This window comes from Acomys russatus, chromosome 10 (assembly GCF_903995435.1).
Source record: "Acomys russatus chromosome 10, mAcoRus1.1, whole genome shotgun sequence".
Taxonomy (NCBI): Eukaryota; Metazoa; Chordata; class Mammalia; order Rodentia; family Muridae; genus Acomys; species Acomys russatus.
Window position 1 is genome coordinate 53088657 of NC_067146.1, and position 70184 is coordinate 53158840.

At 45.7% G+C, this 70184-nt stretch overlaps 1 protein-coding gene across 1 annotated transcript; it reads right to left on the reverse strand.

Moving 5' to 3' along the window:
* Positions 1–14127: 14127 nt before the first annotated feature.
* Positions 14128–48710, reverse strand: Rheb (Ras homolog, mTORC1 binding). Its single transcript, XM_051152182.1, has 8 exons — positions 48332–48710; positions 27632–27703; positions 24261–24328; positions 21969–22051; positions 18618–18674; positions 18470–18517; positions 17809–17890; positions 14128–14627 (listed from the first exon to the last, which is right to left on the reverse strand). The coding sequence occupies exons 1-8, from the start codon at positions 48381–48383 to the stop codon at positions 14535–14537; spliced, it is 555 nt and encodes a 184-aa protein (XP_051008139.1). The 5' UTR covers positions 48384–48710; the 3' UTR covers positions 14128–14534.
* Positions 48711–70184: the final 21474 nt, after the last annotated feature.

The following is a 70184-nucleotide window of genomic DNA, read 5'->3' on the forward strand; positions in this document are numbered from 1 at the left end:
GGTTCACTGCTGTCCTAACATTCTTATCGGAGACATCTCTGACAGGAATGGTGCCTCAGTCAGCAGCCTTCAGTAAATGTTAATGGTTTCGGGATTCCTGCCCCTGGCCAGTGGAAGGCTTCCTTGCACCAGACTCACTCTTTCTTCCCCGTCCACACAATTTTCCCTTTCTCTCCAGCACTGTGCTGTTATAAATTAAAGACACATTAGATCAAACCCAGCAGGGACCTGAGAATCATGGGATTCTGTTTCTTAAAAGCAGAATGCAGTTTCCACATAGGTGATGCAGTGTTTGTGTTGAGAACACTGGCTCTGGCTGTGTGTCCCAGGCGGGCCTCAGACTCTCACCTTCCCGCCTCAGGCCTCCTGGAGGCAGGAGAACCCTGAGTGGAACAGCCAGCATGGTCACCTAAAGGCCAAGGAGACCTAGCACTTGAGGGCTGAGGCAGGAAGGTGAGAGTTTGACACCAGCCTGGTCTGTAAACAGTAAGCAGAGGGCTACATAGCAAAACTGTCTCAACCAAGAACACAGCCAGGACAGAGGGCTCTGTACAGCCCTTGTTAAGATACCCCACCTCCTATCCTCCACACCGCTTAGAAGCCTTGACTCTGTCTCTATGGGTCTCCCTAACAGGACCTCCTATGCCAGTGAAGCATGTTTTGTCGTTGTTTTGAGTTTTCTTTCTTTCTTTCTTTTCTTTTTTGGTTTTTCGAGACAGGGTTTGTGTAGCCTTGACTGTGCTGGACTCACTTTGTAGACCAGGCTGGCCTCGAACTCACAGCAATCCACCTGCCTCTGCCTCCCGAGTGCTGGGATTAAAGGCGTGTGCCACCACTGCCGGGCAGGTTTTGTTTTTTCCTTTTTTTTTTTTTTTTTTTTTTTTTTTTTTGGTTGTTCGAGACGGGGGGTCTCTCTGTGTAGCCTTGGCTGTCCTAGACTCACTTTGTAGACCAGGCTGGCCTCGAACTCACAGCGATCCACTTGCCTCTGCCTCCCAAGTGCTGGGATTAAAGGTGTGCGCCACCACTGCCGAGACAGGGTTTCTCTGTGTAGCCCTGGCTATCCTGGAACTCTCTTTGTAGACTAGGCTGGCCTAGCACTCAGAGATCCGCCCGCCTCTGCCTCAGCACCACCATGCTGTTGTTTTGTTTTGTTTTCTGAGACAGGGTCTCATGTAGGCCTCACACTTGCTATGAAGCAGAGGATGACTTTGAACTCCTCATCTTTCTGCCTCTACCACCAGAGCACTGTGATTACAGGTCTGCGCCACCACACCAGACCAGGTTTCACTAAGTAACATGCAACTAAGATTATCATGTGTGGAGCTGGAGAGATGGCTCAGTGGTTAGGGGCACACACTGTTCTCAGCATTCACATCAGGCAGCCCACAACTGCCTGTAACTTCAGCTCCACGTGACTTGATGCCCCCCTGGCCTCCCCCATAAGTAATAATTTAAAAAAAATTTTTTTTCGAGACAGGGTTTCTCTGTGCAGCCTTGGCTGTCCTGGACTCAATTTGTAGACCAGGCTGGCCTCAAACTCACATCGATCCTCCTGCCTCTGCCTCCCGAGTGCTGGGATTAAAGGCATATGCTACCATGCCTGGCCAATAATTAATTAAAAAAAAAAAAAAAGGTTAAAAAAAGATTGCAGAGGCCTGGCGTGGTGGCTCACGCCTGTAATCCCGGCACTTGGGAGGCAGAGGCAGGAGGATCTCTATGACTTTGATCCTGGTCTACAAAAGTGAGTCCAGGACAGCCAAGGCTACACAGAGAAACCCTATCTCAAAAAACAAAAACAAAACGAAATATAAAAAGCAGAGAGTTGTGTCCTGGAGTTCCGGAGGCTCCCAGCTGGCACAGGGCAGGAAGGCAGCAGCAACCAGGTGGCACCTTCTTTAGTTAACTGAGAATCGGGCAGGAATGAATTAAGAGTGAAAATCACAAGGTTGCTTGGCATGGCCTCGGGAGCCTCCGGTCTGGAGATCTGCCCCAAGATCCCGAGGGCCGGCCGGCCTGGTCATTTCTACCCAGAGTCAGCAGGGCATGGATGCTCCAATCAATGAAGAAACAGATGTGGGCAGGCATTTGCAAGTTCTGGCAGCCAGTCAGCCACGTGTCCTGCCCCTCCCCCCCCACCCACCCCAGTTCCTGCTCCTCCCCATTCTAGGGCAAGGAGAGGAGCTCCAGTCTTTCTCCCAAGTTAGGAGGAGTCAGGCGCAGAAATGGTGAGGCAAGTCTGGACTGCGATCTTGATGGCCAGGGTTTGGGAATGACACGTGATGAGGCCTGCCCCCTAGTGGTGATCTCAGTAACTACACCCCAGGGAAATGACTGAGCACAGCGGTGGGGTCTCTCATAGTCTGTCTGCTTGTCCCGTCTTTCCTCCACCCTGCCCCGCTTCTCTCCCTCATTCTGAGACAGGGTTTCACTATATAGCACTGGGGGCCTGGTCTGCCCCACAATGGTTCTCACCCTTCCTAATGCTGCGAGCCTTTAATACACCACAACATGAGAAATGTTGTGGCGAGCCCCCAACCATAAGATTATTTTCGTTGCTACTTCGTAACTGTAATTGTGCTACTGTTATGAATTGTAATGTAAATGTCTGTGCTTTCTGATGGTCTTAGGCGACCCCTGTGAAAGGGTCATTCGACTCCAAAGTGGTCGCACCTCACACGTTCAGAACCCCTGACTATGTGGGGAGTCCTTGCTGATCACTTCTCATTCAGACAGTCTGGGCTTTAATTCACACTTCAGGCACAGATTTTGAAGCTAGCCTGTGAGTCATTATCAGATGACGAAGTGTAAACATAGATGAGGCGGAGAGAACTAAAGAGGCAGATCTAAAACAAGGGCATCAATGGGTAAAAGCTACGTCCTCTCAACACAGCAACAAGCTGGAGTGATGAGAAGCTATAATTAGCTACAGAGGCAGAGGCATGAATTTTGCATTCAAATTCTCTCTCTCTCTCTCTCTCTCTCTCTCTCTCTCTCTCTCTCTCACACACACACACACACACACACACACACACACACACACACACACGCCCCCGTGCTTGTTTGCTGTGTGATCTTGGCCACAGTGCTCTGTGCCTCATTCTCCACACCTGAATGTGGAGCTAACAATCCACACCTCACAGGACCGGTGAGCAAATCAGTGAGTAAGTGTGCCTTAAGTCCTAGCTGATGCCTGGCTGCAGGGGACACTGTAGGGGGTCTGAGGTGGTGGCACATACCTTAAACGCAGCCCTCAGGAGGCAGAGGCTCTCCACAAGCTCCAGGTTCACAGAAAGACTGGGTCTCAAAAAATAATGAAGACACTTGATTGTAACGGAACTTTTGTTTTCTTTGTAAACTTAGTTATGTTATGTAAATATGTAAAATCCCAAGTGTGGGGTTTTAGTTTGGGCTTTAGTTTGTCCACAGTTTATAATTGTCTCATGCAAGGCTTGGTCTTTGCCAGCTGGTAGTGGCCTGTCTCTTGTAGCATGGAGAGGGGCATGGCCTAAGACTCTGAGGAGATAAATAGGAGAGCCCGGAGAGAGAAGGTGTGGTGTGAGGTGGTGGCATGTAGTGTGTAGCAGTTTAGAGAAACCAGAGACAGATGGGTGTGGTAGCCAGAGAGAAATGTTTCATCACAGTGGCTCAGAGGAGACTGCCCTCTGTGTTTGTTGTTCATGGAGATTGGTATTGCCCCCAAAGAACCCAATGACCCAGCCGGGCGTGGTGGCGCACGCCTTTAATCCCAGCACTCGGGAGGCAGAGGCAGGCGGATCGTTGTGAGTTCGAGGCCAGACTGGTCTACAAAGTGAGTCCAGGATGGCCAAGGCTACACAGAGGAAACCCTGTCTCGAAAAACCAAAAAAAAAAAAAAAAAAAAAAAAAAAAAAGAACCCAACAACCCTAAACAGCTGGGAGAAATAAAGTGGTTTTCTACCCCGTCTCCCTACTAACATTCTTTCTTGTAGCCAGGGTAAGAACTTGGTGGAAGGTAGGTAGAGGCTTCAATGCCCCAAATAAAATAGTTAAAAAAAATTGTCAATGGGTGTGGTGGTACACGCCTTTAATCCCAGCACTCGGGAGGCAGAGGCTGTGGGTTTGAGGCCAGCCTGGTCTACAAAGTGAGTCCAGGACAGCCAAGACTACACAGAGAAACTCTGTCTCAGAAAAAAAAAAAAAAAACCCCAACAACAATAATTGTCAACACTTGATTCCAACTGCTGTCTCTATACAAGCATGCACAAGTAAACACAGAGTGCACGCGCGCACACACACACACACACACACACACACACACACACACACACACACACACACCATGCTGTGCAATTTTCACTGGCACCCATGCCAAAACAAACTGTACCATCCAACGTGAACTTTCCATTAACCCTTCCTGCAGCCCCCTCCCCCTTCTTTTTTTCTTCCCCCCTGAAACAGGGGTTTCTCTGGGTAACAACAGTTCTGGCTGTCCTGCAACTTGTTCTGCAGACCAGGCTGACCTACACAACGATCTGTCTGCCTCTGCCTCCTAAGTGCTGAGATTAAAGGCACATGCCACCACACCTGGTTTCTTTCTTTCATTTTCATTTCTTTTGGTTTTTCAAAACAGGGATTCTCTATGTATCCCTGGCTATCCTGGACCTCCCTCCGTAGACTAGGCTGGTCCCAAACTCAGAGATCTGCCTTACTCTGCCTCCCAAGAGCTGGGATTAAGGCATAAACCACAACCACCTAGCTTGTGACTGGTTTATTTCACAGAGCACAATGTCTTCCAGATTCAGAGATGTCAACTTTCTTCTTTTTGAAGACTGACCAATATTCCACATATGTAGATAACTGGTCTTCTTATGCATCATTGAGAAAAGCCAAGGCAGGAGGCAGAGGCAGAAAACCACAAAGGAATGCTATGTACTCCCTTGCTCATGTGCTGCTTACCTTCAGCTATTTTTCTTATAGCCCAGGCCCACCTGTCTAGGAATAGTGCCACCCATAGTAGGCTTGGCCTTACCACATCTATTAGCAACCAAGAGAATGTTCCTGTGAGCTGGGCACAATCCTTCCCAGGAGGAGCCATCCCAGGTCTGCTCTCCTGCTGTATGAACATGCGTGTGTGGATCAGCTGAGGGACCCCTGCCAAATTGCTGGGCATTAAACAAGAGTAACAGCAAAATCAAACTATTCCAGATTGCAATGCCACTCACATTTAACACCCCCAGACTGTCACTAACTGCATCAGAGAAAGAAGAACACCAGAGCGAGCCCAGACAGACGAAGTGGGATTTGAAAGACAATAGCTCAGACAGTGATAAAATATGCTGATTACCACTGGCTGCTAGCAGTCTTTCTAAAAAAAGAAAAGAAAGGAAAAGTGTGTCCTTATAGAGGAGTCTAATAAGCAGTGGGGGAAGCTACTCTTTAGTGTGTGGTGCTTGGGGGGTGTGTGTCAAACTCTGGGCTTTGTGTGTACTAGGGAAATGCACCCCACAGAGCTACATCTCCAGCCTCTGCAATAACTATGGTTTTGTTTGTTTATTTTTGTTGTTGTTTTTCCAAGACAGGGTTTCTCTGTGTAGCCTTGGCTGTCTTGGACTTGCTTTGTAGACCAGGCTGGCCTTGAACTCACATGAATCTGCCTGCCTCTGCCTCCTGAGTGCTAGGATTACAGGTGTGTACCACCACATCCAGCTGATAACTATGTTTTTTAAATGCATAGCTAACTGTGAATGATAGAAATTTGAGGGTTCGCACAGCAAGAACTGGGTTCCAAATGATCAGAGGGAAAGACTTTATGGATGCCTTCACCAGCCAAATAGAATGTTGGGAAGAAGAAACTGAGCTGGTGCCGTGGTAGCACATGCCTTTAATCCCAGCACTCAGAGAGGCAGAGGCAGGTGGATCTTTGTGAGTTCCAGGCCAGCCTGGTCTACAAAGTGAGTCTAGGACAGCCAAGGCTACATGGAGAAACCCTGTCCCGAAATAAACAAACAAAAAACCCATCTACCCCCCAAAAGAAAGAGGAAACAGTAAAAACAAGCAAAAACAAAACAAATAACAACAAGAACAACAAAAACAACCCAGGCCCAGTGGGGAGAGCGACCTGCCACCAGGCCTGACCCCCTGTGGTGGACTGAGTGACCATGGTCCTCATAGGTTCCTATGCTTGAATGCTCGGTTCCCAGGTGTTAGAACTGTTTGGGAAGGATTAGGAGGTGTGGCCTTGTGGGAGGAGGTGTGGCCTTGTGGGAGGAGGTGTGGCCGTGTGGGAGGAGCTGTGGCCTTGTGGGAGGAGCTGTGGCCTTGTGGGAGGAGCTGTGTCACTGGAGGTGGACTTTGAGGTTTTAAAACCCTATACCATCCCCAGTTAGCTCTCTCCACCTTGTGCTTGTGGAACAAAAGGTAAGCTCTCAGCTACTACTCCAGTGCCATGCCTGCCTACTCCATGCCTACCTGCTGCCATGCTCCCCACCATGATGGAAGGAGAGACCTGAATCCTTGTCTTCTGACCTCCACAGGAGCACTGTGGCATGCATAACCCCAAAAAGATACAAAATAAATCAGTGAAGATGTAATAAAAAAAAAAAAAAAGATCAAATAAAGCATGTTATTTAAGACATAGTCTCACTGTGTAGCCCTGGCTCACCTGGAACTCACTCTGTAGACCAGCCTGGGGCCTCGAACTTATTAGAGATCCATCTGCCTCTGCCTGCCAGGTGCTGAGACTAAAGGTGTGCATCATTGTGGCTGGCAGAAAAAGATGACAAAGTCTGGAAGGCTTTGCCACTGGATAGGGATGTGGGGTGGGGGTGGGGTGAAGTGGGGGATACACAGCCAGGGACTGAGGTTTGCAAGCTGCTCCTCAGGGCCCCAGGACCAGCTCCCTATGCCTGCTTTCTTCTCCCACTCTCCCTGTCTCAGCACCAGCCAATGAGGGTGGGGCACGATGAGGACCCATTGTACGGCTCCTTCATGCCATTCTTCCCCAAGGGGGAAGCTTCGGCCTTCCTCTTGCTAGCTGGAAGATTTATGCCACCGAAAGAGCCCCGTGGTCACTCAGGGGCAGGATTGGTATCAGACAGCTCTGTGCCATGCCCTGTATTTATTCTCTCCGTGTCTCCAATGCCACTGACCCCTGGAAAGGGATCTGGGGTCATCCTGGCATGCCATGGTCTCTGTCCTACTGTGAGCCACCCAATCCCTGCCCCTCGTGGTCAGCAGTGAGGCTACAGAGAAGGCAGAAGGAGCAGAACCCAGCAGTAATTATGTGCGCTCGAAACGTGGGTGCAGGAATGGGGCCCCGCAGGCACAAATGTCCTTCAATTCACCCACTGAAATCTCAGGAACGGAACGACAGAAGTGTTTCAGGAATGTTACGCAGTGTGGCCCTGTGCTTCTGCAAACCTCAACTCTGCCTCCAGCTCAGGGCTTAGCAGCAGTTCTAAGATGGAGAAGCAGGAAACAGCAAGGGCTGGGGAAGGTGCCGAGGAAGGGAAGGAGGGGCCAGGAGGAGTGATGAGTGATGCATCATCTGCCTTGCTCACCATGGGGAGCAGGCCCAGAAAGCTGTGGTGGCCCCTGCTCTGAGGGTGGGGATTTGACCCCTGCTGTCACAGAGGAGCTGTGAACTTGATAGTCTTCATCAAAGCTGCCACGAAGTTCCTGAAAAATAACCCAGGTGGCCATTGTCACCATGGCTCTCAAGCTGCAGCTGGAGGGCTTGTTTACAGTTCTCCATAGTTCCTCAAGCAAGTGGGGGAGGGGCGGGGAAGACTCAGATGCCTAGGATGCAAGAGGATTTCTACCTAGCAAGGCGGTAGTCCCTTTGGTGTCTGCGTGTTGAAGCTGGAGCTTCTCAGAGGACCCCGTGAATTAATCATAAGGATGCTTAAGGCCTGCAAGGGACTGGGGTGCAGGGTCACCCCCAGGGTATGTACAGCCAAGCAAATGGTTTTCTTGCAGGGTCACAATCTATATGAATGATTTGAGTCAGCACAACCGAATCACCTTGGTGGCCCCAATCTTGGATGACCTAGACCCTGCGCCATCATGCCCTTAGTTCCAGCACTCAGGAGGCAGAGGCAGGCAGAGCTCTGTAAATTCAAGGCTAGCTTAGTCTACACCAAAAGAGTTCCAGGACAGCCTTTTTCAGACAAACAAACAAACAAGCCAAATTGAGGACTTACTTTTTTTTTTTGGTTTTCGAGACAGGGTTTCTCTGTGTAGCCTTGGCTGTCCTAGACTCACTTTGTGGACCAGGCTGGCCTCGAACTCACAGAGATCCACCTGCCTCTGCCTCTCAAGTGCTGGGATTAAAGGTGTGCGCCACCACGCCCCAGCGAGGATTTACTTTTAGTTTTTGCAGGGAGACAATGTAATCCAGCTCAAGAGACGGCTGGAACCACCTGGGCTCAGACAAGGTTGCACTTCACAGATGGGGAAGCAAAGGGTTGCAGGTGGCGCAGCTGGCAATAGGCGGCCACAGCCAGTCCAGCTGCTCCTTCACTTCTGACTTCCCACCAGGGAGGCAGGAGCCTGGGGCCCTTCTGAGGATCACTTCAGCACTTTTTGCACCAGTTACAGACGCAGGAAGGTTGTGCCAAGCAGGCTCCTTCACAGCCTAGGAGATGCAGACATCAGCACGGAAAGGCAGCCTTTCAGCTGCTCCGGCCTCTGTAGTAGGCTGCTGCAGCATTTTAGAGTGAAGCTCAGGATGCTTGCCTCACCATCAAGGTTACATGAAAAAGCTGCTGACCTACCTGACTCTGCCAGTCCATATGCAGTAGGAGTGAAAGACAAAGCCACCAGGTAGCCTGACGCCTGCCTCAGTGCAGAGCTTTTCTCTGCTGCGTACAGGCTGGCCCTGCCTAGGCCTTTGGGTAGCAGAAAGAACCGTGTGAAAGGTCTTGATTAACTGAGGCCACAGTATTTGGAATCTATGCTGTCACTGGTGAAAGTATATATCATAAAAATCATAGAGCCAGGTGTGGTGGCGCATGTCTTTAATTCCAGCACTTGGGAGGCAGAGGTAGGCAGATCTCTAAGGTCGAGGCTAACCTGGTCTACAAAAAGAGTCCAGACCAACCAAGCCTACATAGAGAAACCCTGTCTCGAAAAACAAAAACAACAGACAAACACAACACAACACAACAGGACCAGTGGTATGCGCTGACATCCTCCCAGCTAGTCAGGAGGCTGAATCAGAGCTGAGTTTCAGGGCCAGCCCTTTTGATAAGCAAACCAGTCCTGTGGGAGCTAATGTGGGACCTTCAACATCCACCTGGTTCCTGATGATGAGCCAAGGTCTGGTTACTACAGCTTGCCTAAACTGTTGAGCGCTGGCTGGGCCACATGCTCCTGCATTGCAATAACCGTTGGGGACAGCTAGTGACATGGGACACCGAGCAGCAGGTCACGGGATGAGTGAATAACGGCAAGCTTGCATTTCTATTACCATGGCAGCAGAATCCAGTGTTCTTGATGCTACGGGTCAGACTGGCACGAAGGATTTTTCTCAGCCTTTGAAAGCTGGTGTGGAGAGGCCACTCGGGAGCCCACTCTGCCTGGGCGGATGTGGAACTTGGGGGCAAGCTCACATTGCTATAAGAAGTCTGGAGCCGCCCACCATGTTGGTGACTGCTAGGGAAACAGGAAGCTTTGCAAAGTAGTGAGGATTGAATTCTGATGACATCTCAGGGAGGCCATCAACGGCCACCTATGAGCTGTGACTGTGTTTGTCAAAGGCTCTGGAAACATGCAAGCCTGCAGATCTTTTTGGTTTTTTTTTTTTTTTTTTTTTTTTTCTTCAAGACAAGGTTTCTCTGTGTAGCCTTGGCTACCCTGGACTTGCTCTGTAGACCAGGCTGGCCTTGAACTCACAGAGGGTCCAAAGGAGTTACCCAATGGTACGCAGGTGCAGAATTGGGGACCTGGGTCCTATTTAGTCCAGCGACTAAACTGAGGGGCCTGGCTGTAAGGCTCAGCTGTGTTCAAACTTGGTTCAGTGGAAACAATAGGCTAAGATGGAAGATCACTGCCAGCTGCCCCTTGACCTCTCTGAATTACAGGCCTCTCCCCCCTGTAAATAGGGAGGGTTCGTGAGGTTAATTCAGTCACACTGTTGCTTTCCAGCAAGTTGCCAAGAGGGCAAGACAGCAGGAAGGAGGGCAAAATCACCATTTTGCTCTATGCGAAACTTTCCCCTTGGGGGATATAAAGGCGTTAAGGCAGTTCCGGACTTTTCTTAGAAACACTTTGGAGGGTGCACAGCAGAGCTGGCCTGCCACCAGCCTGCTCCTTTGCACATGCTTTGAGCTGAGGCGCTCAGCTCTCAGGCACACAGATTTTTTTTTGGGGGGGGGGAAAGGGGGGGGAGGCACTCAGCTTCAAGATCAGAAGCAGCAGCATATTCTTGGTACGCTGCACAAACTCCAGATCAGCAGTGCTGCATTCTGAGTCTGATTGTATCAGGCACACAGTGGATACCAAGTGTGAAGACGCCTTTCCACACACCAGGAGAGGCACTGATTACAAAGGAAGGCCTGGCACTGCCATACAGTGGACAATGCCGCAGCAGGTGGAATGCCCAGAACGGGTAGGACGCAGACCATAGAGGGGTGTGTCTATCCCACAGGTGGGCTGCCATTGGCCATGACTGGCCTCACTACACAACAGGAAGGCTGCCGAGCGCTGACAGCAGGATTCTCCACAGTCTGTGAGCTGACAAGACTCTCCTTATGAAGGGAAACGGGCTGCACGTGAACAAACTCTTTAGAGAACTCATCATGGGAAGTCTTGCTCTGTAGGAATTATTAAGGTACCCTTTAGGCTGAGACAAAGGACCACGAGACATCTGCAGAGGTGTGAGATAAGAGGTAAAAGGGGGCTGGAGAGATGGCTCAGCAGTTAAGAGCATGTACTGCTTTGGCAGAGGCCACAGTTTGATTTTCAGCACGCAGGCTGGACAGCTCATGGGCTTCTTCTATACAGCTTGGGAGTACCCAATGCTTCCGAGCGCCATGGGTAATCACACATGTGTGCACACACCTAGACACACAACACAATACAATTTAAAGCAGAGCCAGGTGTGGTAGCGCATATCATTAATCCCAGCACTTGGGAGGCAGGCAGGCGGATCGCTGTGAGTCTACAAAGTGGGTCCAGGACAGCCAAGGCTACACAGAGAGACCCTGACTCAAAAAACCAAAAATCAAAACCAAAATCAACAAAACCACACACACACAAAAATAACCTAAAACAGGTAAAAAGATGACAAATGGGTCATATACACACCCCACACCCCCTCCTCCCAGTGCTGGGGATTGAATCTAGGCCTCCTGCACAGGGGAGCTCTGTCCCACTCCCATAGTTTTTTTGGGTTTTGTTTTTTCCCCCCATAGGGTTTCTCTGTGTAGCTTTGGCCATCCTGAAACTCACTCCATAAACTAGGCTGGCCTTGAACTTGGGGATCTGCCTCCTGAGTGCTGGAATTAAAGATGTGCACATCTGGGCTTTCATCTCTCATATTTTTAATAAGCAATTACAGGTCTGGTAAAGGCACTCAGTACATCAAAGTGTCCTTTCATGCCAGTAGCAGCACACAAGGGCAAGTAAATCGACTTATACACACACTAGCTTGTTCTTTCTTTCACTGGGTACTGAAATCAACTTGGTATTAATCTGAGTTGGGGTGTTAGAATTAAGATGTCATTGTACTTCTCAGGGTAAGCAGAGCTACAAAAACCCTAGAACTTGAAGCAGTTCAGTAGGTCTGTTTCACAGCTCCAAGTGTGTGACACGGGATGACACACACTTGCAAGGACCCTGACAATCATTAGCTCTGACACCTGCTGTTCTGGATGAAGACCCGGGCTTGAGCATACCAACGGTGCTTTCAGGTGAATGTGGAAGCCTCTGGAAGAGATGAAATGGAAGACAGGAAGGGCAGACATAGGTTACAGACCATACCAGCTTGAAGCTCTGAAAACATCAGCAAAACCGCACTGGGCCCTATTGCCGCATGGCCTGGATTTGGCTAATTACTAAAGAATTTTAAGTGGTGGAGGAAGTATGCTTTCTCCATGATGGTGCTGGCTGCGGTGTCGTGAGTTGGAGGGTGTGCAAACACAGATCTGGATAAGACAGAGAAAGGATAGAGGTGGGCCGTCACTGCGGCGGGCTGGATGGGTGAGCAGGGTATAGTCAAGCTCCTGCAGGTAATGCCTCCCTTCCCTTCCTGAAAGGCTGGAGGCAGACACCATTTTTGAGAAAAATCAGTAACTATGCATTGGATTGCTGGGTATGGTGACATATACCTGTACCAGCACTTGGGTTTGAGAACAGCCAGGGTGGCACAGCAAGACTCCCTCCAAAAAGAAACAACAAAAAACACTAGCAATGCCCATGAGAAAATCCAAGTGGATAAACGTGGAGGCCAGAGATGATGGCTGGGGACATAAAACCCACCAGGCATAACAGTTGGTGTTCTTCTCTCCCTTTCTCCTCCTCTAACTCAGAGATCCTCCCTCTCAGGCAACTGAGTTAAAGCTATGAACAAGTAAAATCAAGGCAAAGGGTTGAGGGCAGGAAAGGCCCAGCGAGAGACTTAACAGAGCAGCCACGACTAGTGGGTCAACAAGTCACTGGAGGACAACAGGAAACGCGGTACCACAGACCAAGAAGACTCACACAAGTGTGTGGACTGTGACAAGAAAGACTGCAGAACACACAGGCGATGTGTGGGGCTATGAGGTAATAAGCATCTTTAAGGAAAACCTATGTAGGGAGCTGGCGAAGAGCTGTCAAGCCTGGGAGGGCCAGCAGACTGCTGCTTTAGTAAAATTCCATGTAAATCTTGCCTTGTAATTTTACTTGTATTTTAAAATTCAATTTTGAGCTGTAAAATATTTTTAAACATAAACCTACTTTTACATTCATGCTTCCTGTAGCTCAATGAATCTAAGATTACTTTCCTGTGCCACCAAGGAAAACATTACCCTTTATGACATAATATCTAGAGCTCCCAATTTTGCTCGAGTGGCTGGCAGCAAGCTCCAGGAAGCCTTATGTCTCTGCCTCCCCAGTACAGGGCTTTTCTTTCAACTGGGAATCTGATCCTAGGTCCTCATATTTCCATAAGACTTCACCAACTGAGGCATCGGTTGTAGCAATATTTACATGGAAGAGGAAATCCACCGGCTCCCTCTCCCTGGAAAGTGCTCACAGACCTGGTCACCACCCTGCAAGAGCTACGCATTGCATTATGCCAGCTGTAGCATTTGCTTGGTATTAGAAATGGCCCTGTGAAATTTTAACTGGGAAGGGGCTCCATTTACAACTCAAGTTCACCTATGGAAAAGGGGGCAGAAAGAACCTAAGAGGTGGAGGATGGGAGGAGTCTGTGAAATGCTGCCTTCTAGGCATGACATGGCTACTGTATGCGGCTACAGTTTCCTGCAGAAGATAAAGGCCAAAAGGCTAGTTAACATTCCAATAGATGGCAGTAACTGGACTCAAGAGAGGGATGTGCTGGAGGTAAGTTAGTAAAATGGGAAGAGTCGGGTGTGAATAGAATCAGAAAATACTGTATGGCTGGGCACACTTTTAACCCCAGCAGAGGCACACCAATCTCTGAGTTTGAGGCCAGCCTGGTCTACAGAGCGAATCCCAGGACAGCCAGGGTTACACAGAGAAACCTTTTATTGAGGAAAGACACCCCCCACCCACTACATACTACATGTCCTGTGCACACGTGTGCGCGTGTGCACACGCACACACACACACGAAAAAAGACCCCCAGACCTAGTATCCGCTGGCAGCAAGGGCAGCCCTTGGCTAGCCTGCTGGCCAGTGGCCACAGAATCAGCAGGTACCCACCCTGGAGGCTTCATCTTCTTTGGGTTCCTGGAACCCACAGAGCCTGCTGAGTGCCAGTAGATAAACTCCCAGAGTATGGTTCTTTTGTTGTTTTGTTTTTGAGACACTGTAACTCTGGTTGGTCTGTAACTCCCTATAAAGCCCAAGCTGGCCTTGAACTCAGACTGACCTGCCTCTTTGCTTTCCAAGTGCAGGGATTAAAAATGTGCACCACCACGGCTCCTGGTTTAAACACCAATCACGTAATGCAAAGGATTAAGGTTTGCAGCTATTTTATTTACAAGTATACATTTAACACAATGAAATAAACACTGATATATTGAAGCCTAGTTAATAGTAGTGTAACATGTGTATCATTTTGATGATTACATTATTTTAAACAACAAACTACACTGAAAAATTAATGCCGATAAAATTCTTGGTCATAATATTAAGAAATACAATATATAAATTGAAAATATGATTGTTTAAAATTTGAAAATGGAAGTGAACTCATTTGGACAGAGTCAGACGTTAACATAATCTGAAAGGGGAGGACCTCTGACCCAAATGACATCTTTCAGGTTAACAGAAAAAAACAGAAGCATAGTTGTCTTCAAGGATGACGAGCAGTTTGCTTCTTCGGGTGGAATATACTCCCAGTGTGCTCTGTAGCGGAATTGTCACATCACCGAGCACGAAGACTTCCCTTGTGAAGCTGCTCCATCTATCTTTTCTGCTTCCAAAATTATTCTTTTAAAAACATCAACAGCAGTCTGAAGAGAAGGTAAAAACAGTGACAGGATCTGTTCTCAGTAGATTCTGAGGAGGGTAGCTACTGACCTGTTCTTTAGGTCCAGATGCCCCACAGCTCCCTGATTTGTAACTGCAACTAGCCCAGCTTCCCTCACCCTGCTCTGCCCAGAACTAGTCCATGATGCTCTCTGGATATTTGGGGCCCTGCCCTGCCCTGCCCTGTGGCTCCTTCCTAAGGAGTCCTTTTCTTCTGGGACTACTGGTACCCCAGGCCTCCTGCAGGGGAGGTGCTCTTCTTGCCCTGCCTGCTCCTGTAGACCCACCCTTCTCTTGGCATCCCCCAAACCCCAGGCTTGATCAACCCTTTCTCACCCTGCCTCCTCTAGCTGCTTCTCCAGACACCTACAAGCCCTCCATCACCAGAGCTATTCCTCCTGGGCACCATGCCACCAATCACACACTAGTCTAGCCAAGCACCTAGGAAACCCTACTTCTTCCAGTCCTGGTCTTCTCTTCTCTAGTGACTCTCACCCCAACCTTAGTCCTGTAGTCAAAACTACTCTAGCCATTTTATGCCCCCCCCCCCCGGGTTTCTCTGTGTAGCCTTGGCTGACCTAGACTCACTTTGTAGACCAGACTGGGCTCGAACTCAGTGATCCGACTGCCTCTGCCTCCCGAGTGCTGGGATTAAAGGCGTGCACCACCATATTTTGCCTTCCTCTGGCCACTTTAGAAAGAGCTCCTTTTTCTGAAGCAAACTGTCAGTCTCTGTTCTTTTAATACAAGAACTATAATCATGAAAATGAAAAGCTATTGTTTTCAGAAGGCAGGATCTGGCCTAGGCCACCTCATTACCAGGAGTCAATTCTAACATACATTTTCTGTGTCCCAACAGTAACGCCCTAGCTCATAGAATCCATAAAGGTCAATCTGGCAGGCCTAGCATCTGACTCCTTTAACATGCTTCCTGTCCTACAGCTAACCCCTTTCTGCTCTTTTCTCTGGTCAGCTTTTGCTCTCACAGTAATGAACCCCCTGACTCAGCAAGCACGTCTATCAGCATGTCAACAATGCTTGGTGCAGGGGAGTATGCACTGCATACAGCTGCCCACTTTGGACCTAGCTACAGTCCCTCGGCTTACCTCTCCCCCTGGCCCCGGCTCATGGCTACTTGCTCTATAACCACTGGAAAACAAGCTGTCTTCGCAGCTCAGTGTGTGCATCTAACGAACTGTAAGCCAGTCCCAGTGGCCATCTCTCTTGAAAGGCACTGGCTTAGCTTACCTGCTTATCAGAATGCAATGCCCAGGAAAAGAGCGGTGCTCTGGGTGGATCTGAAATTGGCCATACTGCCTATGCCCTAAATCACAGTAACCTCAAGTTCTCTAACTTCTTTGGATTTAAATTTTATCATGTCTAAAATGAGGTAGCTGAACAGATAATTTTGAGAACAGAGTAGACAAATGATAAATATAAAAGTGCACGCACCATTAGTAACCAGCCTTTACTCCTGCTCTCTGGATTTCTTTTACTGTCTGTCCCACTACAACTGAGCTGATGTACACAAATTGAACACTGAGCACAGAAATACACAGATCTAACAGGGGGCATAAAGGTTACGCGAGTCCACCTCAGTTCTCAAAGAATGGCTGATACAAAGACAGGGAAGACAGTGCAGGGAGACTCTTGGCTCCCTGGCTTTGACAAGTGCAGCTAGCTAAGCCTGTGAGCCTGGAGTTTCCTCAGAAGGGTAAAGTCATCTTAGTGGTGGATCATACAAGGCCACATGATGAAGCTTCAATACACACTACCACTAGAGAGTACAAAGGGACAATGGAGGAGGATGTGTTAAGCCCAAGAAATGTCTTCCCCAAGCCTAAAGAAGCAGTGCAGTCTCTGTGGACTGCCTGTGGTAGCACAGGCTACCACAACACGCCAAGGACTTGAGCATGCTCTGAGGAAGGTCAGGCAGCAAAGGGGGAATAAAAGTGAGGGATGGAGGCATCAGTGCAGCATGGACACCATAGGTCTGGGCAAAGGAACAAGTGTAAACTGAAGCTATGAATAAAAAGCAGCAGCACTTCTGTGACGTGCTCTAGTACAGAAATGACACTCCCCCTTAAAGGGACAGCCGTAAGGCTAAAATTGGCAACAAAACAACTCTTAATAATTTCCGTGTTATAAATAACTATGCAACCTCAAGAGGAAATAGAGATTGGAGGGCTGACAAGATGTCAGATTAGATGACTCTGCTTGTCACGGGTTCAGAACCCCGCCCCCTCCCCCAAACCCTGTATGGGGAAATTGGCGAAGGGGGTGGGGGGGTGGGGAAGGATCGGGTCATCTTATCTCATAGAGAATATTTTTAAAATGAACTTTTAAAAGTAAGCCAACAAATCTTGCACTCCAAAGAAAAAAAGAACCCCCCCCCCTTTTTGTGCCCCAAACTGGACATGCGACTCAGCATTCTTAGGACCAAGCTATTAATTTATGTTTTCTCATTAACAAATTCAAGAAATTGTGGGCCTCTAGGATGCCCTGGGCCCAAAGGTTCTGAAGGATGCTCTCCTAGCAGTCCTCTGCTTGCTGTGCCACCATTTGTTCTTCATTCCATGGGGCTTACCTGCCTTCATCAACCCAGACAAGAAAGAGCTAGGCCTGGTCAGGTGCATGCTGCCTTCCTGCCCTCCCAATCACCCGGCTCTGTGTCTGAACTGTGGATTGTGCAGAAGAGCCTGCAGAATAGCTATTTGACTATATTTTGACTGAGGGCTTGCAGTGCAAAGCCAGGCCAGCGCATTACTTACAATAAGAGGGGTTTATTTATTAAAAAACACAACAAACAAAACCCCATTAATCTGACCCATTTTCTAGTGAAAAGGATTCCACAGTTATACAGTTAAGTCTCCTTGTCTGTGTCTTATTTCTGTTCTGGCCTATGGACACAGCCACAGCAACAAATGTGCTTTCAACAAGTATGCCCTTCTCTACATGCATTCTAAGCCCACCTCAGTAGAATATTTCTCTTTGTTTCTGTCTCTCTCCCTCTCTCAGTTTTTTGAGACAGGGTCTCTCTGTGTAGCCTTGGCTAGCCTGGATTTGTTTTGTAGACCAGGCTGGCCCTGAACTCACAGTGATGGTGCCTGCCCCTGCCTTTCTAGTGCTGAGATTAAAGGTGTGCACCATCACTATCTTGCATACCTGATTTTCTTTAGCAGAAGATTCCAAAAAAGCTGCATTCCAAGATTCTGCCAAAGCCTTTCCTTCTTCATAACTGATCACCCTAAAGGGAGAAGAAAACTCTTGACTCCTTGTTCTCTGTCATTTAAAAAAAGCTTCGACTAAGTTATCAGAGGCCCCACTTGACCAACCTTCCTATCAACAGAAGCATGTGCTCTACGCCATCAGGAAACAATGCAGGAGCACTTAGCTCCACCTGGGCTGGATGGCAACAAGCCTTTGCAGGTTCAGGAAAGTGACTGCTTTCCAGCACTGCAGTATCAACCACGATCACCTGTGCAAGGCTTTAAGCAACTCAGGGCCCGGGAAAATCCACCACGACCACAGTTCACCTGAGCATCAACCAGCCCAGGATACTCTCAGCTTCTCCCAACGCTCTGCCACTGGGCTCCTTGGACATGGTGCCCCTTCCCTGATCACAACTAGTATGTGTGAAAACTGAGACCCTGTCTTGGTATTTAACTTCAAGAGAATGTCCCAGCTTGCTCCTTGTCCTAAGTAAGTATAGCATTTACACTGCCTACTGCTGCTACTGTACACAATGGCAACACTTTTGCCATGAGAACAGAATTTAAAATAGCATTTTGGTGACTAAATCTCCTTGGACTTAAGAGCTACATACCTTTCCATATGCAGGTCTTTCTTATTTCCAACCAACATAATAGGTATCCTATTAGGAGAAAACACAAGAGCCAAGGTAAATCGATTCAGCCTTTCCAGCTTAGGAGATGCTAACATGCATTTCTAGGAAGAGACACGGTGTTACTTACTGTACTTTCCCCACCATATCCAATAACTTGCCATGGATAACTTTAATTACTTCAAAACTACAATACAAAAAGTGTAGGAACAGACATCATTTTAATGAAGACGTTTAAAAAGTTACATATATTAAAAAAAAAAACAAAAACAGCACAGATTCACCATTTTAACTTGAACAAAGAATTATCAAGTCCTTTCACATGATACCGGTAATCCTTACTGAGACTACTCAAAGACAGACAGGTTCACGCTGTTTAAGTCTAGCACTGGGCTGACAAACCATAAGAACACCTATTTACCCTCAAACTGCATTTATCAAAGAACAGAGTGTTTATATGGGAATATGGAGAATTTTTTGTGAGGTGTTTCCCCCTAGTGATCAGCCCTGTTGCTCTTCCATTTTCTTTCTTTCTTTCTTTTTTTTTGAGGCAGCCTCAATGTTTTGATGTATAGCCCTGGCTGGCTTGGAACCTGCTACTGGGACCAGGCTTAGCTAGTTCTGCCTGCCTCTGCCTCCCCATGGTGGGATTAAAGGCATGTGACATCGTGCCTGGCCCCCTCTCCATTTCTAGGCACTATCATTCACTAGGTGCTGCCAACCCTTGTTTTTTTTAAACTGCCATCCATGCCCTGATGATCCCTGAGCACATTACAATGATTAACCTAAAATACTGCCACAGTGGGATTATTTACACCTCTGGCTACTGGCTAATGGACACAAGCCATTCCCACCCTCACTCAGAAAGCCTGGTGTGAGCATCAACCAGTACACACTGCATTACTTTTGAAGTGGCCTAGAACCTGACAGCCCTCCACTCCTCTCTGTGGTCCCTTGGTCTAGCTCTGTGATTCTCACTGCCATTGGCTTCCACCTAGATGACTCCCAAGTCCTGACTCTTTTCCTTCTTTCATCCACCTTGCTGGGCCTCCAGCACTGCCAGAACCTCCCACTGAAATGCCTTCTTCCTTGAGATCCTTGACCATTCTCCCTTATTTGTTTCCAAGTCTTTACTCTATGGCTCTTTTTTCCCTCAGGCTGATTCTTTTTTTGCAGGGGAGGGGGCTCAAGACAGGGTTTCTCTGTGTAGCCTTGGCTGTCCTGGACTTGCTTTGTAGACCAGGCTGGCCTCTAACTCACAGAGATCTGCCTGTCACCACGTCCAGCTTCAGACTAATTTTTAAGTTATGTATGTATGTGTTTGTATATGTGTCCCTGCATAATCTAGAACAGAGCACTGGAACCTCAGGAGCTGAAGTTACAGGATTCTGTGGACTACCCAATGTGGGTGTTGGGTAGTGCATCCTCATCCTCTGGCCCCTCTCCCCGCCACTCCTCCTCAATGGTACTTCCTAGACTTGTTTCGCCTACATAAATCCACACACTTCCATAGCTCTCACCCGCTTCTTTGCAATGGTATCCAGTATCATTGTCAGGGGCGGACATAAGAAACTCCAAAAAGGCTCAGTTTTTGAACAAAGACTGCTGAACACATCACACATCCCGTTACTGATAAGAATTAAGCTGGGCAGTGGGGGCACACCCCTCAACTCAGGTCCCTCAAGCGTGTACAGTGAGTACTCGTACCTACTAAGCCACCTGGTCAGCCCAAGTTTCCTTATTTTTAAAACTAGCAGAGATGGCTCAGAGGTTAAGAGCACTGGCTGCCCTTCCAGAGGTCCTGAGTTCAATTCCCATCACCCACATGGTGGCCCATAACCATCTATAGTGGGATCTGATGCCATCCTCTGTCGTACAAGCACACATAAAAATTGAAAAATTTAGGGGAAAAAAAAAATAAACAATTAGTTCAAGGCAATATAAATGTAATGTCAAATGCTTTTTTTTTTTTTTTTTTTTTTTTTTTTTTTTTTTTTAAAAAGACAAGGTTTTCTCTGTGTAGCCTTGGTTATCCTGGACTTGCTTTGCAGACCAGGCTGGCCTCCAACTCACGGTGTTGCCTCTGCCTCCCAAGTGCTGGGATTAAAGGTGTGTGCCACCACGCGCAGCTTTACTCTCTTTTTAAATAGTGATTATGGTTATAGTTCTAGAATAACTTTTCTTAGCCCTCATTTGTTCAGTAGATAAATGGTCCCACTGTGTAGCCCTGGCTAGCCTGAAACTAGTATGTAGGCCAGGCTAGCCTTGAACTCAGTAGTCTACCTCTGCCTCCTTGTTGCTGGGCGCGGTGGTGCACACCTGTAATTTCAGCACTCAGGGAGGTAGGGCAGGCAGATCTCAGTTAGTTCAAGGCCAGCCTGGCCTACATAAGAAATAATCCCATCCCTGCAGTCAAGTTCTACTGGACAGGTGGCCTTGAGTGTGATGTGGGAGACTTGGGCATGAGTCAGTGTCACATAGAGCCTATGTAACCCTGGGCAAGTTACCTTACCAGTTGATTGTTTAATTTCTTTCTACAGAAGGTGAGAACCAAAGCATCTGAAGAAGGGCTACTTATGGTAACAGTCAGTAATGAGCTATTTAAAATTTTTTTCTTTACGTCTCCATGGGTATGCCTGTAGCATGGTTGCCCTCAGGTGCCTTCCCTAATCACTCTCTAAATTTTTTTTTTTTTTTATTTTAACCTAGGGTCTCACTGAACCTGGAGCTTGCTGACTGGCTAGAATGGCTGGCTATCAAGCCCCAGGAGTCCTTTGGTCTCTAAATCCCCAATGTAGAGACTACAGGCACAGGCTACTATGCCTGCGTCTACATGGCTGCTATGGATGCAAACTCAGGTCCTCACACTTGGAGAGTGGCATTTCCATGAAGTCTTCAAGGACAAACCATTGACACACATTCTCCTTGCATATCCAGCCATATCTGTTTTGCCTACTTCAACAGTCCACTCCTTTTTGTGACAATGGATGACATTCCTGGTGACAAATGTGTGGCTAAAAGAACCAAAATCACTAACAAAGCAGTGGCTGCATTTTCAGTCAGCAAAACACTATTATTCAAAGGTCTCACTTCATAAATCCACAGGATAAAATATTCAAACAAACTCAAGTCCCTAAATTGTATTGGTGAGTCAATTCTGTATTAACATAGTCAAAACACACAAAACATAAAACCAATTCACTGTGTCCCATTCAAATAGCAGAAAAGCTCAGATCACATTCAGTTACCACCTAGACAGCCACAGGTAAGAAAACACATTTTATTCTATCAGTGTAATGGGATGTATTGAGGACTCTAGTCCCTACAAATAACCTGACTTCATCATTTAAAAAAAAAAAAAAAAAAAAAAATCACTGAAAACATTTAGTGTAATAACCAATTCTGTTACTATTAATTTTAGCGTAATCACTTAAAAAGGCCTAATGTATAGTAATTAATTCAAGCAAGCAGCTAGTCTTACCTTTTGATTGATGTAACAGAATACACAAGAATATAACCATTAATATCTATGGAGTATGTCTGAGGAAAAATGGAATATTCATCCTGTAGAAAAAAATTAATTTCATTTGAGTACTCTTCATAGACCAGAGTAAACAGGTGCCATGTTTCATTGCTGTGAACTGCACATTAAATATAACCTTAAAGAACTACTAATATTAGCAAAGGTGAGAATCATTCAAAGCAGCCAAATCTGAATGCATCATCCAGTAACAAAGAACTCATCAGAGTGACAGTGGCAACCCAAGTTCTGCTGCTCTCAACTGCACAACACACAATCATCCTTGACTTAGGATCCTGTCAGGTTTATTACTTCCATTATCACTCCATTAAAAACACTTAAGACTGTTTGATGTCCAACTGTGCCTCCAAGTTTAGAGCAAAGCCATTCCTTAGAAGAATGTACCTGTGTTGACTTGGAAAGCCACAGGGAGACATTTCCTCCCCATTCTGCTTAGATGTCCCTGTCAACTGAGTTATAGCAAAGCACTCTCTTGTCTGAAGGATATCAAGTCTACAGAAACCTCAACCTAACCATCCAGCGCAGGCTGAAACCAGGAAAGCAGCAGGCACAGCAGAACTCATCCTTTGTCTTCAGGTCACTGGATAAGTAAGAATAATTGAGACTCAGAGCCCCACGCAACCCCTTTTGGAAACAGGCCCTCACTATGCAGACCAGGATGGCCTCATACTCACAGAGGCCTTTGCCTCTTGGGTGTTAAAATTAAAAGTGTGTGCTACCACGTCCTATCTGACTCAAAGCTTCTTAGAGGGGTTCTAGACTTAGCCCCCACTTTCTAGGGGCTTTTAAAAAAGATTCCAAAAATCCAAAAGCAGACTGAAGGCCAGGTAATTTGAGAGTCCCACTCTAAACATTTTGCCCAGGACCCTAAACCTGGTTTACGAACAGCAGCAGCAGTCTCCTTCACACTAAATATGTTTTCATTCAGGCAATAAATTGTCTATTCAACCACAAGGACAGAGAGAAGCCTTCCAAATTGGTCCTAATCCTACATTGCCAGGGGCTCATACCATCTCTTGTTTTAATAAGCCCCAGTGCACATTCTTTTTAAAAATATTTTATTATTATGCATACAGTGCTCTGCTTGCATGTACACCTGCAGGCCAAAAGAGGGCACCAGATCTCATTGCGGATGGTTGTGAGCCACCATGTGGTTGATGAGAATTGAACTCATGACCTCTGGAACCACAGTCAGTGCTTAACCACTGAGCCATCTCTCCAGCCTCCCAGTGCACATTCTTTCAGAGACTAGAATGGGTCTCTGGGATAGAACTGCTAATGTCTGACTGGTTCGGCATGATCCACCATAGGCTCTGGATGTACAGGCTGGGGGAAAAGAGCAGCCGCAATACTCTAGAGACTCAGAGTCACAAACATTGAGGGTTTATTTGCTTCCAGTACAAAAACTCCAGGTTCCTCTGGTGCTAACACCACTTAGTTTAGTTCCGCTATCTCCTGCTTCACCTGCTCATTCTACGCTTACTTCATAACAAAGCAGAAGAAATTCATTTCTAAGTACAAGACACATCCCATTATTTTAATTATTTTAGGTCCATTTCAATATGCCCAGGTTCTCCCCAAGCGCGCGCGCGCACACACACACACACACACACGCCTCCATTCAACATTGCAGAGATTTCTCCTCTTACCCGCCTGCTGGCCTGACCCTTTGTGACTCTGTGCTGCAAGGCAGGAAGAGTCAGAGCTGAAAGCCCAGCTCTTTATACTCCTTACCCTCCAGAGAACAGGGACAAATTCAGTCTAACAAAATGGTTTCTAGGAAAGGCAGGGCTGGGTGCCATGGAAACAAGGCAACTAAACTGTCAAAGGGCTTTTCTGTTCCCTGGAGTACTCTTCTTTCTCCTTTGTCCCAAGTCAGTATCGCAGCAATGCATTCCATACAGCACTACTGCCCTGATTAAACTACATTAACCTGAGCCCCCACCCCCACCCCAAAGGATACAGGAGAACTTAACTTCTGGTAATTACTCATCCAATCAAATCCACAAGTAAATATGACCACCACACAATCTAACCAATCTGTTGTGTCCAGGCTCAAGTCCTCCTAAGATCAAATCTGCTAATAACACAGTTAAAACAGCTGTGAAGGAGAACGATAATTCCTCAGAGATCGGTCATGCGGTCTCATAAAAGGCCAGGCAGACAGGGAGCAGCACCATGCTGCTGGGCAGGACTGTTGGGCGCGCGGCAGGGAGTTCTTAGGCCACCCACCTGGCCCGCTGTGTCTACAAGCTGCAGGTGATACTCTTGTCCATTGACGGTGATCAGCTTTGTGAAAGCTACAAGGAAAAGAGAATAAAATACCAGTTTAAACACATCAGCTCTGGATTACTTACACGTTTGAACAATGACAACTGATCAGACTGAGTCCCTAATAATCTTGGCAGAATGGCCATTAATGGAAATGAATAAGCTTTGACTGTACATGTAAATGAATAAGCTTTGACTGTACAGAGTGTCTCCTTTCTTCATCTGCCTGCTAGCAACTGCTAATGAAAAATCAAACTTGAGGAAACCTTGAATCCTTCCCAAAGAAATTGCAGGTAGGCAGTAATTCACACTCTATAAAACCAACATGACTGTTCTGTGGAGAACACTTATGAACAAGTGAACTGTGCCGTGTAAAGCCTCCTCAATACTACTGTACCAGCAGCACTATTCCACATGCCTGGGATGCTCCAAGTCCCTAACCCTCAGCTGACATCTCCGTGGAAGGGAAACCCATACAACTACCAGAGAATTTGGTATTATGTCTAGGAAGATGGCACCAGGCAGAAATTATATAAACAGAAAAGCAAAACCAACCAACCAACCAACCAAGTAAGTTAAGGGTGAGGAAAGAGGATACTAGAAATGAAAATGGCCAAAATCCATTTTATAAACACATGTAGTAAAACACTCCCCTACCCCCCCCCCAAAAAAAAACCCAGTTATGGCATCCAGTCAGTTTAAAATATGCTAACAATGTTAGTTCCAAACCAGCCTGGAAAGATAGATGACTCAGAGGTTAAGCACACTGTCTGTTCTTCCAAAAGTCCTGAGCTCAATTCCCAGCAACCACATGGTGGCTCACAACCACCTATGATGAGATCTGGTGCCCTCTTCTGGAGTGCAGGCACACATGTGGGCAGAATACTGTATAATACGCTAACAAGAGTAACAGATTTCTAAAACTTTGGCATTTACAAAGACAATGTGACTAAGGTATGTTAAGCATCCTTAATTTATATCCAAGACAGCTACCAGCAAGCCATGCTTGGTAACACCACGATACTCTTCATCAGAATGTCTTAATCACAGCCAGCCACATGGTGTTGACGCCCACCTCCCCCGCCCACCCCCACCTTCTCCGTCCCCAAACAGGGTCTCTCCTGTGTAGCCCTGCTGTCCTGAACTCACTTTGTAGACCAGGCTGAGGCTGGCCTCGAACTCACATTGATCCACCTGCCTCTGTCACCAGCCACCACAGCCCAGCTGACACACACTTTTAATCCCAGCACTTGGGAAGTAGAGGCAGGCACATCTCTGTGAGTTTGAAGCCAGCTTGGTCTACAAAGCAAGTTCCAGGACAGCCAAGGCTACAGAGAGAAACCCTGTCTCAAAAAACTAATCAACCAGCCAGCCAACCAACCAACCAACCACCACCACCAACAACAACAAAAATCCTAACCACAAATGACAGTGCCAACCAACCCTGAGACAGCACAGGTTATAAATGGCTCCTGTTCTTGCTTTTAAACCATAACCCTCAAGCTGAATACACATTAGGTTGTTAAGGGAACACTACAGAAAAGATAAGAAAACATCTGCACAAGAAGTACTTCTGCTGGTCTGTTCTCTAAACTAGAAAAAACACAGGTGTTGTTTGTTTGTTTGTTTTTTCCAGACAGGGTTTCTCATCCTTCTATTATCCTATAATTATTAAAAAAATGACAGAATCCTAAAACTTTTCTTTTATGTCACAGAATGTGCCACTCCTGATCATTTGCTATTAATGACCTATTCTGTAATAACAAAGGTAAGTATAAAATAATTATGGATTATTTTGACATTTTTTTTGCGGGGTGAAGACCAAATTTCAATATGTAGCTTTGGCTGGCCTGGAACCTTTCCTCTCTCTTTCAATTTCATGGTTATCACCAAACAACGCTTTCTTACAAAATAGTAGAGAATTGTAATAAGGCCTTCCACCTTGATAAGATTATCTTTATTGCTGAAGACCAAAATAGGAAAACCCCAGAGGCACAATCAAGATTGATACTGACACCCCTAAACTAGGTGAAGCTGGGAACAATGTGCCCACATTCCTAACTGCTCGGAAGGATCCCATGTGAAACCACCAGTCAGAAAGTAGAGATCAACTTGAAACCCAGGCAACAAACATTGGAGAGCCATCCCACAACACATTTACTCTTTCCCATTAACACCCCACAAAAACCACCCAAACTCCCATATTTCCAGATGCTGAAACTTTAAATGCATATACTCGTCCCACATTAAGGCTTTTTGGCCTGTAGGCTCTCAATCTTACAGAGAGCCAAAATGTATCAGTGTTTCTACTGCAAGCTCCGGAGGCAAAGGCCAACATCCTAGCCATTAACTCTGCTGCCATCTAACATGCCAATGATATGCTCTCACTTAAATCTGTACGCCTCTGGAGACAAACCCTCCATCAGGCCTGGTCTCACATGCTTGACACCCTGGCTCCAGAGTCTACCAGGGCCCCAAAATAGTGAAGAAGGACACCTGAGCTCTCAACAGAGAAGCTGCTCTGGACGCGCTGATCATCAGTACAGACTGCACTCTGAGCATCTCTAAGAGTCTCAAAGCCAGGCTAGAGAGATGGCTTAGAGGTTAAGAGCACTGTTTGCTCTTCCAGAGGTCTTGAGTTCAATTCCCAGCAACCACATGGTAGCTCACAATCATCTATATAATGTGATCTGATGCCCTCTTCTGTCCTGCAAGTGTATATGCAGGCAGAGCACGGTATATATAATAATAATAAATAAAAAATCTTTTTTAAAAAGTCTCAAAGCCAACCAAGAAAAGGCTGTGGCCACACGTGCCCTTTCCTGCTTATGATATGAACTACAACAGCCTCAGAGACAACCTCTTTCCAGTGCTGCAGCATCTGCTGCCATCCCAGAATAGCATGTTTCCCAGCAGCCTCTTTTAAGTCTTCAGGACTCAGAGAGCAGGGCGCTCCTCAAGGCACAAGGCTCTGGAGTGTTTTCATCCTATTCAACTTGACACCTAAACAAAGAGTTCCTGCTGGATGGAGGGGTGGGGATAAAAATAAGACTGCACTCAGCTCCTTTTTGCTGTATACCAAAGCTCCAGTGTGGGAGCAGATTCCTAATGACTGGGAATCACTTTCTTTATGTCAGAGGACATGGGCACTGAATAAAAAAGAATTTGGGGTACACTGAAGAAAATTTCTGACAGTATTCTTTAACTTACCTATTGGAGAAATATAAATTTAACAGATTACCCCCTGCAACCAAACCTTCAAGATTATACACATAGTATTTGTGTACAAAAACTGCTTTCTCAGTTCCTAGGTAGTTGAAAACAATACTCACTGTTTTCTATGGTTGGGTCATAGGAATCAACAAATTGGCCTTCAACAAACTGGATTGTCAATGAGGACTTTCCTATAAAAGAGAACAGTTTAGAATTATTGGCATATTTAGATAAAAAGAACTGTTTGCAAAAAGCCACTCAAGGACTAGAGGGACAGCTCAGGGATTAAGAGCCATGTGGACTGAAACTGAGCTTGATTCCCAGTACACATGCTAGGCAGCTCACAAACGCCTGTAAGTCTAGCTCCCCTCCCACACAGTAAAAAATTAAGATGTTGATAGTTAAAAACAAACAAAACCCATAGCAAAAAACCATCTAGTAGGTAAAGAGACTGAAGTTTTAGGATTTACCACCTGTCTAAGTAATTTCAAAGATGAAATAGATTTAATTAATTTGCTTTATATGAGAAGATTAATCAATTAAGCTATAACCATATGAACTTTTTTTTGACTTTCATAAGTACTACTGACAAACAAGCATATGGGAAAATGTTAAGAAAAATTCTTTAACAAAAGAGCAGAGGCTGGAGAGATGGTTCAGTGGTAAAGAGCACTGGTTGCTTTTCTGGAGAACCTGGGTTTGATTTCCGGCACCCATTTAGTGGCTAACAACTATCTGGAGGCCCAATCCTGGGGAGTGGACACCCTCTTTTGACTTCTATGGGTAGGTACCAGGCATACAGATAGCGCACACACATACTATATATATGCAAAACATTCATATACTTAAAAAATACAAATCTAAATAAAGAATTAAATGAACAGGCAAACAAAAATGGGGAAGAGGGGAGGCAGGTACAATTCCTGCAAATCCCTCCATTTCAGTAATTAACAAGTTGAGTTTTGTGTATGTGTCCATATACATGGCCTGTGGAAGCTACACACAGCCCCTCGGGTGCTGCCCACCTTTTCTCTTTTTATATAATAGAGCTCCAAGGCTCTACCAGACTTCCACTTCCCCATGCCTGGGATCAGAAGTGCTTGCCATCACAGCTGCCAAAGACAAAACAAACCAAAAAACCCCAAACTGTGGATGCTATAGATTGAACTGCAAGAGAAGTACTTTACAAACTGAGTTGTCTCCCCAGACCTTGAAATATATTTTATTAGTGCATATTAACTGAAAAAAAAAAAGGTACAAAAATTGTGCAAAATCTCATTCACAGTAACATGCATAGTTTACCTTCATTATATTCATAACCCCATCACTCTAGTCCCCGCCACCTCTTGGTGGTCCCCTCTTCCTCTTAAAGAGACCCACTTCTATTTTCTTTTTCTTTGAAATGTAGAAACCAGTTTTATTTAAGACCTGAAATACAATCCCTAAAATACCAACTTTTCAGAAAACTGTGGCTACACAATTATGCATTGCCTCTATCATGTTAAAACGTGCATTAGACTCAAATACAAAACCCAAGAAACAAACCACCATCCTTCAGCAATTTGAGCAAAGATAGAATGAATCCCACTTCTATTTTCATGCTTCTATTCCTTTCCTTCTTTCCTTCCCTCTTTCATTTAATTATTTTTTGGGGGGGGGGGAGGTTCAAGACAAGGTTTCTCTACGCAGCCCTGGCTGGCCCAGAACTCACAGAGAGCTGCCTACCTCTGTCTCCTGAGTGCTACGATTTAAAAAAAATTTTTTTATTAATTATATATACAGTGTTCTGTCTGCATACAGACCTGAAGGCCAGAAGAAGGCACCAGGTCTCATTATAGATGGTTGTGAGCCACCATGTGGTTGCTGGGAATTGTAACTCATGACCTTTGGAAGATCAGTCAGTGCTCTTAACCTCTGAGCCACCTCTCCAGCCCGAGTGCTAGGATTAAAGGTGTGTTCGTCCACCACCCAGCTTTGAGTCTATTTTTCAAATCTACATTCTGCAGAGAAGAGAAATTTAAAGGGTCTAATATTTTCCATTATTTTAATCAATCAATCAATTCTGAGATGCTGTCTCTCGGGCTTTGGCTGGCCTGGTGGAACTCGCTATATAGACCAGGCTGGTCTAGAAATCTGCCTCTGCCCTGTCTCCCTTTGGGTTGCTGCGTGTGCAGCACTACCCAGGACAGAAAGCAGTGTTTTGTTTTGCTTTTTAAAGACAGAGTTTTTCTGTGTAGTCCTGTACATTTTTTTTTTTTTTTTTTTTTTTTTTTTTTGGTTTTTTGAGACAGGGTCTCTCTATGTTAGCCTTGGCTGTCCTGGACTCACTCTGTAGTCCAGGCTGGCCTCGAACTCACAGCAATCCGCCTGCCTCTGCCTCCCGAGTGCTGGGATTAAAGGCGTGCGCCACCACGCCCAGCTGTAGTCCTGTAAATTTTTAAAGCAAGTTCTAAGCCAAGGTAATTTCATATGCTACCCCTAACACTTGCCACCACACTGCATCTTTATGTGTGCTTTTTTTCAGACATTGTCAGGGTTACTAGGTTATCAGCTTTTAAAGAGGGGGGAGGGGAGGGGGCTTCTTATTGAAAATACTCCTTAATATAGAATTCTGAACTGGGCGTGGTAGCACTGGGAGACAGAGGCAGGCAGATCGATGTGAGTCCTAGAGCAGCCTGGTCTACAAAGTGAGTCCAGATCAGTCAAGGCTACACAAAGAAACCCTGTTGGGGGGCGGGGGGAGGAGATTCTGTTCCAATGATTGGAAAGGCCTAAGGATGCCCAAACAACTAGTATTCTGAGTTTCACAGGGTCACCAGTACAGAGCTTGTATGTTAACACATCAAGAACTAGAACTCTAACTTCTTACTTCCCTATCTGTTTCCTTAATGTCTTCTGGAACATGTTAGAACAGGGTCCATAACTCCTGCCTCCATTATTTTTGTCAGGAAACAATAAACTGTGTCTTACTCATCTCACTGCCTCAGATATTATTACATGTCTTCTACAGGTTTGCCAGACTTAACTCCCACTTGGAAAGGCCTTTCAATTCCAATCCTATATATGACAGGCAGGGTGCAGATCATGCTCCCCACATCAAACTGAATGGCACAGCTCGCAGGTCTAGGAATGGTTTCACACCAAGGAGCCATAACGCTGAAATTAAGAGGCTGGAGAGATGGCTCAGAGTTTAAGAACACTGGCTGCTCTTCCAAAGGTCCCGAGCATAATTCCTAGAAACCACATGGGTGGCTCACAACCATCTATAAAGAGATCTGGTGCCTGGTGTGCATACAGGCAAAACACTGTCTGTCTGTCTATCTATCTATCTATCTATCTATCTATCTATCTATCTATCTATCTATCTCTAGATAAATAAATTCTTTTTTAAATTGAAATTAATTCATAAAAAGTAGCGCCCACACACTGGAAGACAGAAAACCTCCCAGTTGGCACTCATTTACTCCTCACCAGTGGCTTGGTCCTTACGACAAGCAGCATGGACTCCTAACTCCTCCATGGCCCAAAGAACCAGAGCGCCAGCTAAATCCACTTCTCTGAGCTCACTGACTACCCTGTGACCTTCTCAGGTCCAGTCACTGCTGTTCTGCCTCTGCCAGCCTCCTGCTGCTTTGACCTCTTTGTTCTAGCCACCGCCACCACTACCAGATTTCTGAGTGTATGACTCATTCTTGCCATTCTGTCATGAGCACAAATGTCAGTTCTTCATGGAAGCCATCCCAAAACCCATCCCACCTAAGGTAGCACCTGTTCCTAACAGTCCTCCTGTGGCTATCTGTCATCTCTTCTCACCACTCCAAGTTATCTGAAACAACCATTAGTCTCATTAGTCCACTGAGATCAGCTTGACATGCTGCACACTCATTTCTAAATGAAAAAGCGCGAGGCTCAGGCCTCATTTCTTCTATTCTGATAGGTTAACAGAACAATTTCACTAGCATTCATTGGCACTGATCACGGGTGTTGTTGTTAATTATTATTACTGTTATGGCAGTATATTCTAACCCCCAACACACGGGTCTGTCCATGACACAGCAGCAGTTCAGGAACGACACAGAAGTTGAGTGGATGGTGTACAAATGAGATCAGGCTAGACGTGCTATCAATAAAGAAGACTATATATGTCCAGGAACAAAGACAGCAAGGAAGGAAAAATCCCTCTTATGTTAGTAAAACTGAGAAGTTGGGAAAAAAACTTTTCAAAACTTATTTCCTTATCTTATGTATGAGTGTTTTGCCTGCATGCCTGTTTATGACTGCAGTGGTCAGAAGAGGATGTTGGGTTCTCTGGAACTGGAGTTACAGTTGGTTGGTGAGCTGCCATGTGGGTGCTGCCTCTGGAAGAGCAATTTGTGCTTTTAACCACTGAGCCATCGCTGCAAGCCTTCCCTCAAAGAGTATTCTTTTTTTGGTTTTGTGTGTGTGTGTGGTTTTTTTTTTTTTTTTTTTTTTTTTTTTTTTTTTTTTGAGACAGGGTTTCTCTGTATTAGCCTTGACTGTCCTGGACTCAGTTTGTAGACCACGCTGGTCTTGAACTCACAGCAATCCGCCTGCCTCTACCTCCCAAGTGCTGAGATTAAAGGCGTGCGCCACCACGCCCAGCCAAAAGAGTATTATATATATATATAATCTAAATCTAATACAACTACTTGGAGCCAGGGAAAGTTAATTATAAAGAACGAAGAGAAAAAAAGTTCTTTGTAAAAAAAGCTTAAAATTACATTTATTTATTTGCACACATGTATGCGAGTGCCACAGTCCTTGTAGGGAGATCAGAGGACAACTTGGGGCAGCCAGTTGTCTCCTTCCACTATGTGGGTCCCAGGAATGGGACTCAGGTTAGCAGGCTTGGTAGGAAAATGCCTGCCTCTACCTGGTGAGCCATTACTTCTGCTCAAGATATTTCTTTCTTTCTTATTCCATCCCCCACCCCCAGGGATTCTCGACGTACCCCTGGCTGTCTTCAAACTCACAGAGATCTGCCTGCCTTTGCCTCCAAAATGCCAGGATTAAAGAAGGGGCTGTGCTACCACCACCGGGCTCAAGACATTTTAAAGAAGCTTTTGAAGGGTACTTTTTGTTTGGTTTTCAAGACAGGGTTTCTCTGTGTAACCTTGGCTGTCCTGGAACTCTCTTTATAGACTAGGCTGGCCTTGAACTCACAAAGATCTGCCCGTCTGGCCGGGAGGTGGTGGCACACGCCTTTAATCCCAGCACTCGGGAGGCAGAGGCAGGCGGACCTCTGTGAGTTCGAGGCCAGCCTGGTCTACAAAGTGAGTCCAGGACAGCCAAGGCTACACAGAGAAACCCTGTCTCAAAAAACAAAAACAAACAAAAGGATTTGCCTGTCTGCCTCCTGAGTGCTAGGATTAAAGACATGTGCCACCATGCCTGGCTGAAGGATACTTTAAATACTCTTTGGAGGAGGCAGTCTGCATGCTTTCTAACAAATGGAAAGAAGGCTAGGCATATATTTTTCTTTCCAAAGTTAAATGGTCAACAATTACAAATTAAAAGGGAGGATTACAAAGTTTTGTTGTTGCTATTTTAGATGTAGTGTAGATTAAAGTAGTGTTAGAAATCCAGTTGTGATCATGCACACCTGTAATCAGCATTATAGACGTTGGGGGGGGGGTAGAGAAGAGGAAAAAAAACCCCACAATATTTATGTAAAAGGAACTTTTATTTCCCTGTTTCAATTGTCTCAGAGGCTTACTGCCTGTGTCTGCTAACCCAAGCCTAGTCCTGGAAGCTTCCAGCCTACGTACAATCTAACCTAAGGCCTAGAATGTTTTCAGCCTCTGAGACTTAGTGCTTAATAAACTCACCCTTACTTGTTCTTCCTGAGCTCATAGCTGGCTCATTGAACTCAGCTGCTCTGGCTCAAACTCCTCTCCCAGCTGACTTATTCAGTCTGGCTTCTCTCTCTAGGCCTGGAACTGCTCTGCTTGGCCTCAAACTAACTCCAGCAATCTTTCTAATCTCCTGGCTCCCTCTCATTCTCTGGCTCACTCTGTCTTCACCTGTGTCTAGATTGTTCTCTCATTCACCCTCTCTCTGTAAAACTGCCTCCCCTCCCTCATTCTCTGTTACTCCTTTACATAGCTTCCCTTTCCTCTCCTCAGTAGGGTGTATACTATACTGTTAAATCTTTGATTCCACTTTCTTTTTCTGCCACTCAATTAGACATCACTTTCAAACATGGGTGCTTCCTTTTACAAACTAACTTTACCTTCATCATTTGTGATTAAAGGCATGTCCCCTCATACCTTGACCTAAGATTTTCTTTTCTTTTTTGGTTTAAGACAGGGCTTCTCTGTGTAGCCTTGGCTGTCCTGGACTCACTTTGTAGACCAGGCTGCCCCTGAACTCACAGAGATCCGCCTGCTTCTGCCTTCCGAGTGCTGGGATTACAGGTGTATGCCACCACCGCTCGGTAACCTAAACTTTTCTTAACCTGAAACTTGCTCTATACCAGACTGGCCTTGAACTCATATCTGCTTGCCTTTGTCTCCTGGATTCCAGGTGGATCACACAGACTTAGAAGATCCTTTGATGTGATCTCATCAGAGCAGCCATGTTCTGAATTAAAACTCCTCCACATATTTATATAATTATTTAAAGTTAAATACCTTACATTTACATATATGCATACAGTATTTCAATCATATTCATCTCCTCCCACCATCTAACTCCTCCTTCACCTCTCAATTTAAAAACAAAGCCCCACGTAGTCCACTTAGTGGACTCACTAAGTCCACTAAGTCATATATGCATGGGTATGAGGCCATTCATAAGAGCATGGCCAACCTACCAGGGACCATACTCATAAAAACCAAAACAAGCCATCAGCATCCTATCTGTCTAGGGACAATTTTGTGCCAGTCTTCTCTGACCTCTGGTTCTTAAATCTTTCTGTCCCTTCGTTCAGATGTTCCTTGACCCTTGTGGGGACAGAATGTAATACAGATATCCCGTTTATGGCTGAATGTTCTAAAGACACTTATTCTCTGCATATTGACCAGTTGTCAAAAGACACTCCATTTAAAAAATACACTTCTTAGCTGGGTGCAGTGGTGTACGCCTGTAACCCCAGCAGAGGCAGGCTGATCTCTTTGAGTTCGAGGCCAGCCTGGTCTACAAAGTGAGTCCAGGATAGCCAAGGCTACAGAGAGAAACCCTGTCTGGAAAAAACCAAAAACCAAAACCAAACCAAACCAAAAACACACCCCTAGTTGCACATTCTGAAGTCCTCATGTGTACTCTAATGAGAAAAGTTAACCCGATACAGTAACAAGTCATTCTGGTAAATGCAGATAACGTAGTCTAGCCAAAATACCAGCAAAGAACAAACAGTCAATTACTGTCCTCCTTCATAGTTAGCTGAGTAAAAGAATTTAAACCTTACTCTTTAGGGTATTAATTGAATTTCTCCTTCGGGCTGGCCCCTGGAGAAAAGGTATTATTCATTAAGAGAAATGGGGCTCTGAGCAGTTGGGTCTCCCTTGGGTCTCTCCTCTCTGGACTTTCCTCCTAAGAGGGAGATCACTAATTACTGAAACCAAGACAGGAAGGAAGGTTACACTTAGCTGTTCTGCTGTCTTATTAGAAAGCAGAACAGCCAGGCAGTGCTGGCACACGCATTTAATCCCAGCACTCGGGAGGCAGTAGTAGGGGGAAATCGCTGTGAGTTCAAGGCCCAAAAAAGCAAAAAAAGCAGAACACTAGAAGACAACAGTCAGTGAAATCTTTACCCCTTAACACAGAACAGGCATCCTTGTAAATAAAACACAACTGCTGTGTTCAAGTGCTCTCGGCCCTGCTTCTGTACCTTAGCGTCAGAGACGCCTCTGAAACAGCAGTTCAGCTCTTGTGGAAAACTCAAGTTGTGTGCGCTCTTCCTCTGCTATGCATTTGCTTCATCTTTCACTCCCAGTTTCAGCAGCTATAGTCACAAGTGCTTCTGTAGCCAAGGTCGGCTAGCATGCTAACCAAGTTTTGTTCCACTTCTTCTACTAGCCGTTTCTCTCTATAGTTCCAAGCTTGGGAACATTTCGTCCTTCAATAAACCTTTAAGATCTCTGTAAAGGAAGTGGACAGGCACCACCTGCTAGTAACTGGCTCGAGTCACTCAAAACCCAAGGGGGCACACTCCCTGAGTGTTTGAGGTAGGAGTGGCACACAGAACAGAACAAGTCAGAGACCACAGGAACCACGTTCCCTACTAGGGATATAAGGTAGGGAGAGATAAAGGCTGATGAGAAAATAAAGATGGCGATAATCTGGAGGTAGCAAGGAATACCTAAACATTATGAACCTCAATTTACATTCCTAGACAAATGAAGACTCCATTAATGACACAAAACATCGTGGTGGTCACTGATGGTTTTTAAGTCATTCAGAAGACACAGCTCTGGCTATGCCCGTGAGGGTCCTTTAGAGGGTTAGCTGAGGATGTACCATTCACCCTGCACGTGTGCAGCACCATCTCATGGGATTAGGCCCTGAGTGAGGAGAACAGGGCCAAGCCCCACTGAGCACTGACACTCATCTCTCTGCCTCCTGACTACAGATCATGTGACCAGCTGTCTCACATCCTCTTCCAGGACAGACTGTGCTTTCAATTGTGAGGCAAAATAAACCCTTCTTTCTTCAAGTTGCTTTTTGTCAGGTATTTGGTCACAGAAACAAGGATAACAACTAATACCATTAGCCATCAAAATTATTAGAATAGATTAAATAAACCTATAACTCTGCCAAAACTAAAAAGCAAGCAAACCCCAAAAACAACCCCCACAAACTTTGAGTTTCCAACACAATTATCAAAACCATTGCATTTTTGTTGTTGTTTTTAAAACTTATGAGAAAACAGCTAGCTATGGTGTTACACTCCTTTAATCTCAGCACTCAGGAGTGCTGAGAAGCGAATTTCTGAGTTTGAGGCCAGTCTGGTCTACAGAGTTGAGTTTCAGGACAGTCAATAATATATAGAAACCCTGTCTCGAAACATTGTGTAATCTCAATACTGGAGAGGCAAAGGCAGGCCGATGGCTGGGGTTTGCTGGGTAGCTGGCCCACCCAGTCTATTTGGCAAGTTTTAGGTGAGTGAGAGACCCTTTCTTAAACAGATGACAAGGTGTGTGAGGCTGGCCTCTCTGAGGCTCACAGACATTTTTGTTTGTTTGTTTTTCGAGACAGGGTTTCTCTGTGTAGCCTTGACTGTCCTAGACTCTCTTTGTAGACCAGGCTGGCCTCAAACTCATAGCGATCCTCTCTACCTCCCAAGTGCTGGGATTAAAGGTGTGAGCCACCACCGCCCGGCTTGACAAGCATCTTTTGAAATAAATTATTTAATCCCAGCAGTCGGGAGACAGAGGCAGGCGGATCGCTGTGAGTTTGGCCAGCCTGGTTTGCAAAGTGAGTCCAGGACAGCTAAGGCTGTCTGGAAAAACCAAAAAATAAAAAATAAAAAAAAAGTCTTTGCCTAGCACCTAATAGTAAAAGCATATCAATGTGAGTTTCTAGTAAAAATGGAATAATTTTGGCAAATTTCCACAGAGCAAAACAAACAAAGACAACCCTTTGTGCCAATCATCCTCATTTCCAGGACTCCAGACACTGTATCACAGCACCACCATTAGTGGAGGCTAAAAGGGAGGCGGATAGAACACTGATGAGGAATAAGATGTAAAACATTCTGATTTCAGAACTTTTTCCCCCTTTTTATGACGTGCCCCCCCCCACCACACACACACAGGGTTTCTTTGTCCTTGGCTAGCCTGGACTTTGTAGACCAGGCTGGTCTCTAAATCATGAGCCTTTGCCTCCCTGAGTGCTGGTATTAAAGGCGTGTGCCACCATGTCTGGCTTTCAGAAACATTTTAACTAGTAGAAATACAACAGTGGGGTGAAAGCTTAGGATTTGAATTCAAGATTATGGTATAAAAGTTAAATTCTGTCAGGCATGGTGGAACACGCCTGTAAGCCCAGCACGCGGGAGGCAGGTCTCATTGAGTTCAAAGCCAGACTTGTCTACAGAGGGAGGCCAGGACAGCCAGTACGACAAGAGAAACACTCTGTTAAAAAAAACAAAGAATACAAAACAAAACAAAAAGTGAAAGAGAGGGAGAGGGAGGGGGTGGGAGGGAGGGAGGGAGAGGGGGGAGAGGGAGGGAAAGAAATTAAGTTAAGTTCTTTGGGCTTCAAAATATGGCCTCATATATAAAGCATAGCACCCACCACATAGTCAATACATGGTTATTAAATTCTATTACAGTATTCCCTGAGTCAGCTAATCTTTTCCCCAAATTATGATCAATACAACTTGAGAAGGGGGGAAAGTTTGTATTCCAGGAACCTCCAGCTATCAAGACAAGAGTAGTATTGGTATAAGACAAGCATTAGAGTCAACAAGTGAAGAGTCTAGGAAAAGATCCATACACAGGTACGACCAACTGACTTTTGGCAGATATGCAAAAGATGTCAAGGGAGAAAGTACAGTATTTTCAAAACATGGTGCTCAAACAACTGGGCATTCATAAGGACACACGCACAGAGATAAAAAGTCAGAGAGACACAGAGAAACCCTAGCTATACCTAGTTGTTATTCTATCTTTAAAAAAGCATATGATCAAAAACAGATCATAAACTTAAATGTAAGATGAAAACTATGAAACATACACATACAAGAAAATGTTTGTGACATAAGTTGAGGGAAACATTTTTTTTTCTTTTTTTGGTTTTTCGAGACAGGGTTTCTCTGTGTAGCCTTGGCCATCCTGGACTCACTTGGTAGACCAGGCTGGCCTCGAACTCACAGCAATCCACCTGCCTCTGCCTCCCGAGTGCTGGGATTAAAGGCGTGCGCCACCACGCCCGGCGGAAAATTTTCTTATAAAAGCACAACCCACAAGAATTTTTTTTAAAGGAAATAAATTTGATTTTTTTTTTGTTTTGTTTTTCAAGACAGGGTTTCTCTGTGTATCCTTGGCTGTCCTGAACTCACTTTGTAGACCAGGCTGGCCTCGGGAAATAAATTTGAATTTATCAAAATTAAGAACTGTGAGGCAGCTTTCAGAAGGTCGTAAGGAAATCATAAGTATTAACTATCTACCTAAAAATGCATATAGTACATGTGAGTCAGTGTATAAATAAACATATAGATCTTAAGTTTCCCACCTGAGCTAACAATGCTGCCCCAAAGATTCATAGAGCAGCTAACAAAAACCCCAATACCAGGTACTCTGGGAGCCCTTTTTAAAGTTGACAGAGTTGCCCCCTGGAGGTGGAAGATCAGTCCTTATTGCTGAAGACAGCATGTACTTCAGACAGAGTCCACAGGCCCCAAGCTGGATCTAACCTCAAGGCCTCCTCCCTGAAGACTATCTATCATTCATGGTACCAAAAGGCGCCTTGAAAGCCTCCGAGAAGGAAATAACCAGCCTAGCTATGATTATGCTCGTGCATCATGCCAACTGAGGGGACCTGTGTGTGGATTTTCTCCTAGATAACTGAGGGGACCTGTGTGTGGATCTTCTCCTAGATAACTGAGGGGACCTGTGTGTGGGTTTTCTCCTAGATAACTGAGGGGACCTGTGTGTGGGTTTTCTCCTAGATAACTGAGGGGACCTGTGTGTGGATTTTCTCCTAGATAACTGAGGGGACCTGTGTGTGGATTTTCTCCTAGATAACTGAGGGGACCTGTGTGTGGGTTTTCTCCTAGATAACTGAGGGGACCTGTGTGTGGGTTTTCTCCTAGATAACTGAGGGGACCTGTGTGTGGATTTTCTCCTAGATCTTTGCTTGTTGAATCTAATGCTGTCTTATACCAATAAGACTCTTGTCCTGATAGCTTTTTTTTAAAGGTTTTTTGAGACAGGGACTCGGTGTCATAGATTTGAAGAGCAGGCTGGCCTTGAAGGTGTGATTTATATTTTAAAACCCAGCCAAATAGGGGTTTCCAAGACAGGGCTCAGGAGGCAGAGGAGCCTTCATGAAGCCAGTTTACCCACATTCCATCACTAGGACCTGCATGATGGAAGGAAAAAAACTGAAATCCTTAGGTTATCCCCTGGCCTCTACATGCACACCATGGCGACTGCAGATACGTATGTATGTATACACGTGCACACACTTTTAAAACATTCCTGCTAAATATCAGCTAGATATATTTATATAAAAGACATAAACTTAGAAAAGTATTAACAGCAAAAGCCAATATTTACATCCTGAGTACAAAAGATTTATTATGCCATCATGTAGATGATACTCAATTAACTTGGAAAAAATAAAAATGTTTAAAAATGTATGTTTTCAAATTCATCAGGAGTCTTTCTACAGCCAAGTACAACAAAGAGAAATGGTAGGCTGGGTTCATTACAGAGCGATATCACAGTTAAGAAACAGGGCTGTCAGGACACTTGGGAACTCACTGCATCAAGAACCCATCCCGAGAAAATGCAACGGCTAGCACATTCCTGTTCTGAACTAATACCAAGTTAGATTTTCAGTTTCCAGCCAGGTACAGTGGTACCAGCATGTCTTTAATCCCAGCACTCAGGAGGGAGGGGCAGGTGGATCTCTGGTGTTTGAGGCTAGATTGGTCTATGTAGTGAGTTCCAGGACAACCAGGGCTATGTCAAGAGACATAAAATAAAAAAGAAAAGAAAATCCCCATGCCCTACAGTGTTGGGGTAATCTTTTTGCGCACTGTGTAAAGGCAAGTCTGTACTAGCAGATAGCTACAGTGAGGAAAGCAGAGTGCTGTCGGATCTTCTTCGCATTGTTATTCATATGGCTCATCACCTGCTTTATAGTAGTCTGTAAACATACACCTTCCTCACTAGTCAATTAGTTAAATAAACAGCTGCCTGCAAATAGCTGAAGCAAAGGGGTGGGGGGGGGGGGTTGGAACTTCCAGGCAGAGAAAGAATTGAGAGGTAGGAAGATGGCCAGTGTGACACGGAGAGGGACAGGTGCCAGGACTGAATGAGAGAAGGGTAACAGGCTACAGGTGGGTTGGTTAATTAAGTTACATGAGCTAGCTGTGAGGTAGCCCAAGCTAAGGCCTAAACTGTAATAAAAATTAATAAGTTTCTGTGTTTTTATGTAAATGGGAGTGGATCCAAAAAAGTCCAGCAATACTACAGTGAACTTCAGAATCCCAAGAAAAATCTGCAATTTTGAAATGTAATAACAAAATTCAAAGCTCTTTGTACTTTGTGTTATCAATGAAGCAATTCATGCGGCATAAAAGTACCAAGCAGAAGCAAGTTGTGGTAGCGCACGCCTTTAATCCCAGCACTCTAGGGAGGCAGATTGCTGTGAGTTTGAGGCCAGCCTGGTCTACAAAGCGAGTCTAGGACAGCCAGGGCTATACAAAGAAATCCTGTCTCGGGAAAACTGAAAGTAACAAGCAGTTTACCTCAGTTAGATGGACTAAGAAATTCTGAGAGCACTTTATTAAGTGTTGGAGTTCATATGACACTTTGTAACAAATCAAAGATTTCACAATGTTTCCCACCATAAAAACCATGACCAGGGGCTGGAGAGATGGCTCCTCAGTGGTTAAGAGCACTGCCTGCTTTTCCAAAGGACCAGGGTTCAATTCCCAGCAACCACATGGCAGCTCACAACTGTCTGCAACTCCAAGATCTTACACCCTCACACCAACACACACAAATTAAAATTCAGTATTTTTTAAAAAACCATGACCAAATTCAGTTTCCACTTAGTGAACAATCCACTTATGGACGATATTGGACAGTATTAGCTCATTATTTTGTACCTCAATTAAGAAAAACACTGCACATTAATAACTTCCTGTACTACAACAGGTAGAAGCAGCTGGCTCTCATTTGTGATACAGCTGCTGTTTTTATTTAAGTAGCTTCCCCAGCTTTCATCGAGGCCTGTAGTTATAAAAAGCATGTTTTAGTATACTGGCAGCATGCTGCCACCGGCAATTTTATTTAATCTTTGGAAACGTCACTACTACCAAGTACAAAGACAACAACGCATGCAATGTGCACCACAAGAGGTCAAGGGCGCTGCATACAGTTCCTTTGGCAACTCGCTGCTTACCCTCTGCGTGAATGACTTTCTAAAGTTCCTTTGAGGCCCTGCATCTTGTGCCGCCTTCCCAACTTCACTTCTTACGCTCACCTCATTATGCTTCACCACCCCCAGCTTCCTTCCGTTCTCAATCATGCCAAGATCTTTCCTGCCTCACTCAATCCCCTCTGCCTCTTACAGCACTAGAGGGTCTCTCCTAGGCGGCTCTTAGACATGCCCTTGCCAATGGTACACACAATGCACCTACTTTTGATTCAACTTTATAAAACAGTGAGTAGCAAGATCCCATGCTGTGCATTTCTGGAACCTTCTTCAAGACTCATAAGATGGAAACATCACCAAGTCAGCCACTGCATTATGCTCACATTTGTACAAAAGATGCAAATGTAGTGCTAATGCCTGTGTGGGCCCCTCAGCAGGAGCCAAGACAGCAGACACAAAACAAGTGGTGAGGCATTTTATCCTCTAGCACCACATCCTCACAGAGGAAAAAGAAGCCATTTTCACTTGCCAACGTTCTTAAGGACACATTAAGAGTGATTAAGTATACTGGGTCTTGACCCTTGCACATTTTTTTTAGCATTCTCCAAGAGGGCCAACAAGATGGCTCAACAGGGAAAGGTGTCTGGAGACCCACGACAAAGTGGAAGGAAATAGACTCCTGATAAAAGTTGTTTGACCCTGACTAGGAGCCATGGCAGGTGTATTGCCACACACAGTAATTAAAAAACAAACAACCCTCCCCCCAAACAAAAAACATTCTGTACGATGAAATGCAATGTCTGAATAAGCACTTCTGCTACACACAGAAATATGATTGTCTCCAAGACAAGCACAGGGTAACTTAGAGACATCTGTACCAGCTACTTTAATCACATCTTTTTTACTTAGAAGAATAACAACAATTATTAGTTCAAATCCAGCAGATTAAAAAAGACATTAAAGAAACAAGATCTCAGCGGGCGCAACAGTTTCCGTGTAATTTCGGCAATTGGAGGCACGCTCAGGGAGGTTTACTGAAAGTTGTAGGCAGCCTGAGGTAAGACCCTGTTTCCCCTGTCCTCTCATCGTTCTAGATGGGAAAGGAGCTCACCAATGTTGGAGGACCCTGCTGTTTGAGGGTGCAGTTCTCCCAATCCACACAGCCTTTCTGAGGTCGGTGCTGGATGGAGGACTCCCTCTCCCCAGCAGGGCCTCCTACTCTACCTGACCTTATCTGGAGAGTGTCTTTAGGCACAGATGGCCCTAACCACCTCTGATATATGGCCTTTGACACAGCTACCTGCTAGCTCTCCCCTCCTTGTGCCTATAGGATTATTAGGTACTGTGTTCCCTTTAATTTGATAGAGTGTGCTGCCAAACGCAAATCATGCATCCTTGGAATTCCTAGTTCCAACCAATTAAGTACACCTATCCTGGGAGCCCCCCCACCCTCTCCCCAAGGACTTGTTCACCCTAAATGAAGTTGAGCCATCTCTCTAAAGTGGCTCCAGAGGCTATTCCATCATGCTCTCGGCCTTTCTTTTCTGCTCCTCCTGCCCCATGGGCTAGTGGCCAACAGGCCCCGCCCCTCAAGAGGAGAACCACACACCAAGTAAAAACTAGCTGCACAAATGTCAAATTACAACTATCAAGGAAGAACGTAGGATTTGACACCTCCCCCCATTCCCTTTTAGTGGTACTGGCAATTAACAGGGCCTAGAACATGCAAGGCAGATGCTCTACTGATGAGCTATGTTCCTGGCCTGTTTTTTTCTGGAGTTACAGATGAGGCAGGTGGAGGGGTCGTGCAGCCTTGAATTTGTGGTCTTCCTCCCTTAGACTCCCACGTAGTGGGATCATGAGCCCGCACTGTCAGCCCTAGGCTGGAAAGTGTTAAAAAAAAGTTTGTGGATTAAAAAGTATTTTTAATGTATATGGGAGTTTTGCCTACACGTGGATGCTGAGACCTGAGTTTGCCTGGTTCGCTTTACATTACACCTCACTGTTCTGAAGTGCTTATACCTGACCGATGCTGTATTGTGGCACTTAGGTCACCGGTGCACTGTCACACAGATTATTCATGTGTTGGTACACCTAATTTGTAGAGACTTGCTGTTAAAAGCTTTTCTAGGAGCTGAACACTGACCTGGGTTCCAGGTCCCAGCATCCACCTGCAGCTCACAGGCTGTAACTCCAGTTCAAGGGGATTCAGTGCCCCTTATGGCCTCCTCAGGCAGCACACACATACAATACACAAGCATTCATGCAAACACAACATCCATATACATTAAAAATACTTTTAATCTACAAAAAAAAATTTTAAACACCTTTCTCCCACCTTTCCAAGGTGGGACTGTAGAGTGCATACAGTACCAACCTAAGACTAAGCAGTGACAAGGGCCAGGGAGACGGCTTGGGGCACAAAGATGCTTTCTGACAAACTTATCCCCGGGACCCACATGCTTGAAAAAGAGAACCACCTTCCAAATGGATCCTATGTACATTACCTGCCTGTCTCAAATAAATGTAATTACAAAAAACACTATTGGTTACTACTTAACAGAAGTTTAGTGAGCACCAAAAATACACTATTAAAAACTGTTTTCAGCTGATGGTGGCACACACCTTTAATCCCAGCACTCAGGAGGCAGAGGCAAGTAGACCTCTGAATTTGGGGCTAGCCTGGTCTACGAAGCGAGTTCCAGGACAGTCAGGGCTACACACAGAAACCCTGTCTTGAAATATCAAAATCAACCAACCACCACCACCAACAACAACAACAACCCCACCCCCCCAACCTGTTTTTAACTATTCATCTACTAAGGCTAATTTTCGCCTCATACTAGAATGAAATTAGGAGCAGATGAAAACTCACTGCTTTAAAAAAATTATTAAAAGATTCTTTCATGGCAGCTAGAGAGCTGGTTCAGTGGTGGCGAGCATCTGCTGGTCTTACAGAGGACCCATGCTCATTTCCAAGTACCCACACAGTAGCTCATAATCACCTGCAAATCCAGTTCCAAAGGAATGCCCTCTTGTCTTAGACATGTGCATACACCCATGCAAAAACACTCACACACAAAATAAATCAATCTAAATAAAACAATTCTTTAAATCCAAAAAACATTATCAAAGTCTAGTTGCTTGCCAGGCATGGTGGTTCATGCCTTTAATCCCAGCACTCATGAGACAGAGGCAGGCGGATCTCTGTGAGTTCAAGGCCAGCTTGGTCTACAAAGTGAGTCCAGGACAGCCAGGGCTCCACTGTCTTGAAAACCGAGAAAGGTGTGCAGCACCACCACTGCCCGGCTTAAGCCACAATTTCTTAAAACGACACACTCTGAAGGCACCCACTGAACTTCTTTTGAGTGTGGTATACTCGTGTGTACAGGTGTGCATGGGCATGTGCAGAGGCCAAAGAGAGGACAAGTGTTCTATCATTCTCCACCTTACTCCCTTGAGACAGGGTCTTGCACTGAAACTGAAGTCTAGACAGGCAGGTGGCCAGCAAGCCCCAGGTATCCGGTCTCTGTCTCTACCAGCACACTGCCTCGCGGTTCTGGGCCTCAGAGTTGCACAGAAAGCACCCTACTCACTGAGTTATCTTCTCAGCCTTCACATTTCTTAAACAGATCATGTCAGGACAGGATCATTTAATGCAACAGAATCCAATACAGTTGTGTTCAATTGAGAACAATCAAACATGTCATGCTACCTTACTCTGAAGAATCCAACAGCACTGGTCGTCACACTCTGACTAGGCAACTCATCTACTCTTGCTGAATTGCCAGTCACCAAACCACGGCCGTTCCATCTGATAAACTTCCGAAATCCTGTGAGCCCATTCCTCCTAGCACCATTAAAAGGATTACACACAGCTGGGTGTGGTGGTGCACACCTTTAATCCCAGCAAGAGGCCGTTGTGAGTTCAAGGCCAGCCTGGTCTACAAAGTGAGTCTAGGACAGCCAAGGCTACACAAAGAAACCTTGTCTCAAAAGAAAAAAAGAAAAGGATTACAGTCGACAATTAAGCTTTTGGAAGATGGTCTAATAACAAACTAGATTACCAACGCTATGACAGATATTCCAGAGAGTGGCTCCTCACTTAGCACTCACTGGAGTACTAAGGCCTCCACAGCTATAGAACAGCAATGTACCCAAGGAAGCCGCTACATATGGCCACACCAAAATAAACAAAGGACCTCCCTAAAAGCTAGACTGAATTACCTGTGACACTGAGGTGACATGTCCTTAAAAGGTTCCCTGCTGCAAATACCCAGAAAATACTGAAGGAGGGAAGCTGTCCAGTTTTTAAACCCTTTTGGTAGGTTTATCAATGTTTCAAAGCAAAACAAATAAAACAATCATTTTCGGGTTTTGCTGAAGGCAAACTTATCAAGAAGCGGAGCCAAGCAGTCTAGTCAAAACGTCAAACAGCATTTAATCAAGAGCCTACTCTGTGCTATATCACCAATCAACACAACTGCCTAGACACACACACACACACACACACACAAACACTCTCTCTCTGTGTCTCTCTCTCACTCACTGAAATTTCTATCTATACTTTGGCACCAAACACAGAGATCTCTCTAAGTTCTGAGAAGTCTGAATAGTGGGCAATTCCCGGAAGAGTGGCTAGTTCGTGCAATCAAGCTGGCAAAAGGCCAACCCCACTCCTCTACAAAGAATCCAGAAACTATAAAATATTCCTGTTCACATGAAAGCAAACTAAAGTCAAATGTAACACTGGGAGTAACACAGCCTCTCCAAAGTATCTTTTACTTTACTCATTACACTTGAGAGAGAGAGAGAGAGAGAGAGAGAGAGAGAGAGGGAGAAAACTATGGAGAAAACGAAAACTGTAGGATGTGGAAATATGACATGGGCTGGGGGCACAGTAATTAGGTCTACACTCCTGTGTTTCTCTGCAGCCTAGCACTGCACTAACAAACAGCATCCTTGAATGAACGTATGTGAAGAAAAGGCTAGGCACATCTATCCCAGCTCTGGTGGGGCTTTCACAGGAAACCCAGTCTAGGCTATACCCAGTCTAGGGTCCAGGACCACCTCAGTTTACATAAGACCTTGCCTTAAAAAATCAGTATGGCTTTCTATTCGACAGAAGTTCTTTAGCAAAGTAGACAAAAGACTAGACATTTAATTTCAGGAGAATAAAACCCACATCTTTAAAATATTCTTTTGTCTTGAAAATAGGTAACCCGGCTACTTGAGACTTGCGCCTTGCTCATTCAGGAATACTATAGCACTCTGTGTATTTATCTGATTAGAGGGTGCTCAGTTAAGAGCCAGGTTATGTCAATGTCCCATTATCCAAATTTGGAGGGAATTCAGAAAACAGACAACAGCATGGTGATCCAGACAAGCAACAATGGTTAGGTCAGGAGTTCCATATTGGTGTTTAGTAAATGGTCTCTTAAGAGACCCTGAAAGCTCAGTTTTGTACATGTTAACTCCAGGGTTGCAATTGTTAAGGAAATCACCTCTTTTTCAAAATGAATCCCTCAGTTAGTGCTGCACCATGCAGGAGTTAGTAACGTTTCTACTCTAGGCACCTCTACCTCACACTCACTAACTTCCCTAAGATTTCCCTAAGGTTTTCTACAGCTCTAGAAAGGAGACATGGTGAACATATGAGTAAGCAGGCCCAGACTGTTGGTCAGCGAGCACAGACCATGGCACCAGCAGTGAAAAGCAGGGGTGAGAAAGCAGAATGGAAGGTCTAACGGGGAGTCCATGCAGCGGGGAAGGCTTTCCTAAGACAGTTACAGCACGTCAGCCTTCCCACCTGCCGCTTCCTTCATCACTCCTCAGTGGTCCCTCTGTCAAGTGCACATTTTCCGGGGACAATTACATCTTTCAAACAGCACTTAAAGATGAACGTGATAGTCCCAGCTCTCATCAAAGACAATAAAGCCTCGCCCTGCAGCATGGCTAAGTTCAAACGTCCTATTTCACAGGATGGACTGAATACTAGCCGTCTCCACACCTAGTCCACTCCACTCCCCGCCCCACCCAGGCCCACCTCTACTCGGCAAATAAGGTGACAGCTAGGAGAAGCTTCAAATGTATGTCAATCGCTTGGTGATGGTGTTGGGAAAACAAAAGGACTTTTGAGTTACTTTAACAGCCTGGTTCCGAGTGGCCTGGCCTTATTTCTCCTCAAAGGGAAAAAAATAGGACACTGGGGGTTCGGAGATGTCTTTCTCGCCTTTCGGATGCTGGCCGCCAGCAGCTACCTAGCGGGTCTCTGAGGGGCTCAGTCTAGGTTTCTTCGAGACGAAAACTTGCCCTCTGTGGCCAAAGCTCTTGTTAAGTTTTCTCGTTTTCTTTAAAAGGTTTAACTTCTCTACAGATGAAAAGGTCACAAAGGAGAGGTTTCCTTTGTTGAAATGCCCGGGGCTTGTTGGATTGGGGGGAGCGGGTGGGGGAAAGACGGTGTTCAGAGAAGGCGGGACAGATGCGGGGACCCGACTAGGTGGCTCCGGGCCGCAGGATTCCCGTACTGTGACCGAGGGCACAGGTCCCGGGCGCCACGGCCCGCGGCCCCCGCCACCTGTCCGCCGCGCCCGAGGACAGGAGAAGGCGCCGCCGCCTCCACTCAAAATGGAGGTTATGAAACGCGCGCCACCAGCCCGCCACATGGCCGCGCCGCCACAAACTTCGCAGGCCCGGCCGCGTCCTGGGGCTGAGACCCGGGCACCGCGGGCGCCGCCACTCACCCACAGACCGGTAGCCCAGGATGGCGATCTTCCGGGACTTGGACTGCGGCATCTCGACGGCCTTCTCAGCCCCGGCCCAACCACATCAACCGCGCCGGCGGCGGCTCCTCCGGCTCAGGCTATCGGCGGCGGGTGCGCCGGGGGAACGCGGCATACAGAGCGCGGCGGCGGGCGCGGCTGCCTCTCGCTCGCTCGCTCAACCGCCCGGAACCGACCGCGCGGGCCCTCCCCCCACAACACACCCACGTGACCGCGCGCGGCCGCGTCAGCACCGCCTCCCGCCGCCGCCTCCCGGCCCGGAACGCGCGGGGGTACGTCGGGGGAACGTTTTACTTTAAAGGGAAAAAGCGGAGACGCCCCAAAGCCCCCGGAAAAGTCACGACCGAAACTCGCTGCGTCATGACCCTCCCACCTACTTCCGCCGCTTTTTAATTACGACAGTCCTGCCCGCGCGCTGACTGGACGGCCGCGCGATGACGCAATGGAAACTCCGTCTCCTATTGAGGAGTCGGAGGGGGTGGAGCCGAGGAGAGAGGCAGCTCAGCGGAGAGCTAAAAATATATTCTGTCTGCGTTTGCTCCGCTGGGCGCCTGCGTGGTCTAAAAGTGTGGTCCTGCCGAGGGTTGGGTGGATGGCCGGGGGGCGGGGGGGGGGAGAGGCGGAGGGAGGGAGGGGGTGGGAGAGAAGGACGACAACCTCCCAGTGATTGGCTGATATGGAGCGTGGGGGCGGAACCAGCGGCAAGAAGTGCCGTGATTGGTGAAGTGCCGAGCCGTTGGCCGACTTGCGCCTGCCGGCCCTTAAAAGGCGCGAGGCGCGTGGCCCCAGCCGGCTGGCTGTAGGTTGGCTGTCACCTCTTTTGGTTCTTGTTTATACTTTAAATTACCGTCCTGCTATGTTAGCGTTAGCCTGTGCTTAATGTGGGTGGTGACTAAGCTTTATTCGTGGCTGAGGGGCTATGGGAAGAATGGAACCTGTACAGATTCCGAATGTCAGAAATTCCATTAAAAGCCGCGCGAGCTGGCCAGTCCTGGTGCGGACTCAAGGCGACACGCCGGGCGGGCAGCGCGTGTGGGAGCCCCGCTGCCAGATCAACGCGTCTTTTCACACTGAACACTCGAGAGGTTATTTCTGGAGAAACGTGAAAGTCAGCCATTGTCAAGATCCCCGAGAAAAAGCGGGAGGCTTCGCTATCTTGTGTGGGCGAGCCACGCCTGAAAAGGGAAGGCTGGCATATTTTCGACAAAAGGCGTACTGGCAGGGAGCTCTTGTTTCCGGAGAGCTAGAGTTGAGACGTCCTCATTGAAGAGGAGGAAGGAAAGCCAGTCTCTAGGCCTCGTTCATGGACGCCCAAGTTAAAAGCTAGGCGTGGAAATGAAGATTCCAACAGAGAACATTATGCCTGTCTTTCATCTTTTCTTCTTGATAGCCTTGTTTTCAGGGTGTCATCGTACAGGCTGGCCTGGAATCTTTTAGTTTTTTGACACAGGGTTTCTCTGTGTAGCCCTGGCTGTTCTGGAATCACTCTGTAGGCCAGGCTGGCCTCGAACTCACAGCGATCTTCCTGCCTCTGCCTCCCGAGTGCTGGGATTCAAGGCTATCCTGCTACTGTGATCTTCTGATTCTTCTTTCTTTACCCATGTGCTTCCAAATTACCAACTTCCAGTTACCAGCTTCCAAACCATGTTTATTCAGAGCTAAGGACTGGACCCAGGATGTCCATTTGGCAAGTACTCAGACGACTGAGCTACAATTGCCTTCCTCCTAGCACCATTTTAAGTATTTTAAAATAGACTCGGGCATATGTATATTTATCAGATGCCCCAATCCACCAGTATTCTTGAACCCATAGCATTAAATTCATTGATGAATGTAACTTAGCTTAATTAAAAAAAAAAAAAAAAAAAAAAAAAAAAAAAAAAAAAAAAAAAAAAAAAAAGGCTCCAGCAAGGTGGTTCAGCAGGCAAAAGCTCTAGCTGTGCAAGTCTTACAACCTGAGGAACCGTGGATCCCAAGGTGGAAAAAAACCTACTCTCAAGGGTTGTTCTTTGACCTCTACATCTATTCTATTTTACGCATACATCTGCCTGGGGCGGGATGGGGTGGAAACGACTAGCAACTACCACCACCACCACCACCACCACCACCATTACTAATAAATAGAACAGGATACAAACAACATGCCATATGTAGTGGGGGTCTATGTATTTTGTATATACTTATATATGCTTTTGTATTGTGTTCTGAGATCTGCTCAAAAATATCTTCCTTTGAGAGCCTTCAAAAAGTTTAAAAAATACTACTTTAGCCTAGGAATATTAGTAATCAGGTAAAAAAATAGTTATAAAATTCAAGAATTTCCTAGTTACTGTCTTAAAGCTCTTTAAGGTCAGATTTGAGAATTTAGAAGATTTTGCTATTCCAGAGTCCATTGACTTCACTTTCAAAGATGGCCCAGGGAGCTAGAGTGATGGCTCAGTGGGTAAGAGCACTTACTGCTCTTGCAGAGGACAGAGTTTGCTTCCCAGCACCCATATGATGGCTAATAACCAGCTGTGACCCCAGTTCCAGGGGATCTGACAACCACTGCGGGCAAGATACATGGCTCAGATTACCTAAGATAATAGATATCTTTTTTTTTTTTCAGGCTGGGTGTGGTGGCTCACACCTTTAATCAGGGTTTCTCTCTGTAGTCCTGGCTGTCCTGTACTCACTTTTTAGACCAGGCTGTCCTGGAACTCACAGAGGTCTGCTTGCTTCTGCCTCCTGAGTGCTGTGATTAAGGCATGCGCCACCACCACCTGACCCTCTGTGTTCTTTTATGTTGTTTCTCTTTTCCATTTAAATCTGTAGAGAGAGAACACAGTTCAGTTGATGACCATTGTCCCTTGAGGAGTTCATGCTAAACATGTGACTTGTGCAGCTAAGTGTTTTTCAGCCTCCACTACTGGGGCTGATGGCCGCTGTTTAAGTCAACCAGTCTTATATTGTATTTCTTATTGGTATCTGCAAGATATCAGATTTCTAGTTGTGATAGAGTTTTATTATATTTTATTTATTTGTGTGTGTGTGCGCGCGCGCGCACGTGCACACACTCGTGCACCTAACATGCTATGTTTGGAAGCCAGAGAATGGCTTTTGAGAGTCTCTTTTTCTCCTTCCACGGTCTGGGTCTTGAGAATCAAACTCAAGTCAACAGGCTTGGTAGCAAGTACTGCCCCTCACTGAGCCATCTCTGCTGCCTTCAATGTAATGTTTTGATTTCCTGAGACCCCACCCCACCCCCATTATCGACTCAGAAGAGATAAAACCCCTTGTTTACCAAAAGAATACTGGGAAGTGGCTTCTCATAGGAAATCTTGACCTTCATTGAGGTAGAAGTCTAAGAGTGTTAAACATTTGATGAGAAAAGAGTGGAGGCGAGCACGATCCATCACAATCTTGCAAACCCAACTCTGAGTTGTCGCAGAGAAGGTGCTCAAAATCAGAGTGCAGACTTGGGGAAATGTACCAAGCCAGTCTACTATGTGGGCAAACTTGCCGTCAAAGGGTCAGCTCTTCTCCCTGTCGACAGAGAGGGGCCTCCTCAGCGAAGAAATGCCCCTATCTTAGCTTTTCAGGATGAGTTGTCATCTTGAGGGAGGCAAGTCATGTGACTTTTACTGCAAAGAAAATCTTGCCCTTTCTGAGCAGAGGCTCAACCCGCTGTACTTCCTGAGACATGGGATATATGGGGGCGCTCCTAGAGAACAGAAAGTGAAGGGGCCAGTTCCAAATCCTTGGAGGAAGACACATGGGTCAGAGGACACTGACTTAGCAAGGCATGAGGAAGACAGGTCTAGGCTATGCAGTCACTGTAAACTCTTCTCACTGTGGTTTGACTTGTGTTCCCCCCAAAAAGGACCTGTGAAAGTTCAGTCCCTATTAGAACATTCTCAGTTGGAGATAGGGCTACTGCAGACACAATCCGTTAAGATGAAGTCATACTGTAACGCCCCCCAAGCCAGTGTAAGGAGTGCCGTCCAAGAGAAGGAGACACAGGCATGAGGGAAAATGGTCACTGCGACAGACACTACAGTGCTCCTGAAACTGTGTGAAGCTGGGTGAGGTGAGGAAGCGTACTCCCCGTGACCCTTCAGAGAGAACACAGTTCTGCCAACACCCAAGTTTCACACTATGACTCTAGCATCCTGAGAATAACTTTCCATTGTTTTAAGCAATTTAGTTGGCTATATTTTGTCACTGAAGCCACAGGGAACTGCATCAACTCTCCTCAGATTGCCAGCAATATTTTCTTTTCTTCAAGACAGGGTATCTCTGTGTAACAGCCCTGGCTATCCTGGACTTGCTTTGTAGACTAGGCTGGCCTTGAACTCACAGAGATCCACCTGCCTCTGCGTCCCGAGTGCTGGGATTAAAGGCGTGTGCTGCCACTGCCCAGCCCAGCCAGCAATCTTTTTCTAAGTTTGAATGTGGTTTTCAGAGGCCCAAGGTTTAAAGCTTTTGGCTTTCACTAACAAAAGGCTGCTGACATGCACAGAACCAGGCTATGGAGGCTGTTAGCTCAGTAGCCAGTAAGATGACTGGAGCAGAATACATAGCCCATTCCTAGGGACCTGGGAGATGTTTAAGAAAAACCAGGAGCCTTAGTCCTTGCAGTAACACAGGTGATGGCTTGTGGTTCGGGGGGGAATATACATACCCTTCAATTGCGCGTTAGATGTAGACTTTAGTCACAGTTTTTCACAAGCCACGGAAAGGTAATCAACACTTGAGGTGCACACTAGATTCTGGCTCAGCTCATATGAAGGGCTGGCTAAGTATTCTAATTTTTCCAAGACACCAGGCTGCAGGGAACCTCTGTGAGGATGCAAGAAGGAAAAAAACAACGGGACAATTTTTTTTCTAAATGTTTTTATTTCAACATAAACTAATTGATCTTTGTTTTCTTTTGCTTGTTTGTTTGTTTTGTTTTTTAAAGTTATTTATTATTATGTATTCAGGGCTCTGCCTGCATGCACACCTGCCAGTCAGAAGCAGGCATCAGATTACATTATAGATGGTTGTGAGCCACCATGTGGTTCCTGGGAATTGAACTCAGAACCTCTGAAAGAGCAGACAGTGCCCTTAACTGCTGAGCCATCTCTCCAGCCCCTGATCTTTGTTATTATACAATGTATGGATTGACCATGATTCTATCACTTGATCTGGGTGACAGTGGCATGTTATGACAGGTACTGAAGTGCCACATCAGGGAAGTCATGGCAGTTTCTTCACTGTCAAGTCCTCAGGATGTTGAGTATTGCCTGCCTCTCAGTTTCTTTCTTTCCTTCTTCCTTTCTTTTCTTTTCTTTTGTTGTTGTTTTAGAGACAGGGTTTCTCTGTGTAGCCTTGGCTGTCCTGGACTCACTCTGTAGACCAGGGTGGCCTCGAACTCACAGAGATCTGCCTATTCTGCCTCCTGAGTGCTGGGATTAAAGGTGTGCACCACCACAGCCTGACTTTTTTTTTTTAATCTTTAAAATTTTTTTCTTAACTGTCAACACAATGAAGGGTCACCTTGACAACCTGGCTAGGTGTGTCACCAGCCCATGTGTACAGAGCCAGTGTTTCTCTCCTGGTCAGTCTGTAGTCTCTGGGAGGGAGCCTCTGTGCTCAGGTCTCTAAGGGGTGGGAAGTAATCTGTTACATCATTTCCCTCCTGCCTGAAACGTTCCTTAGCATTTCTTGTTGTCTCTTAGACACAAATTTTCTATCTTAAAATGTCTTTATGTTATTTCTTTGACTTTTATTTAGAAGTCTATAGATTTAAACATAATCTAGGAAATAGCACAGGAAAGCCTTGTGTGTCATTATGCCACATATTGCATAAGTAGAGGTGATATGAAGATCCAGTTCCTTATGTCATTTAGAACTCACGAGCTTTAAGCCATGTGTGACTGTGTACACACTTCTTTCTTGGGGTGGTGTTTGGTTTTTCAAGACAGGGTTTCTCTGTGTAGCCTTGGCTGTCCTGGACTCGAGGCTGGCCTCGAACTCACAGTGATCTGCCTGCCTCTGCCTCCCGGGTGCTGAGATTACAGGCGTGCGCCACCACACCTGGCTCTTTACACACTTCTTTCAGAGCTCCTACAAAGGTCGATCCATATAAGCACAGGCACAGCTCAGGTGTAGACAGACACATCACCACAAAACCTTTCCTTATCCTGAGGAGACGGTCTTCTCCTCAGGGCTGGAGAGATGACTCCATGGTTAATAGTGAACACTCCCCGAGATCTTGAGCAGCCTCCTGCTCTGTCCCCCAGAAGTGATTCACATAATTGGTGAATGTGGCTTCGCACAGGGAAGTGAGCCACCTTTTCCTACACTAGCTTGCACTTTTGCCTTAAGGTCTTCTACACAACTAAGTCCTTCGGTGCTTCAGGAGTACCTCCCCCCCCACCCCCCCACCCACTTTTGAAGTATTCTTGACCTTGGATTTCAGTGTTGATGGTTTTAAGTCTTTTCCGTTCTGCTTTGATTTTTGTGCATTTTAAGCTGGTGATTTCCTCACTGGAGTTTCAAGATCTCTGGCAGCAGAGGAAGTCTCTTTAAGAAAACAGTTTAAACACTGAAAGATTCTATCTTACCTCCCAACTGTCCTTTTGTAATACAAAGTAATTACTTAACCTCCGTGTTTACTAAATGTTCTCCAAGATTCCATAGCCAAGAATGTGCTGTCTACGTGTCTGTTTAGTTTTTAGGGATCTAATGCTACTCTTCACTTGGCCTTAAGTATATATGGAATGTTATGACAGGACATAATAATAGTGATGGTCAGACATGGGGATGGTGTGAAGACAAACGTAGACATGCGAGAGAAACTCAACATTTCAATAAGGAAGGGAACTAAGCATGCTGCTCTTTCAGAATACTTGAGTCTGGTTCCCACATTGGGCAGTTCACAACCACCTGAAAATCTAGCTTCAAGACCTCCAACTCCTATGGCCTCTGCAGACACCTGCACTCACACGTACACACCCACATGTAAACACGTACACAGAAAAATGGAAAAAAATCTTCAAAAGAAGACATTGTCATGAGGCACAGAATTTCATGTAGATGGTGTGTTTTCTTCTCACATCTTTAACAATGTCCTGTTTCCTTTTTCTGACAAAGAGCCAGCTGCATCTCACTGTGTGCATCTGTGTACTTTAACCATTTATCTTTATCTTCGGTTTTCGCAGTTTACCTAGTGTATGAGAGGAAGTCCCTGTACCCAGCCACACTTAAGGAGTGGAGTAATGCATTACACCATTTCCCTCTGCTTTTTGCATACAGTTTTCTTTGCTTTCTTGTGCCATTTAAAGTTTACTAAAATTTCAAGTTGTGAATTGCTGGTTTTATTGGAAAAATTTTTCCAGTCATTATTTAAAAAGAAAACCTAAACCCAGGTGTGGTGGTGCACACCTTTAATCCCAGTACTTGGAGGCAGAGCCAGGCAGATCTCTGTGAGTTTGGGAAGCTGCTAACTTGCACCCCCTGTATACTCAGGTAATCAATTTTATTCCTTCTCAAGTCTCTGACGGGGTTGAAGACCAAATAGTTTAGTTTTACAATTAAGCTTAGTTGTTTAGGGGTTATAATGTTTTTAGGTCTAGGTAGATGTTTTAAGTTGATAGAGATGAGATATGATAGATATTGATTTACATTCAGAATTTTAGACGCAGCAAGGTAAGAAAATGTTTTCTCCAAGGTTGCCAAATACAAATGACCAAAACACTATGAATGTAACATTAATATAATTCCTGATTGTTTCTTGGTTCTTTGTGCTTTATGTAATTTACTTTATATATGTATAATAATATAAATGTATAAGTAAAAATAAAAATAAATATTAATACATTTTAAAAAAGAAAATGTGTGGTTGTGAAGGGATTCATCCACTTCACCTAATTATCAACTTTATTAGTACAAAGTTGACTCCTTCTGATTATTTCCTTCTTATCCTTTGGACACCATGCTGGTGGCATCTATCTCACTAAAGAGCCTGTTTTTTCTTGATTGGGCCATCTAGACTTTAATCAGCTTTATTAATCTTCTAAAAGCTTTAACTTTTGATTTCATAATTTTTTTTCTAGCTTCTGTTGTAATAGGCCCTCAGCTCTTATCATGACTGATGCAATGCCAGAGGCAACATTGTGACCTTAAAACCAAGAACATAAGCTGGGTGTGGCGGCACATGCCTGTGATCCCAGCATTTGGGAGGCAGAGGCACGTGGATTGCTGTGGGTTCGAGGCCATACTGGTCAACAAAGTGAGCCCAGGAAAGCCAGGTCTACACAGAGAAACCCTGACTCAAAACAAAACAAAACAAAAACCCAGCACATAGGTTCAAACACCAAATGGAGCAAAGTTCCATGCAGGTCTCCAAGTAAAAGGTCCTTAAATGTACTAACTCGTGTTTTAGCTTCTGTGCTTGTGCTTCTTGCTAACTGATTCCAATGAGGATGTGGGTTTTGTGCATAAAAGACAAAAAGATGTAAGGCTCTACATTGCATGATTTGGAAAAGCTCCTCATGCAGTCGCTAGCTGGCAGAAAGGATTTTCTTTTCTGCTTTAATAGTTCTGTGTGGTGGTCTATGGTTGTCTTACCTTACAACATTCTGGAAGCCCCAGCAAGATCCCTAGAGACTGAGATGCTGGTACACAGGGCATCTCAGATCCCTTCTCGGGTGATAGTGTGGAAAACAGAGAGTTCCTATGGGGTGCATCCCCAGAGAGGTCCTATGGCCCCATGAACTTCTCCTGACTTTAGTCCTACTGCCCTAGAGGTTCCCAATGCCTCCATCCTAAAATGAGAAATTACAGAAAGTTGCCTGAATCTGTCACCTCCCAAGATAAGTCTGTTTATGGCATCTTCTGATAGGATATCTGAGGAAAGGACAGTAAGAAGAATTTTGGAATTTTGATTTCTTAAAAAAAAAAAAAAAAAAAAACCAGAAACACTATAAAAATATGGTTTTATTGTTTTTTGGATTTTTGTTATTGTTGTTGTTTTTCAAGGCAGGGTTTCTCTGTGTAACAGCCCTGGCTGTTCTGGCTGTCTTGGACTCACTTTGTAGAGCAGGCTGGCTTTGAACTCCCAGAGATCCACCTGCCTCTGCCTCCTGAGTGCTGGGATTAAAGGTGTGCGCCACCACACCGGGCTTTTATTTTTGTCCCAGGAGTGGGATATGGGGCTACAATTTCACCTATTGCTTAAAGCTTCAAAGAAGGTGTTTTAAGGTTGATCCATGCCAGTTATGAATGTTAGAAGGCCTAAGAATGTGTTTTAAGTTGGTAAATGTGATTTATGAAGGTCAACATGTCTAAAAGGATGCTTTACTCATCCTGTTCCTATGCTGTTCTAGTAACTGTTCAGACTGCTGACACTGATCAATGGAGCTCTGATTTATTAGTCTAACTATGGTAAAACATTCCACTATATGATCCTATCATGGTTCTAAACTCAAGATATTAACTTTCCTTTTGTTTATCTTTTTCTTAAAATGTCTCTCGCCGTGCAAAAATAATATCCCTTCAGTCTTCTAAACAGAGGAAAGAAGCCTCTCTTTCCTGATGTGTACTGATGCTGAAAATGAAGATCAAGTAAGCCTTTTCCCTCCTGCTCCATAGGAGATTTCTGTCTTCCCCATGTTACTGTTTCACAGAGGCCAGAAAGGCTTCCGCCTTTCCTAAGCTCGCCTCATAGTATTTGCTTTTAACACAAAATTCTTTTCCCGATCCTCTACCATGCTATATGTCTCCTGCCTTTTCCTACAATGTGTACATGTCTAACAATGTGCTTCACTGCAGATTTCAAACAGTGATGAGGCTAACTTTATCTCCCTTTATAAACTTAAAAAGGATTCTTGTGAGCTATGGAAAATCCATCTCTCGGGTCAAATGAAGTCCAGCTAAGTATTGCCAATCCAAAGCCTAAGTTTCTCACCTATCTCCTTTCTCTTTTCACTGGTTTTAGGACTCCCCTCACCTAACTACCTGATTGCCACCTTTCTGCACCCAACATCAACCAAATCCCCCCTTCCTACTGGCGGAAATGCTTCCCTTTGTCTGAGAGACCATCAACACCTCTCTGGTTCACTGGGAGCACCCAACCTCAACCCTCCTAGTTGACCTATAACAAGGACCTTTCCTATCGGGTGAGTTTTCAGATGTAGCTTATCTCCCGCAGCTGTGCCATTGCAGCCACTGTCCAAACCCCGATGCACTGGGTAGCTACATCTCTGGGGCCAGCTGTGCTCTTGGTTGCTGGTCCAAGGGATGACGAGCTACTGACCAGTCTGTACCTGTTTTTCCTGGGTCATTATCCATTTTAGGGGACATCCTAATGGGTTACTGACCTCACCTTCCCATGGAAAACGTCCAGGCGCCTGTTCCTCCTAGCACGCCTTTGGGATGCATTCTGAGCTTACACGCCTCTGTAACCAAACTTGGACAGATCCAAAACTAAAGCCTTTTCATTATTGCCAGCAATTGGGTAAAATGGAAGGACGCTCCCTGTACCTAATCCTTTTCTTTGCTCTCCCAAAATTTTCAAGCATTGTCAGCATTGTCTCTTTCCTTGTTTTCAAGCCTTTTCTCTTTGCTCTCCCAAGAGTTTCAAATGCACACCTGAAGGGAATTTTCTCCCTAACTTACTAACTTTGTTTTCTGCCCACATATGTGTCTCAGCATCCTGCCAGACTTCCTACATTGGAGACATCATCAAAGCAGCTACCCACAAGTGCTCCCGTCCAACCTCAGAAATCATGCCAGCTAGACCTGCATTGTTCCTCTTAGCTGGACCTGCATTGCCCTTCCCAGCTGCAGGTCTTCTCAGACCCTGGACAGCAAATACAACAGCCTGTTCTTCCGGAACCTGGCCAACATTTCAATCTTTTAAACCCCCTATTGCCACCCTACTGTCAGCAGGAAGTAGTTAAGGTGATTACTTTGCCAGTTATCCATTCGCCAAAGACTGAAATGGTGTGCTCCAGGCCCGGGACAAATAGCCCCAGGTTCTCCCAGCACTCCTTGGTCCCTATCTGCTGCAGGACATGGCTGATGTACCCTGCCCTCTACTCTGAACTTCAGGGGGAACATTTCCTTCCCCTTCACTATATAATCTGGACGTTTTGTTGCTATTGCTTTTTTTTCTCTCTCTCTCTTTCCCCTTACGTGGTAGCCAAAAGAGGCTTTCAATAAACCTACGTTTATATATTTAACTTACCTTATATAAAAACAATCCAAAGTTCCTCATTTTTTAATTGTAGGAAAAGGTAGGAATGTTAGCATTCTGCTTCAGTTTGCCTACCTGTGATGTCATTGCTTACCTGCCACAGGGGTGTGGCCCTACCCAGGGCCATATAAAAGGACAAACCCTCCTCATGGTCTCTCTATCTCCCTCTTACTCTTTCTCTGCCTCTGTCTCTATCCTTTTCTCTCTCTCCCTCTGGGGTACCCCTCCTCCCTTTCCTTCTCCCTCCATGCTCACTTAATAAACTCTCCTGTAACATAATACCTTATGTCTTATTATTAAACATAAAAAAGGTTTCCTGCATTGCTCTTTTTATTAGCATCTTTGTCTTATTTACTTGGGGATTCATCAGTCTCTTTTTCATTCTCTCTCTTTTTTTCTTTTTAAGAGTTATTTATTATGTATACAGTGCTCTGTCTGCATGCACATCTGCAGGCCAGAAGAGGGCATCAGATCACATTATAGATTGTTATGAGCCTCCATGTGCTTGCTGGGAATTGAACTCAGGACCTCTGGAAGATCAGGTGGCACTCTTAACAAGTGAGCCATCTCTCCAGCACACTCTTTTTCATTTTATTAAGGTAAAAGCTGCTAGTGGCTTGAGAACTTTCTTTACTGTGTGTGTATTTAGTACTATAAATCCCCTGGTTGTTGCTTAAATGTTGTGTAGTGAAGCTGGGTGTGGTGGCGCATGCCTTTAACCCAAGCACTTGGGAGGCAGAGGCAGGCGGATCGCTGTGAGTTCGAGGCCAGCCTGGTCTACATAGTAAGTCTAGGACAGCCAAGGCTCGAAAAACCAAAACCAAAACCAAAACCAAAAAATGTTGTGTTAGTGGCATTTCATGAATTTCTGTTTTCATTTTCACTCATCGCACAATACTTTCTATTTTCCCTTTTGATTTCTTTGGCACATGGCTTGTTTAGAAGCTCTTTTAAATTTCCATTTGAGTCCTCTATCTTTATGAATAATCCTTTAAAACTACTATGCAACCATTAAAACCGAATTGTGAAACAAACTAACTATGAAGCAAAGAATTGTTGGGATAGAAACTGGGGGCTGGGTCAGGGCAGAGGACATGCAGTTTCCTTTCGGTCACGAGATGACTGAGGCTCCCAGTTGAAGTGGAAACTGAGAGGCCCAACGATGTCAAGGATAAGAGTCAGGAATTCAGAAGAGAGATAGAATTGCCAGCATTAGGTCAGTAGATACAATCAGGAACTTGACAGGATCCCCAAGGGGTACACAGAGAGTTCTAATGAAGGACACTGGAACAGGACAGATGTCAGAAACCAGGAGGGGCCAGTATGGCGGAGGGAGGAGGGAGGAGTGTCTGGAAACCAAGGGGCAGAGAAGGACCCGACTCACGGCAAGGAAAGAGACTGACAAGGGCTTCTGGGTCTGACACAGAGGCCAACTCATGTCTGCTTGAGCTCTTGCTGGAGTGGTGGGGCCAGAAGGCTGGCAGGAGTGAGGCTCTGAAGACAGGAGCGGATCACACACAGGAGCTCCTTCATGCGAGCTTTGTTATAAGTAAGAATAGAAAATTGGGAGGCGGCTAGGGTGGAACATGGAGTCTGGGAGTCTTATTAATTAGCATATTTGTCACAGGATGTTTCTAGAGGGAATTTTTAAGACAAACAACAGGGTTCTATCTATATAAAAATCCAGGGATCAAATATTTTACATTTTAATATTGCTAGGTGAATTTTGGTACAGGTTTGCCTTGTTTTTACAAGCATATAGAAGTGGGGAGACATTGGAATGTAATTAAGGATGGGAGGGCTAAATCTTAAATCTGCCACTTCAAGATCTTTAAAAATATTTCATTGTTTTTAAAAATATTTTATGTAGGGCCTGGAGAGATGGCTCAGTGGTTAAGAGCACTGCCTGTTTTTCCAAAGGTCCTGAGTTCAAGTCCCAGAAACCACATGGTGGCTCACGACCATCTATAATGTGATCTACTGCCCTCTTCTGGCCTGCAGGTGTACATGCAGACAGAACACTGCATACATAATAATAAATAAATCTCTAAAAAATATTTTATGTGCCTGTCTGTCTGCCTGTGTTTGGGTATGTCCACAGGAGTTCGGGTGCCTGCAGAGGACAGGAGTCCCTGAAGCTTGAGTCACGGTGGCTGCGATCCACATAATTTGGGTGTTGGGGACCAAACGTGTCATCTGCAAGAGATGTATGTACTCTTGTGCAAAAGTAATGTTTATTCATGTGCTTTAAATGTCATCTTGGAGGCTCACTGCCTCTATCTGCTAACTTAGGCCTGGTCCTGGAAGCTTCTAGCCTCCATACAATCCAACCTAGGCCTAGAATGCTTTCATCCTCTGAGACTTACTGCTGAATAAGCTCACCATTTCTAGCCCTTTCTGAACTCTTTTTTTTTTGTTTGTTTGTTTTTGTTTTTTGGTTTTTTCAGACAATGTTTCTTTGTGTAGCCTTGGCTGTCCCGGACTCACTTTGTAGATCAGGCTGGCCTCAAACTCACAACGATCTGCCAGCCCCTGCCTCCCAAGTGCTGGGATTAAAGGTGTGTGCCACCACCGCCCAGCTCTTTCTGAACTGTTGTTGGTTGGTTCAAACTCCTCTCCTAGCTGACTGATTCAATCTAACTTCTCTCTTGGCTTCTGACTGAATTGCCCTACTGAATGGCTCAAACTAACTTTGGCAATCTGTTCTAAACTTCTGGCTCCTTATTCTTTGGCTCGTTCTGTCTTCACCTGTGTCTAACTTGTTCTCTCTTCAACTTCTCTGTAAAACTCCGCTGGTAAAAACTGCCTCTAAATTCCACCAAGTGAACTGCCACACACTCAACTCCACTCACTGCCTCTCAGCTCACTGACTCAACCAAACTGACTAGAACTCAGAGATCTGCATGCCTCTGCCTTCTGAGTGCTGGGGTTAGACATGTATCATCATGCCTGGCCCTAAGCTTTTTTGTACCTGGAACTTGTTCTGTGCCAGGCTGGCCTTGAACTCAGATCTGCTGGCCTCTGTCTCCTGGGATTAAAGATGTGTGTGTATTCCAGCCAGATTACACAGACTTAGAAGGTCTTTGGATGTGCTTTGTTGCCAAAGCAGGCAGGTTTTGAATTAAAATCCATCTACACTCTTATTTCTTCTTTTAAAAATATTTGATATTAGTATTTTATTTGCTAATGATATAATTTTATTTTCTATGTACAGATGTTTTGCCTGTATGCAAGTCTGTGCACTGCATTCATGCTTGATGTCTAGGGAGGCCACGAGAGGGTGTTGGAGTCCCTGTAGCAGGAGTTATGGGTAGCTAGGAGCAGCTAAGAAGGTGCTGGGAACTCAATCCAGGTCTGCTAGAAGAGCAGTGAGCGCTCTTGTCCGCTGAACTACTGCTCCAGCCTCAGGCCTTTATTGCAATTCTTGGTTTTTATTGCAGTTAACATTTTTCTTACTCCTCTAGCAAGATGCTCCCATGCACTGGTAGCATTCTGTATGTATTTATGAGTATGTTTTACAGAAGATAAAAGGCTCATGAGGGATCTAAATATGATTTTTATTATCAGTATTTTTTATTCTTTAAGTTATTTGAGATTTATATATATATATATATATATATATATATATATATATAATTTTGTTTTGTTTGAGACAGGTTTCTCTCTGTAGCCTCGAACTCAGAGACCCACTTGCCTTGCCTTCCAAGTGCTAGGATTAAAGGTGTGTGCCACCATGCCCATCCCTATATCATGCATTTTGATCATAGCCATTTGTCACGTCCTGCTCCAGCTCCTCCAAGACCCCCCTTTCACCTGGTTCTCTTCCAATTTAGTGCCCTATCTTTACATCCCACAGAATCCAGTAGGCAGTGCTCACATGTGTGTGGGTGCAGGGCAATCTACTGGAATATGGGCAACATTCCAGAGGCTACACTGAAGAGAACAGATTCCTCCCCGGAGTCTTCAACTACCAATAGCTCCTCGGCCTGGCATGGGGCTGCGGGACCCCCAACCCCCACCCCATCTCTACTAGAATGTTGACCAGCTCAATCTTGTGCCAGTCTTGATGTTGTGAATCCATGAGCGAAGTGTTCCAGAAGACACTCTACCAGCCATCCCCCACAACCTCTGCCTCCAACAACTCTCCCACCTCTTCCTAGGTGTCCCCTGAGCCTCGGGGAAGAGGGGGTATAGCACAGACGTCTCAGTTAGGGTCGAGCTGCTGTATATTTAGAAAGAGCTTGCACACATTTCTTTTAGAATGTCTGGAATTGCTGAGCTGTGGTTCACTTGGCAGAGTGCTTGCCTGGCATGCATGAAGTCCCAGGCCCTGTCCCCAGCACCATATAAATCAAGTGGATGATCAGTTCAGGCAATCCTCTGCTATACAGAGAGTTTGAGGCCAGCCTGGGACACATGAGACTTCATCTTGAAAAAGTCTTAAAAAAAAAAAAAAAGAAAAGAAAACGTCTTCAAAACCTTTGATTTGCTTCCAACTAAATTGACAAGGGACTAGAAAGAAGTTAACTATTAAAAATGGGTACAAATGTGTTTCTAAAAAGCAGTGGCTTTATATAAAAGTCACATAAAGGTGAGATATACCGTAACTTTCAGTGTAATTCTATGGTATGAAGACAAAAACACCCACCCATGGTTAGGTACACTCTAATCCCAGAACCCTGGGGGCTGAGGAATGAGGGTCCTGTTTTCTGGTATAGCCTGGACCATATAGTGAGACCTTATCTCAAACTAAACATAATTATATATGTACACACACACACACACACACACACACACACACACACACACACACACATATATAGGGAGTGCAGTGGATATAAACATGTTTTTGTTTTGATCCCAAGTGTGGGATAGGTATTGGATGTAAACATGTTTTTGTTTTGATCCCAAGTGTGGGATGGGGAACAGACTTGTGAGAGAGACTTGTGGAAGTCGAACTTCTTTGTGTGAGTGTGTGTGTGTGTGTGTGTGTGCTTGGTTTTTGCCAGCTGAAAAGTATCCTACTACAGACTCTAAGAGGAGATATATATGAGCCCAAAAGAGGAGGGTGTGGCTTTTTGTGTCTTGGTATTGTTTGGCTGTTCATCGCTCTGCTTCGAGACGATCCTAGAGAGACCGCTCCAGCGAAGGCTTTGAGGCTCCAGGCTCCGGGTTCCGGTCGCTCCAGGTTCCAGGAGCAACTTTGGTGGAATTGCTGGTCTGCTGAAATGCTGTCAGCTATGCCAAAGGAATCGCTTCCAGGAACTGAGTCCAACAAGGTCTACTTCTACTGGTCCCCTAAATCTCCTTTCTCTCCTATCTAGGGTGGGAGGGTTGGAAGGGAGGTATAAACACTTAAAGAACCCCAAATAAAGTAGGTTTGGAAAAGTTGGAGCCTACAAGGGAGAGAGAAAGAGCACCTGCTGCCGTTCGCTCATGGAAGGATAAAAGGAGTTGGCCATCTGTATCTGGAGCAGGAGCCCCCACAACCAGCCACGCTGTTATTAAATGTTCAGAAGAGACCATATCTCAGCGGGGTGTGATGTGGCACATGCCTGGCTGACACAGCCAATTCCAGGACGGCCAGAGCTGCCTAGTAAGACACAGAGATCGTATCTCTTCAAACCTGGTCCTGCAGCTTTGTCAGCTACTGGTGCCAGAAGCTAGTGCCTCTGAGCTAGGTCTTTATTGGCAGAGGACAGTCTACCTTTTGTAGCAGTGATAAAATACCACAGCCAAAAGCAACTTAAGAAAAACAGAATTTTGCCGGGCATGGTGGCGCATGCCTTTAATCCCAGCACTCGGGAGGCAGAGGCAGGCAGATCACTGTGAGTTCCAGGCCAGCCTGGTCTACAAAGTGAGTCTAGGACAGCCAAGGCTACACAGAGAAACCTTGTCTCAAAAAAACCAAAAAAAAAAAAAAAAAAAAAAAAAAAAAAGGAAAACAGAATTTATTCTGACCTCTGATTCCTCCGCAGGCTTAGAGTCCACCCTGACAGGGAAGGCACAGCAGCAGAAACAGGAAGCTGGTGATGACATTTTTTTTACCTACACACAAGAGGCAGAGCAAGGGAACAGGAAGTGGGGGGAGGCTATAAATCCTCAAAACCCACCTTCAGTCAAATACTTCCTCCAGGGAAAAGGCCACTCCTTCTGAAGGTTCCATAAGCTCTCCATGTAGGGCCAAACTGCGGACCCAAATACTCAAGTACATAAGTCCTGGGGGACATTTCTCATCACAACCACAACACAAGGAGTGAGGCCTCTGGCCTTTCCTTGCCACCCTTTCAGCTCAGCATGAGTGCTCTTGACATTTTAGCAGAGTGACAAGTAGCAACAATCCTCGCAAAGACCGCAAGCTGGAGGCACAGCAGCCTGACGTGGTGTGGAAACAGCGACTGAGAGAGAGGAACACCACTTATGACTCCACATCCAAGACTTTGCTGCCAGACTGGGGAGCCCACGCCTTAATCTCAGCACTTGAAGACCGAGGCAGGATGATGGTGGGCAGCTCGGGCTAGCTGGTGAGCTCCAGGCTAGCCTGCGGAAAGTTTTATTTGCCACAAAGATAACACACAATCTGTTTAATCTGAGACTTTTGAAAGAGAAGGCTGTGCCTTAATCATTATGCAGAGTTGGCTGGCAAGGCCGTTTTATGGCAGAAATGGCCTATCACCAAAGCAATGACTTCTGGTTTAGAACAAGAACTCTGGGTTTAAGCTCCCGCTGCTCTGGGGCCAGCGAGACGGCTCAGTGCGTGCAGACGCTTGCCAAGGAGCCGCCTGAGCTCCATTTCTGGAACCTACAGAGGACAGAGAGAGCTGATCCTGAGAGTTGTCCTCTGGCCTCCATTCAAACAAACACACACACACACACACATACACACACACACCACACACACACCACACACACACACCACACACCATACACACACACACCACACACACACCACACATACCACACACCACACACACACATACCCCACACACACACCCCCACACACACCACACACCATACACACACACACACACCCCACACACACACACACACACACACACACACACACACACACACACATACACACACACACCACACACCATACACACATCATACACACCACACCATACACACACACACCACACCACACCACATACACACACACCACACCCTATACACACACACCACACACAGACACCACACACACCACACACACACACCACACATACCACACACCACACACACACACACACACACACCACACACACACACACACACACACACACACACCACACACACACACACCACACACACACACCACACACCATACACACATCATACACACCACACCATACACACACACACCACACATACCACACACACACACACACACACACACACACACACACACACACACCACACACCATACACCATACACACATCATACACACCACACCATACACACACAGACACCACACCACACCACATACACACACACCACACCCTATACACACACACCACACACAGACACCACACACACCACACACACACCACACATACCACACACACACACCCCACACACACCCCCACACACACCCCCACACACACCACACACCATACACACACACACACACACCACACCACACACACACACACACACACACACACACACACACTAATAATAACTGGGGGGAAAGTTCCTGCTCTGCCACTAAAAATTTGTACACTCTTCCACAAGGTGCTTCAACCTTGTGCATCTCTAGGGCTGCTGTGAGGACCGGGTAACGGTCCCCCCCCACTCCCTCACCCACCCCCCACCCTACTCAGCTCTGTTCCAACAGATGAGCTGTGTCGGCTGGTCTAGGCTTTCAGAGAAGGTGAATGGTAGGTGTGAGCAGTCGCCTCTGGCAACAGGATGGTAGCTGGAGGACACCCAGAGACATAGAAGGCAGGAGGTGGCCGCAGCCATGTAACAGGGACAACACCCATGGGGGCCATGGGAAGGGCTGAAGAGTGAAATTATGGGTACACTGGCCACCTGTCCTAGGGAGACGCCAGAACAGGGCAGAAGAGTTGTGTGAAGGTTCTCAATAGCCTCCCTTCCTAGGCCATGTGACATGTGTCTTAGTCACTGTTGGGTTTTTTGTTTTGTTTTGTTTTTTAAATATTTATTTATTTATTATGCATACAGTGTTTTGTCTGCATGTATACCTGAATGCCAGAAGAGGGCACCGGATCTCATTACAGATGGTTGTGAGCCACCACGTGGTTGCTAGGAATTGAACTCAGGACCTTTGGAAGAGCAGCCAGTGCTCTTAACCTCTGAGCCATCTCTCCAACCCGTAGTCACTGTTCTAATGCTGTGAAGAGACACCATGTCCAAGGCAACTCTTATTTTATTTTAAAAAGCATGTAGTTAGTGCTGGCTTACAGTTTCAGAGGTTTAATCCATTATCATCCTGAGAGCAGCAGGTAGGCTATAGAGCAGTAGCTGAGAGCTTTACATCCTGATCTGCAGGCAGGTGGAGGGAGAAAGGAGGTGGGGGGGAGGGGGAGAGAGAGAGAGAGAGAGAGAGAGAGAGAGAGAGACCTGACTTGTCTACCTCAAAGCCTGCCCCCCAGTGACACACTTCCTCTAGCAAGGCCACACCTCCTACTCCTTCTAATCCTTTCAAATAGTTCCACTCTCCGGTGACTAAGCATTGACATATATGAACCTATGGAGGTCATTCTTTTTCACACCAGCACAGTAAGCCAGTGGTGCAAAGCAAGGCCTCTGGCATCCTCAAGTTGCCACGTCCTCTGCGTAGGGCCCTGTCGCTAAGGCCACCAGCCTGCAGCTACCTATCAGGAATTCGGAGCTGAGTGGTTCCATTAGTCACTAGTAGAGTCCCTGAGTCAGGTGCTGGCCTTTGCCTGTGCTAGGGCTTTATCAGAGTTATCAGAGCCCATGACGGGTGAGATGTGTGTGGGTTAGCTCTTCACAGTCAGTCAGCACCACAATGGGAAGGGGGTTGAATGTATAAAATCAGAGATGCCCTGGGATCCGTGTGGATCCCACACAGGCTTGTGTGCTGTTTCCATGTTGAGGATGGAAGCCAGAGCCTCTCATGCTGCGGAGCTACACCCTCAGCCTTCTTAATACTTTTAACATGTTGGATTGTAGAAGGTATTTATTTATTTTCTGTCATGACAACTGCCAACGTTTTTTGTCATGTTATTTTTGCAACTTTTTTTTTTTTTTTTTTAACTCCCAAACCCTCCTCTTGCATTAAGTCATTTGGCTTCAAATAGGGTAAAGTATGAACAGAGGCTGGTGCTGACTCATGGTCATGGGAGGCCTGTCCAACCGAAGGCTGACCTCAGAGGCAGCCTTTCTCTTAAGGCGGTCACTGAAAAAAAATATTTTGGGAGAATTAGTTTTTACTTATACTTGCTAAAATATGGATTAAGACCAAAAGCTTCTAAAGCTATACATTATTAATACTTTTGTATAATGTATTTTTAGACTGTTTTTGAGCCAGGCTCTTGTTCTGCAGCCCAGGCTAGCCTCAAACCCATGATCCCCACTGCTTCAGACTCCAAGTATTAAAGGAGCGCACGCACACGTTTAATAACTGCTCTCATGCTCATAACTGAGCAACTGCGTGGCTTCCAAAATGTGCAATGCCAATTACTATTTTATTTTATTTTAAGAAAAGGTGTCGTGTACTTCAGGTAGACGTGGGGCTTATTTTGTAGCTGAGGCTAGCCTCAGACTCTATCTTCTCTCCTTTACTTCTCAAATGCTAGGAGCATGAGTATGGGGCACCACACCCAACACAAATATAATCTCTTATTAGGCCAGATGGCCAATTGGATTTTATAGAAAAAGCTTAAGCCAGTTGGTGGTGGCACACACCTTTAAACACAGTGCTATGGAGGCAAAAGCAGGTGGAGCTCTGTGAGTTTGAGGCCAGCCTGGTCTACAGAGTGAGTTCCAGAACAGTGAGGCCTATACAGAGAAACCCTTTCTCAAAAACAAACAAGCAAGCAAAAAACAAAACAGAAAGAAAGAAACAAACAAACAAAGAGCTTGAGAGTAATGACAATAAAATCTGTAGTCTTGGGCTGGAGAGGTGACTCAGCAGTTAAGAGCACTGGCCGTTCTTCCAGATGACCTGAGTTCAGTTCCCAGCATGCACATATCAGCTCACAACTGTCTGTAACTCCAGTTCCAAGAATCCAACAGACACACATGTAGGAAAAACACTAATGCACGTAAAAATAAAAAGTAAATTATTAAAAAAGTTTTCAGCCTTTCCCCACTATTGCTTTAATAAACTCAAAAGACAACTCTATGATTCATTCCTGAGAGACAGATGATAATGCTGTCAGTCTCTCTCTCTCTCTCTCTCTCTCTCTCTCTCTCTCTCTCTCTCTCTCTCTCTCTCTCTCTCTCTCTCTCTCTCTCACACACACACACACACACACACACACACACACACACACACATACCTCTGAACCATCCATCCAAGGTTAAACTGTGGCAAGACAAGAGGTGAGGTTTGGAGCCAGAGATGTCCAGTGGAGTCCCTCACCTGTTGGTCATCT

What these genes read in the sequence shown, in the direction of transcription:
- Rheb (XM_051152182.1), bottom strand. Translation starts at nt 48,383, where the DNA reads ATGCCGCAGTCCAAGTCCCGGAAGATCGCCATCCTGGGCTACCGGTCT. An exon ending in TGACCCAACCATAGAAAACA is followed by an intron (nt 24,329 to 27,631) that starts GTGAGTATTGTT and finishes TTTTCCTTGTAG; the next exon opens with CTTTCACAAAGCTGATCACC. An exon ending in GATATGGTGGGGAAAGTACA is followed by an intron (nt 18,518 to 18,617) that starts GTAAGTAACACC and finishes TTCTCCTAATAG; the next exon opens with GATACCTATTATGTTGGTTG.